The sequence below is a fragment of the Protopterus annectens genome, chromosome 2.part0 (assembly GCF_019279795.1).
Source record: "Protopterus annectens isolate FY-2018-M chromosome 2.part0, PAN1.0, whole genome shotgun sequence".
Taxonomy (NCBI): domain Eukaryota; kingdom Metazoa; phylum Chordata; order Ceratodontiformes; family Protopteridae; genus Protopterus; species Protopterus annectens.
Window position 1 is genome coordinate 1,451,738,768 of NC_056728.1, and position 72,089 is coordinate 1,451,810,856.

Sequence of the window (72,089 nt, forward strand, 5' to 3'; positions counted from 1 at the left end):
TGTGGCACATACAGAGGACAAATGCTGACAGTCACAAAATGCTGTATAATCCTTGTGAATAGCAATATAATACTGCATACAATGAATTCCCCAAGGTTGTGTGTGAATCCCAACATGTCATATGATTGACTATGTAACAGCATTGCAACATGTGGGTGTACCCAGGTGTATGTGACCATGTGATCAGTATGATGTATTATCGCTGCATGTCAGATAACATGTTCTGATGGTAGGTAAATACATGTACACCTGTGTCTTACTGCATATGTCACTGAGATGGCTGCATGATAACTGTGTAGACTGTTGATAAACTACAGTACAAGAACACATGCCTTAATAAGGCAACAATATACATACCATATGGTAACTCAAACCACAGAATGGAATACACTGTTTAGGGATAAAATACATCTGCACGTCATCATAGCACATGTTAATGACAACAACATTGACATGTGCAATATTCAGAGGGTCATAGGATATTAATAGGCTGCTGACCAAGAGCCCATAAAGTCCTAGCCATTATTATACCATTTAAACAAAAATCGTTATATGTATGTGATGGAAGATTGTAGAGTATGTGTGTATGTGCGTATGTGTTTGATTTAATATGGACTGTCTCTGTCCATATGTCACATGTGCATGACCAGATGACAGAATTAGCAATCACAAAACCAGTGGTCTGGAGATGGCTTGAAGAAGGTCATGGAGTATCTCTGCTTCATGATGTGTGTATGTATGTTTGAGATGATGACATTCACAGCGTTATGCAGAACAGATCTTGTGATGGCAGAGGGAAAAATAAGGGTGTTCATACGACTGTAATATAACACCAACCACACACATTGACTGAGGTCATATTTGAACACCACAAATTTGTAGATATAAAGGTGGATTCCTTATAATGTAAGACTAGTGCCTCCCTAGATGTCTGATTTGAACAGTGTCAGAGTGCACTTTATAGGTGTGACATCATCTGTATATGCTGAGAAGAAGATGTTTGGGTAGGTGTGTCTGACATAGCTGTAGACTCACATCCTGGTGTAAAATTGTCTTTAGACTTGTACAAATTGACTGCTGTGAAATTAGAACTCCAGCCTATCTAGTAACCCAAGCTATAGAACATAGTACTTAATGCTAGCACTATCACACAAGTCTGCCTTTAATTGTCTCAAAGTGCACTTTATAGATGGTGACATCATCAGTGTATGCAGAGGAGATGACGTTGGGGTAGTGGTGTGTGACGTAGCTGTTGCCTCACATCCTGGTTTAAAATTTTCTGCAGACTGATACTTAAATGAAAACAAACAAACACGCACACCATACCTCCCAACAGTACCGAATTACTTGGTTTTTACCAAGTTTTGGGGTCTAAGTAATGGGGTGCCACAATTCCCGAGTGGCACCCCTTCATTTACGATTTTTTCCCAGTTTTTTTTAAATGTTTTTTTTTATTTCGTGTTTGAGCTGACGTCATCACGTGCGTGATGATGTCAGCTCTGTCAGCCTGTCGAAATTGAGCTCAAGGGCTCACGTACACGCATTGCTACTGTTTGAATGAATTTGGATTTCCAGCTGTCTGCGAGCGGGAAGCACAGCATGGGTATAGTACTGCAGAGTGAATATTTCCAGAGTGGAATTAGTTCATGGCAAATGAGCTTTAAGGTATTTTTAGAGTAGTTATCGTCTTCTCTGTCTAAGTTCAGCATGCAGACTCTGAGCTTTCATTTGAATAATTAGCTAGCTCATGAAATCAGCTTAGTACAGGTATTTATTTTTGGATATCTCTGTGTATTTTCTGTAATTATCTGCTGTGTAGCTTAATTTGGAGCCGAAGCTATTGTCTGTATTTTCTCTGCTGTGCTGTCACTGTAACTTAAGCTTTAAGGTATTTTCCGCGTGTCTCTAAGACAGTGCAGCGTGCAGTGCTGTCATTTGAATAATTAGGTAGAGCAGTTGTCGTCTGTACAGACTTGAGCTTAAGCTTTAAGGCATGTCACAGCAGTTATCTGTATTTTCTCTGCTGCCATGTAGCTTAAGCTTTAAGGTACTTGTTCCTGTCTTTCTAATACAGTGCAGTGTGCAGAGCTGCCATTTGAATAATTAGCTAGGTAGAGCCATTATTATCATCTATATTGAGCTAAGGTTTAAGGAGCATATCATCTGCATTTTCTATGCTGCTGGTGTAGCTTAAGCTTTAAGGTATTTCCTGTGTGTCTCTCTAAGAGCTCTTGTTTGAATAATTAGCTAGCTTGTATTTTCGGATATCTTGTCTGTATTTTCTCTCTGCTGTGTAGCTGCTTTTAAGGTATTTCAGAGCAGGGCTTAAGCTATTTCGGAGCAGTAATTAACTTTTGTTCTTTCTATATGGGCCTTCACTTGCATTAATGTTACACAAACTGTTATTTTCTCTATTTTTTGGTCCTCTGTGATACAATTTACATCTTCAAATTGTACTAAATGTTAATAAGACATTCCAGGGTAAAGGCTAATGCTAATTAGCCATGTGCTGTCTCATACAAATGTCTGTGGGAAGGATGGTATGCATGGAATCATTCAGCTGAGTAAATTAGCATGCTCTGCCACAATAAAGAATACAACCAAAATGCAGTATTTGCCCTGTAATAGCCAATAGGGAGACTGCATTTCATGCAATATAAGTTAAAATAAAGCATGTGTATATGTGTGCAGGGATATGAGTGGTCTTGAATAACCATGTGTGTGAGATTGCATGTCTACCTGGCTAATTACACCAGGGCATTAGGCAAGGAAATTATTTTTGTAGGGTGTGTGTGTATACTTTTATGATGGAAATGTTCTGAATTGGTCAGTTTTGTCATTATTGGTTCATGCATTTTGTTTCATTGTCTACTGAAAAAATGTTCAAACAATAAATTTAAAATGTGCTCTGACTTAAATCTAACAAGTGTGCTGTATTATACAAGGAATATAATTTAATAAAGTCAGGAAGGTGCATCAAAGAACACATACTTTTTTTTGTGTGCAAGGGGCCTATGATTTGAAAACGGCCCAAAGGTAATCTTTATCCACCACTGGCCAAATGCATTTTCTTTGTGGTGATGGTTTCAATGTTTTTTCAATGAATGTGAGTTTCAAGGGCAGAGAAGTTTTAATGCCAAGTTTATTTTCATTGTGAGACAGTATTGCTTTGTTTAGCAGATATCTATTGGTGGTTGTGCATTCATTGTGCTATAAAATGTAAAAATAAAATCCAAATAATCATTGTAGAAGTAAAGCAGTATACATGCACACACTAGTGTTTATGGTAAATGGGGTGAAATAGCCAGGTAATGGGACATTGGAATGGCTGCAGGGCAGGGGGACTCTGGTGCCATATTTTGGTGGTCTGTTCTTCAGTTTGCATTTGAAAGCTGGCATCCCACAATTCCACTGGAGTGGGTGGGTTACGTAATTATGTATGCAAATTTTATGTTAATCAGCGTACAGATTTGTACCTATTTTTCATGGGCCTTGCCCAGATTTTTGATGTTTGCAGGTTGAGAGGTATGACACACACACACACACACACACACACACACACACACACACACACACACACACACACACACACACACACACATGTTGACTGCTGGGAGATTAGAACTCCTACCTATCTAGTTCCACAAGCTGTAAAACACAGTACTTAATACTAGCACCACTGCAGAAGCCTGGTTTTAATTGTGTCAAAATTTACTTTATAGAGGATGACATTGTGATGTCCCCAGTAATCAAGTAGCCTGAATTCTCATCACTGACACTGGAGAGGGACATTCATTGGAATACAAATGGATACACTCAGTATTTCCAGATGCAGACCTCTCTGCATCAAGCACAATTTCTCTTAAGAGCACAGAGGGAACATACTTAGCCCGGGGTCTGGGTTTCTCTCTCTGTCTCTCCCCAGGTGCCCAATAAGGCTCCCCACTGGTGCAGCTTCAGAGTAAAGCCCTCATCTGAGTGCCCAAGCCAAGTCCTCCACCACTCTCTCTGTGAAACCAGTGCTTTGTGTCCCTGTCCATGTAGCTCACACACACACTCTTTGAAATTGAATTCACACACACACACACACACACACACACACACACACACACACACACACACACACACACACACACACACACACCTGAGAAAGGCTGGCACAGATTACCCGCTCTATCAACTTGGCCCACACTATATGGTATATTCATTACTAAAATGTTATCCATTTATATTGAGTGAAATTAATATTAATACAAATGGTAATGTTAACCAAATAGCCAGTCTTTCAGGAGTGTCAAGATTTATCATCAAATACATATGTGCAAATACTCTCAAAACTTAAATATTTTCTAAAAAGGACCAGCCACAAATAAAACTTTAAATATATTTAATAATAAATAATAAAAGAACATGAAAATAATAAATATCTATTTACAGTAAACACAACAGTTTTAGTCACAGGAAATGTTGAAATAACACAGATGGAAAGATTCACACAGATACAGAAAAACAGTATTTTTCTAATCTCACTATCTATTCTTGATTGACTAAAATAATTACTGTTCCTTCTTACTGAATAGAGCAAGGCAAGATAATGTGGGTGAGTGGCCCTTGTCAGATCCAAGAGAGAATGCAATCTCCTACTAATATCCAAATATTATTTCTGGCTTACAGAATGACATCACACACATCTGGTCATCTGATTCTGTTTCCCACACTACATCCATCACTAGAAGCTGACAGAGCTTAGCACCTGTGTGCTGCAATACACACTAGACCTTTAGCTAAGTTTTATTAAAGCATATGGAAGACAAAAAGCAATAAAACCATTCTACCCTTCCTACAGGAGTTACAACCTATTCTCTAGCACAAGCATTACATCTTTGGCTCCATTCAAAACTGTGGGATAACATCTTTATGGCTTAACATAAAAAGTAATTTAATTTCAGATATATTTTAAAGTTTGAGATTAGCATCTTCTCTTCTAGTCCTCTGTTAAAACATATACATTTAATTCAGTTACAATAATACATGTACATTTCTTTTCCTTCCAGCAGGGCACACTGTTGATACATTTTAACACAAGTAAATATCACAAATACATTTTCAGCACAAGCATCTGTACAAATCATTTTGATATACAAATGACATATAATTATTTGCAAAATCCCAGCTAGCTGTGGTGGCATATGTTACACATCCACTGCCCCACTTCTCCTGGCATGGCTGGCAGCACCTCCTATCATCACAGATATAATCAGTGTATGTAGAGAAGATGATGTTGGATGGACTATATGAAACTGATGTTGAGTCATGTAGCAGTGCAAAAGTATATTCTGAATACTACTTAAGTGAAGCAAGACCTGGACTTATGCTCTTCTGACTACACACACAAGTTGACAGATGTGAGATTAGAACTCCTGCCTATCTAATTGGACAACCTAGAAAGTATAGTACTTAATACTCATTCCACCATAGAAGTCTGATTTAAACCACACTAAGAGAATCCAGAGGGCAACCCAAAAATAAATTCTCTTGCTGTGGTTATTAATGCTTTTTAGAATCCTTTCAGCCATTTCTTTGTGGAAGTCTGATGTAAAAACTGTTAGAGTTTACTTTATAGGGGATGACATCATCAGTGTCTGTTGAGAAGAAGATACTATGAGGTCTGTATGAAACTGATGTGGAGTCATGTAGCTGTTTAAAACTATCATCTCAATACTACTTGAATGAGGCAGGACCTGGTCTCATGCCTTTCTGACTACGCACATAAGTTGATTTCTGTGAAAGTAGAACTCCTACCTACTTATGTTGTATAACCTACAGGACTCACTACTTAATGCTTACACCATCACAGAGCTCTGACCTTATCACTGTCACAGTGCACTTCATAGAGGATGACATCATCATAGTGTCACAGGTAACGTATACTGTTACAAGACTTGTTTGCAAAATCAGGACTAGTTCTATGATTAAGTGCAATTTGGAAAATGGAATGTAAATGCATCACAGCAACCTAGATGAAAGTGGCTACTGTAAATTCATATTGCAGAAGTGAGACAGACATGCACATGTTTCTCAAAATGCTGTTTAGATGGCAGACACACACAAACACACACTTTGGAAACAGTAGTAGTTCAATGACTCAGTTATGTTATGTACAAACATGGGCATCTGCTTAATTTTAATTTGGTTTGCCTTCCTTCACACAAGCAGGCTCAACAGTGATGATTGGACAGTACTAAGTGTCAAAAACAGAGCACTGCCTGTCTTTCTCTGTGGCACAGGTTGCAAGAGCAGTGAGTTCCTGTTCAGAGTATTGTTAGCCAGGGTTCAATCCAGGTGATTATCATTTTTAGCAAACGGTGTCAGGATGCCATTTGCTATGTAAAGGTGATAACAACTGCTAATATGGCAATCACTGACTGCAGTAAAGTTTGTGTCTTCTCCAAATTGTTTCAAGAATGTCTTTCTCAATGCACTTGTATAACTAATAGCTGTTTTGCAGGCCTCACTGTAAATCACAAGTGAATTGTGTGCAGAGCTTTTCTACAAATAACAAGGTGTGATACATCGTTTGAAATTATTAGTATGAGTCAACAGATATGCTAACTATTTCTTTAGGGGTGGATAGCCTGAAAAGTGTGTTACGTATGGTTCTTCACAGTAATCATATTAGATGAATATTTCATCCATCATCACATGAAAATAATAAAGAGAATCCTGCAACAGCCACTGAAACCTCGCACACTAGAGGAGCATTGATCACCTATTGAGTCAAGATAACATCTTTGTATTATCCATCAGCAGAGACATGTCAGTATGCAGAAATCATGTGATGACCTATACATCCATCCATCCATGATAGATACACACCTGTAAAGAGGGGTGGGAGGGAAGGGGTGCATACAAGGAGAGATAGACATACACATAACAATGTTTGAAGTCATGTAATATTCATGGACATGTTTCTGGTCTGTTTTAATTATTAATCTGGCATGATCTGCAATACAAAATAACTGACATAGAGGTGAATAAGGGTTAGGAGAAGGGCAACAGGCTTATGACAAGCAGAAAATGGGTGGATAAATATGTCATGGTTGTGGAGATGGATGTCAATGCAAATAATTTGTTTTGGACAATATCCAATATATCTTCATTAGAACTCATAACTGGAGCAAATCATAAGATGTGGGTGATTAAACATATAATAGATGTATAACATCAATTTAATAAATGATGTGAGAGGCATCTGGAATTGAATCATTGATGCTATGGGGCAAAAAAACTCCATTCAAGTGATTTATGTCAATGTTTCACACTGGAGGTTGTACTTTCTTGCTTCCTTGAGTAAATAGAACTGTCAGAGTAACTGTTTCAAAGTAGTGTCTTTGCCTTAACTCTTTATTCTTGTAGTGCAACATGTTTAAGCACCTTTGTGCAGAGATAATCAGGCTAGTTTGGCCAATGGAAAAAATGTATCAGGTTTTGCCATATGACATGAACAGCCATTCACCATCTCTTGGCATTGATATACAATGCCAAACTCCATGCAAATGCAAAGGACAAAAGTGAAATCTTTTTTTATAGGCCATTTCTGGTCATGTATGTGGTGTATGATTTTATTTTTCTGAGCAGATTAAAGGTGTGAAAATGGGGTGGAAAGTGGTGAAATGAGGGGTCAAGCAGGGGGAAGAAAATAGGTAAAGCAATAAAGAAATCTGTAGGAGTAAATTAGGAAATAACTATAGATCTCCTCATCTTCAATGCAGTAATATACACATGTAGAGAACTTTTGATGAATTTGGACTACCACCTCAACACAGACAGGTAACAACACAGTGATGTTGTATAGCCAAATTAACTAAATCAAATGTGCTGAGAAGACACATGTGAAGTGAAGAGCTATGTGTGGGACAATTTTATTTTTTTGTTGGGCAGGTGTCCATTTTTATTTATTTATTTATTTATTTTCAAAAAGAGAGCGAATGTTGGGGTAGGGACATAGGAATGTGAGGTTCAGGTAAGGTAGGTGAGGAAACAAGTGCAGACAAAAAGGACAAACAAGACAGCCACAGGGATTGTGATGGACACAATTGGTTGGGGGATACGATAATTGGAGACAGGTAGGGGCAGTGGAGGCACATGCCCATCAAGTATGGAAAAGGTCAGACTCCCACACCAAGCAGTCCCCTTTACTGTGAGACTACTTGATGTAGGAGTCTCTTTTCTATTTTAATAAGCAACCCCTCCAAGTGGCTGATGCAAGCACCAAGGCCAGACTCTATTAGATTGCACACCATCCCTGGCAGCTCCTGATTGATGACATAATCACTGCCAACAACAATACTTCCAATGGTACCACTGCACAAGCAGCAGGGGCAATGCTACCTGATGTGGATGGGCCAGTTAGCGCAAGGGCTGTGGAGCCATTACTGCCAGATTGCATCCCAGAGGTGGTGTGTGTTGGTGTAGCAGCCGGTGGAGGTTTGCCAGGCTGAGCCACAATGGTTGGCCTACCTCCCTGTGCTGAAAAAACATTTATTTATTGTTAGAAAGGTATGGCATCAGAATGGTGTGATTCCAGGTAACACACACACATACAAAAAAAAGAGATAGATAAGGTGTGGGGTAAGATAAAAATCAAAAGAGATGATTACAACTATGAAATGTCACATTCCTGCTTTACTACAATAAATATGCTTTTCTTATTATAGTAGCTATAGAGCTTTCACAATCCCAAAACTGATTGTGAATTGTTACAAGTAATCCTTAGAATATGCATGTATTCCATATATGCTTTTAAAGATACTACAGATTAACTTAACAACATGGCATTAATGCCAATATTGCTGCATTTCAAATGTAAAAATGATACTCGTTGAATGTGAATCTATAGTTTAAGTGTTGGAATTGAACCCACATAATCTGAATACACTATTATACATGCCTAATACAGTTATCAAGATCTACTGAAGAAAGCATGCATGCTTGCTGTTATAGTTAAGATATGCATGTTGAACTTGATACTGATCTATAGAATCACAATATATTTATTACAATAAGGGTCAGTTGCGCTGCATACATACCCTTTGCCTCTTTGACTCTCTCCAACCCCTCAGCATGTGCCTCCCCATTTGCCAAGATTTCCTCTGAGCTGTAAAGTAGAAAATGAAAAAAGAGACATGAAAGCAATTTGCATACCAGTCTTGGCTATCTACATCATTCCATATCATTTAAAGTTGCTTGTTGTGTATAATTAAACAACTAGGGTGTGTCAGCAGTTCTAAACTCATCCAGTGACTGGTCCCGTTGTGCCTGATTGAATCTATTTGGGTCACTGTAGTGGTGCTCACACTCCTCCCCAGTGCATGATATGTCAGTCACACTAGAGGCAGCCTCGGCTATGCTGTTGCAAGCCTCAGCCTTGTACTGAGACCCAGTATAGTGCCTCTGCAGCAACCTATAGCATTAGTGCTTCACAAGGAGTGTAACAAATATTTTTGACTCCTCTACACCCTACTTCCTTGCCCTGAATTTGGCACCATCTTTCCCATCTCCTGCCATGTCTGCAAAGGTCCACCAATAACTGTTGACATTTTTTCCCTCCTATTTGTGCTATTGCTTTTCATGAGCAGTTTGCAAACTTGCACATTCATGTCATCTGTATTTGCATTATGGTAAGCAAAGACAAACTTTGGCAAACAAAGAGGAGAGGGTGTTTATGAAACAGCAATGATGACGTAACATTTGGAATTGATTTATGGAGTGTGTGCTGCTACACTTCATCACAGCTTGTCCACTGGTCAACATTGAAATGCTAAATGACATGACATTTAAGCCATGGCTTTGGAGGGATCAATGGAATGATTTGGCACATATTTTGTGGGGATGTATACATTGTTAAAAGCAATTTATACAATGTGAGATTCAAACTTATGTAAAGGGGAATGCATACATTTCCACATAAATGGTTACTCCTCATTGCTACAGAAGATATGCTTATCCACCATTATCATTACAGATTTACACCTTAAACAGTGACTGGTGCTATACTTAAACTAGGCCTGTGCATGCATGACATTAAAAAGTCCTGTGCAGTCTCAGGTATGATGCAAGAGGACTGTATGACAATATGCTGGAAATGGATAGACTTGCATGACTTTAGCAATAAAGTTTGATGTTATGACACATACCTCACAATACATTTTTGTTTTACAGTTATACTTGGGTTATGGGAAGGCTGTAGTTGATTGTCAGTAAACTACTGTGCCCATCAGATATTTACTAGTGCATTTTTATTACATAATCATCATTGTCATGCTAAACCAGTTACACAAATAATATATATAATACCTACAAAAGATGTGTATGCAAGCAGTAATGATAATTTGTATCAATCAATCTGCTCTACATAGCTACCTACATGTAGTATTACCTTTACAGTCAAAGTTTTGTGAAAAGTTACAGTGGGATACCCTTAGTGAAAAGTGGATCATGCTGGATTTGAACTCTGGCTCACTTGTGCTCTGAGAATGATCTCGTGGAACTTTCATTGGGCACCACAGGGAAAGCCAGGCCACAAGTGCATTTTCCACACTCAGTACTGTCCAGAGTGCTGATGGCTGATGGGCATGCTTCACCACTGAGGTTTTTTGAGCACAAGAAGGTGAACCAAATTAAAATTTTCACTTTTTTTCCTTAAGTTGCCAACCTTGTTTGTGCACAATTAAGCAACATGCAAATGTAAAAGACAATAGTGAACACATATTACTTGTGTAAATAGTCATTGTGACCCTTCCTCAGTAGAAATAACAAATGTGGTACTCCGACTCTGCTGTACCTATGCTCTCTCTTTTATAGCTACACTATGTTAACATATGCTACACAAAATCAAATGTTTGGTATTCAGAAATTATTTATTTATTTATTTATTTATTGGCATTTGTTTGCTAGGAAAGTCTACTGGGCCAAAAGAACCCATTTTCAGTGGAGGCCCAGGTAGAAAAGCTCCGCTAAACAATAAATATATTGGTACATAAATATTTGCAATGGGTAGTAAATAAAAGCAGTTTCCAAAGAGAGGCAATAATAAGCAACAACAGAGTAGAAAGGATATACATGTAAACTATATACAGATATCAATTTAAGAAAACATTCTAACACAAGTAACTTATTGTTATACAGTTTTGTGAAAAGCAATCACATAAAGATATTTACAATAAGATCAAGGAGTTACAGCCGCCATAGATGGAGTAGGGAAAAGTGAGATTAATTTATTCACAGAATGATTAGGCAATGAAAGAGAGAAGGTCAGTATTAGTGGAAACATAAGTTCAATATGATGTAAGATATAGGGAACAGGTTATAGATGCGTGGAATTTGGAGTATCTGCACTGCCAGAGAGTGGAGATGTGTTGGTGCAATAATTTTTTGAAGGAGGAGATATTGTTGGTGGTTCTGATTGCTACTAGGAGAGAATTCCATAGTTTGGCGATGGAGCAAGGCATGTCACCAGCTGAGAGTTTTGGTTTGTCTACTTGCAAAAGGAGTTGATTTTTGGATCTGAGTGGCCTGTTTGGGTGATAGTGGGATAAAATGGATGAAAGGGCGTGGCAGTCTGAGGGTTTATGAATTATTTTATGTGCTGTGGTTAACTGTAGATAGATTAGGTGGTTTGGAAGTTCAAACCAGATGAACTCTTTTAAGGAGATGCAATGGTGTGAAAATGCTTTTTATTGGTTGCGAACTTGGCCATCTTGTTGTAGGAAGAATCAAGCTTGTTTTTTAAGGAGGACTAGATGCTGGTAAGGAGAGGAGCTCCATACAGGAGCAATGGAAGGAGAAAGGTTGTGGTTAGGGTATGCATAGTAGAGCTGTTGAGACAGTGTTTGTGCCTGTAGAGAGTGCCTAGTTTTTGGTTTTTTTATTAATACTATTGTGGATGCGGAGGTCGAATGTCAGGTTATCATCAAGAATAACACCTAGTAGTTTAGTATAGATAACAACCTTTATGTTGGTGTTATTTTGAGAAAGGATGATGAAGTCTGTCTTATTAACAGAGAGACTTTTCTTGGGGGTAAATATTACCAGTTTGGTTTTATTAGGGTTTAGTGCTAGGTAATTATTGGCCATCTATTTTCCAGTGGCAGTAAAGGAGTTCTAAGTTGTTATCAGCAGTTCAGATGTTGAATTGGTGGAGCAAATAATGGTCAAGTTGTCTGTATATTGTACTAAAGATGCATTATTAAGGGTAGAATAGAAGTAGTTTATAAAGATACTGAAGAGAAAGGGTCCTAGGATAGAGTCTTGGGGAACACCTGTTGGAGAGTCGAGGAATGGGGAGAAAGAGTTGAGCAATTTGGTGGATTGTTGCCTGCCTGTTTAATAGTTAGTAAACCAGTTTAGAGTTCAGGGAAAGATACCTAGGATAAAGAGTTTACTGAGGAGTAATGGCTGGGAGACTATATCAAAAGCCTTTGAGAGGTTGAGAAAGAGTGAGGATACAAATTTGCCAGTGTTTCTGGCTTGATTGACTGTATCCATAAAGGAAATAAGTGCAGTAATGGTGCTGTGACCTGGCCTAAACCCATGTTGAGTTAGGGAGAGGAGCTGGTGTGTTAATAGATATTCTAAAAGTTGATGGTGGATACATTTTTCAAGGAGTTTGGGGTGGGAGGAGAGAATGGCTATGAGTCGAAAGTTAGAGATGTCAGTACTATTACTACCTTTGTGGAGGGGAAGAATATAGGCTTTTTTCCAGATAGTGGGAAGGTAGGACTCTTGGAGGAATCTGTTGATAAGTATGCTGATTGGATAGGCTATGGATCTAGCTGACATTTGGAGGTATTCTGGGGGTAAGTTGTCAGGAACAGTACAGCCAGGTTTCAGTTTTAGGAGAAGTTTGGTTATGGTGATGATAGATATGGGGTAGAAAGAGAAAGAAGGTGGGGAGTGGGTGGCCTTGTCCTGATAGGAATGTGTTTTAGGAAAGAAGTTGGTGTTAGAAGTAATTTGGGGGAAGGTGGTGGTGAGTTTGGCTATGGTTTAGATAAAATATGAGTTAAAAAGGTAGCTATTTCACTGGTGGTTTTCTCAGGGAATGGGCGAGGGTTGTTTTTGGTGCCTGGGTTGATTAAAGATGAGATGGAGTTCCAAAATTTCTTTGGATTTTGCTTATGATCTTTTTGGAGGATTAGGTAATATTTTTTTCTGTCAGATATGCCTAGGCACTTAGCTTGATTATGAAGTTGACTAAATCCTATGGGATTGGTGGGATTCTTGTACTTTTGCCATTTTTTCCATAATTTGTCCCTTGCAGTCATAATTTGCTTGGTTGTTTTAGAGAGCTATATGACATGCTTAGTGTTTACCCTTTTTAGTCTTACAGGGGCTAGTTTGTTTAAGATATTGAGAAATGTGGAGTTGAAGAATTCCACAGCTTCATCAAGGGGCAGAAGCTTTAGTATGCTCCAACTGATATTGCTTAGGATATCATTAAAGGTTGAGGGATTAAAGTTGCTTAGGTTTCTACTTTGTAATGGTGCTGGGAAGAAACGGTGCTATTTTTTTGAAGCATATAGACTGGCAGGTGATCACTAATGCTGGAAGGAAGTGTCCCTGCTGCTGAAATTTTATTTTGGTCTGACACTAGAATCCAGTCAATAATTGAACCTGAAACTTTATTTCTTTTGGGTCAGGTTATATCTGTTATTAGTTGTATAAAGTCAAATAGATTGATGTTGGATGATGGGAAATGACCAGAGAAATCTTTCCAGTTTATATTCATGTCACCTAGGATGATTGTCTCATTATTTATATTATTTGATAGTCAAGCTAGAATATCTTCAAAGATAAGAATATTGTTGCCTGGAGGGATGTATATGACTGTAATGCAAAGATATTTGGCATTGTTCAATTTAAGAAGATATATAAGTACTTTGGCTGTGGAGAACTGGGGAATAGGATTGCTGTATGGGACTATGATAAGGATTTTAGGTTAGAGTAAAGCTATGTCTCCTCCTTTTTTCTGAGGTCTGTCTACTCACAAACAGGCATACCCTGGAGGGAGTAATTCAGAACCCTTTATTTAGGGTTTCAGCCAAGTTTCAGTGGTGGTTAAATGTCTGATTTATTTAGGGATGTCCAGGCATGGAAATCTGTTTTTTTTTCTGATACTTTGGAGATTAATTGTGATGAAATTAAGTGATTTTTGTGAACTGGGGAGGGGGGTGGTAGCTAGTGGGCTGGGTCCTGGGTTTGGCTTAATAGCTACACATAAGGATATAATAGATTGCTTGTATAGATAAGTAAAATGTGGGGGTTGTCTTTTTAAGTCACTGGGCATACCTGTATTATTGGTGGTGCTTTTGTCGGAGGGAAGACATTTTAGTTTTGTGAGTAGGAGTATGTCCAGTGGATACAGGATAGTGGATATATCGGAATAGCTAGGAAGAGAAGAGAGTTGCATGGCAGATGCTGATGTACATGTGTAAGGTATATACTGGCTGTATATAGGGTTGCTAGAATAAATAGGAAGCAAGGTAGAAGGGCTGAAAGGCATAATGAAAGAATAGGTGCGCAAATGGACAGCATATTGGATAAAGTAGAATACAATTTGGACAGGATGCACTTAGGGGTAGTTTTATTAGTGGTAGTATACGAATAGATTTGTGGTTGTGAGTGGAAGGTTTAGTGGCTATTCTAGCCTAAGAGTTTCAGGTATTGTGGAGGTAATGTCAAAAAAGGTAAGAGCATATTATTGGAAGAAAATATTGAAAGAGTATAAGATACTATTGGGTAATTAGATGGGAGGGAGTTGACTGGCATTGGATTCTGCAGGGCAGGTGAAGCTATATAGAGAATAAATGAAACTGAAGCAGGGGTGGGTGAGCATGGGGGTAGGGGAGGGGAGTAGAGCATGAGCGATACCAAGGGTGGAACGGAGTGAGAAGGATCTTTGTTTGTATATATGCCAGAGACTAGCAATAAGTGAGAATGTGTGTCTATTCTAAGCCTAATGAGTTCACGTCTCATTTGCATCTTCAGTGTACTCAGAGGGCTGAATCTACACTAAAAGGTAGCTGTGTAGCTAGGGAACTGGAAGGGGAGGAGACCATTTTCAATCACGATTATTGCTCCACATCTGGGGGTGTTGAGATAAGTACACTTTTTGGCATGTTTTTTTCTATAGTGGTTGTTTCAGTTGCATAGGCCATATTATTTGGTTAACTACATAAGTATATGTTACAGATGTCAGTCATGTCAGATATCGACGTCGTTGCTAGATGACTTATATACTTTCTGCTTAGCTATGTATGCAAATATCAGTTAGGCAGGTGTCTACCATTCATTCATTCATGTTCTTACAAATTTATTTTTCTTACAAGTTCAACACTTACCTTGGCATTCCTGCAGTCACAACTGCTGTCATTCAGAATGAGTCTGCCAGATGCTAACAGTACACAACCATTACATTGGACGTTAAGGTTGGAAGCATTGCCTGACATCAATTTTACTGTATGTGTGCAGGTATGAAAGTGTGTGCATAGGACAAATGTTGTACTTCTTAGATGGTCAGCATGCATGGTATCCATTGCCTCGTGGACAGAGTAAGGGCATATTGTGCACAACTACATCTACCTACACCTACAGCAGCTGGGGGTTCTCCTGTGACTTCTTACATCTGTGTTGATGTGGTTACTTTGTCAATGGTGATGGAATATTTTCTCCTAGCCCATGATATTCCTGCTGCAGCTGTTTCTAAAGATGATATTATGTAGGAGAGGACAGACTGTGGTAATTTCAGCACAAGTACTAGAATCATAATGCAGAGCTCCTCCTGATGTATCAAGACACCAAAAATGTGACTGCAACAGCCCAAACAATCCCTCTGTGATATTTCTTGTTTGATCATGTGCTTCATTGTAGTGTTCTGCTGTGGATGTACGTACATTTCTGATGAGAGTTATCACTCATGGTTTGACTGGATCCCCTGCATCCCCTAATAAATGGCCTTGTGGCAAATCACTCCTGGAAAACCTCTGATAGAGTTGTGAAGCATGCCTGAAATGTGAGTTGTGGTAGCTACTAGGATTGCCAGACACATATTCAGGATGATTCCTCTAGCATTACATACAACCAGGCAGTTAATGGAGTGGAACCCCTTTCTTTTGATATAGTCCTTTCCCTGTTCTCTGGAGGTTCTTTGATCTCAAAGTGCATACAGTCTATGGCACCCAAGACTTTAGAAAAGTAGGCTACAGGGTAGAACTCCTGCATAGTTCTTGCTCTGTCCTCAGGGGTAGGGAAAATTATATATAGTCACTGGCATGCTGTAGCATAACATTCAGGAATTGGTATAGGAACTTGGATGCTGATGCCTGTGACACTCCCAGTATGTTGCCTGTAGGTCATTGAAAAGTATCTGTAGCTAATATTCCAAGTGTACACATACCCTGGTCTCTACAGTTATCAAGTTCCCCTCGGTTTGTCCTTGCAAAGGTGAGGATGACAGAAGTTGCAGAGTTCCTGGAGTGTGTCTCTATTCCACCCTGTAACACTTTATTTCCACCTCATGCAGGCCATGCAAATTTAAATGGGTCTAAATAGCCTTCTCCTTCTTGCCCAAGTTCTATCAGCAGCAGCAGCATATATTCAGGCTTTTTGTACATGCATATGCAGAAGAGCAGCAGCTCCTAACATTTTTCCCATCCAGTGTAGTTTCCGTGACTGTATTCCAATAAGTTTTGGAATACAAGGCAGAAGTTTACATTAAGTGTACACAATTGCTTTATAGCTCGTTGAATAGCTCTGTCATCTTGAATTTGTTAATTAGCATGTAATTCAGCTGCTTATGTAGTAATTGGCATGCCACAATGTTTAACTTGTTTGTGCGGCTGTGCGTGCCATGTCACAATGTGAACATGGTTTCAGCAAGCCATGTAGAGTATTTTGAATCCTGCCCCATCTTCTTTCAAGAACAAATAAATGGAGCCTCTATATAAAGACGTCTCCAGCACTTGCTTTCAGGACAAAGTTAAGTTAATGTAATGTAACCTTGCTTCTCTTCATTCTATGTATGGGAATCTACAGTGCTTGTTACCCTTGTACTTAATGGGAATATTGTTCTGCTATATTGTATTAATGCATGCATTCATCTTGTTTCTATATATTTTATCTCAGCCTTTAAGGGCCTGGGTAATGGCTGAAAAGAGTCTGCTGACCAGTCTAGTCTACCAGTTATCAAACTGAAATAAATAAATTAAAATTAATGTTATTTTACAAAAGCATTTTCACTCCGCTGAAAATGGGCATATATCCAGTTGGACTATCCTGGTTAAAAAACACTTTTATTGTGTATAAAATAGCAGCACAATAAGAAACATGTTAACTATTCTGTCACCACAGACTTACTAATCCAAGGCAGTATATACTATTAATTATAGGATATATTCATTCTTTAAATGGCAGCACTGTACTGTACTGTACTGCAGTTTTGAAGTGGAAATGGCTACACCACCAATTCAAGATATATATAGAAACTCAAGCAACTCTACTTACTTATCATCAAAAGAGGATGTTCAGAAAATGCATAAAGTGACCTCACAACAGTTAATAGCACATCAATGATTTCTCAAGGCCCAACAGAGAATACTATTTATTTTTTGCTTTTTTGCTTATTTGCTTGCATGTTTGTCTGTCAGTTTGCTTGTTTGTGCATTTTTTGTTGACCAGATAGTCTGAGTGGGCAGTGCCTATATTCAAATCCCTTGAAAATGTACAATTAAAGTACTGAAAATGTATGCAATTAAATTGTTGTATGTACTAAAAAAATAGTTTATAATGGAGTTTCTTAGTATTTGAAGGTGTGGATGTTAGTAACTTGTGTATTAAATGTTTAAGCCTAGCTAGTACTGATTGTTAATTGCAAAGGTTGCTGTGAACTACATGCACTCATTTCTATTTCAAAGTAGTATAGTGCTCTCCCACATGTCATGTGCATAGGAGCACTCAGAGCCGACAGTCATGGTGAGATCCATCTAAAATGACATCTGTCTGTAATGCTGTATTGGAGGATGTGAAGATTTTCCCATTTGTGTTTAACAGGAATTTAACATTTCTAATATACTACAGTCATGAAAAGGGTCAGTCATAAATTCAGTAGTTACAGACAGGCATGCACAAAGCTGTATGATACTTGATATTTTCTGAATAAATGAAATCACAAAAAGAAAAAAATAAGTAACCAGGTAAATCTTAAACACTAAACAGTGCCTTAAATCATAAGAATTAAAATGGGTCTGTCAGTAGTATATTTATGTCTTATATAGCATGATTCAGGCAATGTAAGGCTACCATTCACATATCCTCTTGCATTAATTTTCCCTGTCTTTAGTTATAAAGTATCAGTTTACTATCTAGGCATTAAAAAAAGCTGCTGGTACTGCTAATAGTTGCTTTTACTGTACTATACATAACCACCGACATGTATGGGCTTTTAATGTGTGTATTTTGCTTTATAAATTCCTTATGTCACTGCCAAGGTGCCCTTCTAAATAGATGATCTTTCTCAACAAGCTTATTCTGTATGAATAACACTGAATAAATTTGCCATAAATATCACTGCGGTTCATATACAATCTAAATGATAAGTCAAGCATTATTCACTTCTCAATGAATTTCAGTTACCCATGCTTGTTAATTTAAGTCTACAGACCATGTAGGAACTCTACGGAAAGATATCATCTATGAACCATTTTTCATTATAATGGATATACAACCACATTTCACTCTCTCTCTCTCTGAGTTTCTCTCGCTCTATATGTATATTTATATATAGCTAGATCTGCATGCTGTATGTTTAAATATATTGCATGTTCCTGTTTCTGGACCTTTTGCAGATTAGACTCTTATCTTTTGCTGTGGCTGTCATCATGTCAGGAAAAATATTAACACTGGATAAACTGACACATCATTCTACCTTTATTTCTATTACTATACTTTCCTAGCAGTGGGTAATAAGTCTTGTAGTTTCATCACTGGAAATATAAGTCTATATAATTTATTTATTGACAATTGTTTACCTGGAAAGTCCAAATGGCAAAACCCCATTTTCAGCAGAGGCCCAGGGAGAAAAGCTCCATAGACAAAAGACAAAGTTATATAGATATAAAGCCAATCAAAGCATAGGTTACACAGATACAAAATAAATCAAAGCTTAATTACAAGGATAGGTAGAAAAACAAGCAAAAATACATGAAGACATAACATTATTACTTATCTACAAAAATTTTAAAAGGGAAGTTACAATAATATAATACAATAATAAAATAATAACATACATAAAAACAGAGAAGGCTAAATGCTCATATCCAAGGATAATGCACATGCTATGGTTGTGCTTCTCTGCTTAACTTTTAAAATTCAGGAACAAGCACTATGCCATGCAAAGTTTGTTTTTCCACTTGCCTTGCTTTCTTCAAATTCAGAAAAACTATCTTAGAAGGATGATGGATTTGTTTTATTTTTAAGAAGGATTAAGGAATTCTGTTTACTTACACCCAGAATAAGATACAGAATTCATGTAGCTATGTTTAGTTTAATACAGGGCTTGAGTTAGTTTTGCAAAGTTAAACAATATAAACTGAGATTAGAAGCAAATATATTGTTCACAAATGAGGTTTGGTAACAAACCAATTTGTTCAGGGGCATCTTCAGGTGGGGGTTAGGTAGAAATATTAATGGGAATTAAGAGGTTCAGGAAAGAAAGCTAGTTAGGGAGGGTATGAAAGAGTTAAATGGGAATGTAGGATGACTGGAAGGAAATGAGGTAAGGGTAGGGAAGGGCTTAGTGGGATTTATGCAAGTGTAACTGGGTAAGGAATCACATTTTGGCATGAACTTACTATACTGCAAGTTTATGTTTGAGACAACCTATAGGTAGTCCACTGGACAAGTAGGCCTTGGACAGTAGTAATGCATGGGAGGGAGTTGTAATGGTTGTCTATATTAATTGCTTTCTTTCTTTTTCTGGGTGCTGGCTAAGTTTAATGATTGAGATATGGTAAAACCTGGTTGCATGGTGAGGTAATGTAGCCTATTATGATTTACTTAATTTTCTTAGGTTAGTTTTGTGAGGAACAGCTTTTATGGGTTTGTCAGTCCCAGTGGTGGACTAGGTAGTGGTTTGTTGCTAGATGTAATGTGTTTTGAGGCAGATGGTCTCTGAGTTTCTTAGTAAGATAGGCATTGGTGGGGCAATCACTTTGTCAGTAGCTCTTAATTGCAACCATTTTTATTTTTTCTAGTTAGGGTCTGTTGTCCCTTAGCATGGTCCGGGCATTGCCCCCTTTGGTTTGAGGGGTGAGTTCTCTGGGCAGCATCAGCATTGATGGCGATGGTGTTGTATGGAGGTTTCTGCAGTCAGGGAGGTGGGGAGAACCACAAATTTCTTTTTGCGGACTTTAAGCTGATAGTGTGAGGATTGCCTGAGGTAACTGTGTAGTCCAGGCATGTGTGAGGCTTGGAGTTGTTGCTGAGGGAGGTGAGTTTGAACAACTTTAAGCTGTAACCATAATATTCTTGGAAAAGGTGTCAGCAGTTCCTTTCTGTTGCTTTCATACTTTGTTATTGTATCCTACTGAACTCTGCAATTCCAAAGTACAGCTGCTGTTCGCATACTACACAGGCATAGCTAGCACAGGATTACCTCTGTCACCAAATGGTACTTAACTCATATTTATCCCATACTTCCATTTCAGTTTGTAGAGCTGAGCTAATACGGAATCTGTATTCTTGAGTGATGCTACAGGATTAGAAATTATTGGTTTCAACCTAGTTGGCATGACTGTGTAAAGACATTGGAAAGAGATCTACCCAATTATCCATCTAAGATGTTAGAAAATGTATCATGGTTGTGCAGACATTCAGTCTGTGCCACGGTTGTCAGTTTAAACATTTAGTAATTCTCTTTTTTTATAGAAGGTCTGGAAAGGGGGTTTTGTAAAATAACTGTGAGGATCTGATACTTATGCCTAGTCTTCCGATTGAATATTTTTACAGTGAATCTATATTTTACTAGGTTATGTGGTCAGAATAGTACAAAGCATAGGAACGAGTGAATCTGAACATTTCAGCAACTGTATGAATTATAAAGCTCAAATTATAAGAATGCAAGCATGTACATTGTTGACTCAAAGCACTGTGAAAGCATTTTATAGTTCAAGTATTTAAGGGTAGGACTGACAATTTTATTTTGTTCAGTAAGTCATTTTTTTATTAAGTTTTCTGATAGATGTCAATGTGCAATGTTCACAGCCTTCCAACCCCAAATGAGGAACCCTAGCCCTCATAAGGTGGAGCAAATGGGCAAATGAGGAACACATACTAATGCCTTCTTAACATCTTCAACTTGGAAGGTCCTAGGATAGATAAGATATGCTGGTATATTTGTGTTATTATTTTTTTTTTTTATCATTTCTGTTTGAGTATTTGAATGTGTGTCAGACCCCTGAGAAACATGAACTTTTTAAGGCCCCAAATGAGGTACATTCCTCATATTGAGGTACACTTGAAAAGTCTGGTTTCAGACTTCATTCCTTTCAGAACACTCATGACTCTGCATAACCTGCTACTGTATCAATTTTCTAAGTTTGTAAGAGCAATATTTAAAAGTGTCCCTAGAGGTAGGGGTGTATTCCGCATAGGCGTGTGGGGGCTTTGAGTCGGTTGTGAAGGAAATGTGCCTGTGCTTGATATGGTTAATGGGTGGAGGGTGTCCGGTGTAAAGGCTATTACCATATCTCACAACTATTCAGATTATTGCAGAATGTCCAGATTTAATATAGTAAGATCTGGAGACAATCTTAAAGGCTAATACATTAGGCAGACATACTGATGATGTAAACCTTTGCAACCCCTGCACACACGTGTGCACATACACACACACACACACACACACACACACACACACACACACAGATTTTCATGGAATATGCACATTTTTGTGTCACATTTTTGGCTTTACTTGACAAAATGTTGTTTTTCTGGTGACTCATTGCCATGTTGCAGAGTACTGAAGTCAGAAGATAGTTATGGGCTTTTGATGTTCAGGATTTCATTCTCTTCAAACATGTCATGCTATGTTGTTCTATCAACTCTATAAGTTTGTAAGAGCAGTATTTAGGGGTTGTCCCTGCTTTGGGCATTTGTCCCTCAGTTGTTTATGGCTTTGTCCAGAATTTTGGCTGTAAGAGGTTCAGAGCATATCTTTCACTTGTACAGATTTTCATGGAATGCCCAGATTTAGCCTCATATTTTGGTTAAAATGGGTATCTGGCAAATTACTGGCAAAATCATTAAAGCCTGAAGTTACAACTGATGACAGACAATTGGCTTCAGACTTCCTACCCTTCAGAAAATTCATGCTAATGCAACACTGGTTATTTATCAATTTCCTAGGATTGTAAGAGCAATATTTTATATATATATATATATATATATATATATATATATATATATATATATGTATATATATAAAAGTTTGTCCCTATTTTTCGTCTTTTGTCACATGTTTACTTATGGCTTTGTCCAGATGTTTTTTTTCTAGGAGGTTTAGTGGTATGGCTTGCTTGCACGCAATTTTACCACTGTTTGCAGTAAGTGGACACTAATTCTGCCCAGATGTGGCAGAATGGACAGATATTATCTCATAATTTAGGTTTGTTCTTTAAACTTTGGAGGGTTCTCGGTTTTTCAACCCCCACATTTGAAAGCTAGCTTAATGTAGACATTAAAGGAGGCATAGTGATGGTGTGTTGCCTTATTGACATAAGGTAAAGAGATTGATTCCCATCTTTGACTGGGTGTCATTGGGGGGTGTCGCAGGGCAAGTATGTAAGCAGGGGCTGAAATGGTAAGCACAATAATTTTGATATCGGCCCTCGAGGTAGTTAACCTAAAATGCAAAACACCACAGCAACAAGACAATACAATAAAGTACCACACTATAAAAGTCACGGACCACAGAACAGTTTTCACCAGGATTCAATTTGAACTTAGTGCTTCGGCACCAAGCCATCAACAAGTACAAAATTCATTCCATACATCATTATTTATATATACAATAAAATCAAACAATCATCTCATCAAACAATTAATTAATTAGTTAAATCACATACTTCCAATTACACTCTATATTTAACCCATAGGGTCCCAAAGTGTTATACTTTAAAATAAAAGTAATTTCTTTCTTCATTAACTTGTCTTTAATATGTAAGCCTTCTCCCAATGACACTTTTATTTTTTCCAGAATGCATCCTTCTAAACAATCTGGTTCAGCATTGTGTGCAGTCATAAAGTGTTGTCCTAAGGGACTTTCTATTTTTTGGTTTTTGATGTCCCTTATATGTTCTTGTCAACATGTCTTAAATGCTCTACCTATTTCACCTATATAATAAAGGTTACAACTACATCTTAGGGCCTAAACTATTCCCTCTGTATTACATGTGTACAAGCCCCTAGATGTAAACCTTATATCATTAATTTTTGAAAAAGTAGTTACTATATATTTACACACTGAGCACTTTTTACAAGCTATAGTTCCCATTTTATTTTTCATAAAGTTAGAATCTATAGCAACCTCTGGTGGTACAAAGCGATTATGTACCACCATATCTGCCAAATTTCTTTTCCCCTTATAAAAGACTTTAATCAATCTCGTTTCCAAGTATCTCATATCTTTATCATTTGTTACCATTTTCCAATATTGTTTAACTTCCTTGACTATACTTTCTGTCAGTATATTAAATGTAGTGACAAAATATACATCTCTATTTCCTTCTTCCTTCCTCCTTTCATTATTTACATGTTTCCTTCTTGTTTCAAGCTTCCTTGTCCCATTTCCCAAAATGCTGTCATCTCTTACTGTTATTCATAGGTTTGTACTAAGCTAACTGCCCTTGTGAGCCATTTTAAGCCTAGCCAATTATCCCTTGTGAGACTCAAGCCATGCACCTTGTGTTTGTAAGGCAAACACCTTAACCATTAAGCCACCCTCCCAACCCTCTGCATTCATATCTGTATTCTATTACTTTCTTCTTGCATTCTTCACTACTTTCCTATTATACCCCCTTTCTATAAACAGATTTTCTGTCGTTAACAATTCATTTTCAAATACATCATCAGAACTGCATAATTTATTTAGCCTCAAAAATTAATTGTATGGCAATACAGCAATTAAATGGCCTGGATGGCAACTAGTACCATGCAAAAAAGCATTATTCTGGCCAAATTACCTATGGTTTGTTGTTTCTAGACATTTAATATCTAAATCCAAGAACGTCACTTTTCGTCCCATTTCTATGCCATCAAATTTAAAGCCAAAATTATTATCCTGCAAGTCATCTACATTTAGTTAACCTAAAATGACCTGTGAAAAGGGTGGAGTATTTCATTTTCCATCACTTTCTCTGAGAGGTTGAGGGCAAGGCAAGCAGTAGCAGGAGAGCACACATGAGTTTCACTTTTAACATTGCTAATGTTGGAGGAGCACTTGTGTGTCAAAAGAGGGGTGGGCAGGCAGTTGTTGGGTTGGGGTGTCAAAATTTTAGCAAATATCTCCTTTTTTGACTTCATTAGCATGCTTGCATCCTTTCTCTAGCGTGCTTGGATAAATTCACCCTCATGGTCACAATCAAGGTCACTTGTGCCATTTTGCATTAATTTGTTTCCCAAGAAGTTTGTAGGCAAAGTATGTTTGATGCACATAAAGCTAAGTATGTCACCTTTCCAGTGAGTTGAAGTGGTAAGTAAATGGATGTTGTGAAAGAGGGGTCTGCAGGTGTCTGTCAGTTATAAAATGGGTAGCTGAGTGAAGATGGTGCTTTTTTTGTGGTGGCGAGTGCCACTAATACGTGCACACTTTTCATCTTAAACTTGTAAGTTTGGTAATATTATGAGGAGTTATGTTAGTTAAAGTCTTCCCCCATTAATGCTGATGTCATCCCAGGCTCCATAATATGTTATGTGGGCAGAAATCTGGAATGGTTAACCTTCTTTACCTTGTTTGTATTGTCTCTCCTTCCATCTCCAAGATGAGTAATATTGTCACTTATAATGTGGTACAAATGTGTAAACAGAGGAATGCTTTTAATGGATCACTAACATCTTTAATTAGGAAGCTCACAGGATGGTTAAAATGTAATAATTTTATTTATACAATAGGCCTTTTTAATAAAATAAAGATTCAATTCTATTTATCATTACCATCAGTTAAATTGTTAACACGCAATGTGTTATGGACTTTTTTTATCTGTAGCTTTGAGCAACACAAACTTTTATCAGATAGACAAAGCTGGCATTAAGAAACTGGTTTATGTGTGTGCAGAAAATTTACAGTTTCTTTTCTTTTGCAGATGGAGAAGTGCAGAATGGGCATTAGTCGGTGGCTTGAAGGAAGTGGGCTTGGAAGGTGGTGGATTCTGCTGTGGTGGATGTTTCAGTTGCTGGAGTGGTGCACAATGAGGTTGCAGGTAATCAAACTTTATTAGGTGCTCATTACGGGACGTCAGAGTCACTGCGGATACAGATGGGTTGCTTGGTGGCCTGTGCTACTTTGAGAACTTAGTACTGTTCTCCATTGGATTTGGCAGTTGTAGGCAGGCAGAAAGGTTTGGCAGAGCATGCCAAAGTATGCATGTGTTTTGGGGATGTGTGAGGAAATGGGTTCCATTGTGTAAGTAGAAGTTTGAAGGTGCAAGCAAGGCATTGTGTTTCTGGGTTTGCTCGTGGATGGCAAGCCATGATCTGTTTAATTTATCAGATGTGGAAGATAATTAAAAAAATTGGTGGGTAGAATTTCAGGACAAGGGCAGATTAGGCATCTCATGGAGCTTTTCGGGCTCCTGAATTTTGCATATTTTGGGGGGAAGAGTTTTTGACTCATTGGCTGGCAGGATGGAAGGACTCTGGAGGAGGAATGTTACTGTTTGGAATTAGTTTCAGTTTGCCTGGTGTTGAAGGCTTAGTAGAAGTTGTGGTGAAGATGGTTAATTTTCATTTGGTCAGTAGGGTAGTGGTATGAGCCCTGATGCTGTCAGGCAAGGTGTGTCAGGTTGGATTGGAATGATCAGATGTGGTACAGGATTTTGGAGCAGCCTTTTTAGGAAGGTGCATGGTATGGCAGTACAAGATTTTGTTGAGTTGTATTTAGGCTTGGGAGCAAGGTAAAGCAGTTCAGTTGGTCAAAGTGGATTTAGCTCCAATTAGTATAGCTGCACAGGTGACAGGGTATGTAACTTTACTAAATCTTGGATGGTTGTTCATATGTTTGAAGGGTTGAGGCAGGTTTGATAGAATAAAGACTGGTAGACTATGGCGATTGCCAAGATAAGTTTTTGTTGAGAGGGCTGTCATTGGTAAATGTTCATGGTTCAATGGGCTACAATCTGGGGTGGAATTTGCTTTATGGATGTATTGAAGTCATTAAGAGACTTGTTCATTGGTCAGCAAATGCTATATTGGTCATCATTTTTTTTCTTTGTTTTATAATAGATAGTGGGTATGGTGGCTGGATTACTATTAAATTGATCTTTTATAGAAGGAAATCTCAGCTGGTCATTATTATATGCTTTGGGCTGCAAATGGATGCTGCAGTTAGGCAAGCTGGCAAGCAATTGAGCTTGCTTGTTTGGATGGCATTAGGCTTTCTAATGGTCTGGTGATATATTTGGTAGGCAATGGCATGGGAATAATTACAAAGTTACTGTTGGTAGTTAGGATAAGTGAGTTGATTTACAGAAGTTATACAAGGGTAAGGGTATTACTTTGGCATTCGAGAGGGATCATTGATTTAATTTCAGCTGCTTAGTCAACTAGCTGCTTTGGGTATTTATATGATAGGGCTTTGGGAGGTTGACGACAAGGATCCAGTCTGGTTCAGAGATACTGAATGATGTTTGGCTTCACCTCTTTTGAATGTATATTTAGGTTGTTTTGGAAGTTTTTGTTGGAAGCTTTGGTACAAAGTGCAGGAACAGCCTGGTCAGGCTGGTGGGCAGAGAAGAGGGGCAGGCTTGTCCTTTTTCTGTTCTTCCTCTGGTGTTGGATGTTCATTTCAATGATTTGGGAAAGGAAAGTTAGTGGTTGGATGCTGCTAGATATTAAACGTAAGCGAGAGGAGGTAAGGATGCTGCTTATTTGGTCAGGGTGAGTGAGGTCTCGCTGCCTAATTAACAGTTATATGGATGTGCATGCTGTGATTAATATATAATATTGGTCAGTGAAGTTATGTTTATGAAAGTTTAATAAAGGTCATCAAATGTCATTTGGTGTGGTGTGTTTATTGAAGGGAACCAGGAAAAATAAGATTTGGTAACAAGCCAATTCATCCAGGGACATCTTCAGGTGGGGGTTAGGTAGAAATAGTAATTGGAATTAAGAGAGTAAGGGAAGAAAGCTATTTGGGGGAGGGGATGTAAGGGTTAAATGGCAATGTGGAATGATTGGGAGGAAATGAGATAAGTGGAGGGAGGAGCTCAGTGGGTTTTATGCAAGTGTAACTGGATAAGGAATCACATTTTCTTGTGAACTTGCTACATGCCCTCCTTGCCTGTTTTTTGGAGCATTGTGGATTTTGTGGTTATTTTATAATTTGCGTAGGTGGAGAAGAGGGCCAGGCTTGTTTCTCTTCTGTTCCTCCTCTGGTGTTGGATGTTCATTTCAATGAGTTGTGAAAGGAAAGTGAGCAGTTGGACGCTGCTAGATATGTAAAAGTAAGCGAGAGGAGATAAGGACGCTGCTTATTTGGTCAGGGTGAGTGAGGTCTCACTGCCTAATCAACAGATGTGTATGCCGTGATTGGTCAGGGTGAGAGAGGTCACACTGCCTAATTAACAGATGTGTATGCTGTGATTGGTCAGGTTGAGAGAGGTCACACTGCCCTAGTTAACAGTTATATGGATGTGCATGCTGTGATTAATATATAATATCGGTCAATGAAGTTATGTTTATGGAAGTTTAATAAAGGTTATCAAATGTCATTTAGTGTGGTGTGTTTATTGAAGGGGACCGGAACAAAATGCTATCAATCAGACTTAACTGCAGGAAGGCAGAATGATTAATCACATGTTTGCCAGGTACAGGATTATAATCCAAATCAGCACCAAGCCACTATAGTACTTTATGCAGGAGCAATTTAATGGATGTTAAAAATCCCAGCAATATTCTTTGTAATTATTTTTTCAGTGAGCTCTTTCTAAGTCTCAAATGACACTATATATGCTCGCTCAAAACAATATCTCTCCTTATCTTTTTAAATTGTTCAATAAAGTGGTGCATAAAGATGAAAAATATTTTTATTAATGGAATTGATTAATGGTGATTTATGCAAAGATGCTGAATGAATAAGTCAGTAAAAAGGTAAAGCTAATTAAAAAGCAAGTGTGTCCAGATATGTCCTGGAGTTAGAAAATACAATAAATATAAGATTAACAAATTAAAGTTTAATAAAGGAAGCACTTTTTTTTCAGAAAAGCTGTTTAATATGACATCTAGTAAGTTATGTTACAGAGGATTAAAGATTCTGACATGTTGAAGTGAGCTCCATTTATTTATATTTTAGTCATATGAAAGCAAAACATAGGATATGGATAGTCATTGTGGAAGTCAGAATGTTTGCATGTTACTCAAAGTCTGCTATGTTAGTTTGTAATCCAAAGACAATTGTTTATAAAATTTGCAAGATAATGCAAACTGTTCTCTTGCATTTGCCATGCAAGATTTTATGTATGAAGGAAGTAGGCAAGTGTGCTTTAGATAATGTACGTATTATTCAAAAAGGCATCAGCCATCTTAGTACCTTGATCAGGTTGCAACATTTGAAAATCTTTGACTAGGTTGTACCACTGGCCAATGCAGTGTTAAAAACAGCAAAATCTGGTAAGGGATTGTACAATACACCCGCATAGCATAAGAATGGATGATGGAAGAAAATGTACTTTTATGACATGTTATATCAACAGCAACATACACCTTCCTTGCCTTCTACTTAAACTTTCACATTCATGGAGTCACTTGGTATATTTCTGCCTACCCTTTCTAATTTACTCAAGCTACTTTTCTTATAAGGTTTTAATGTTATTCTATACTTTAATTTCGGCCTAATGTAAATTGAAATGACACTGTCATCAATTTAAAGGTTCATAGGTGTGTATTAGGCTAATGGCCCTGGAGCCTTTACAAGCCTAGTCCATAGGATTACCCTGGTATTCTGTCACCCGACCTTAGTTCCCAGTGCTTCTGTCGAGTAAAGCCACTGGAGTGATCCCTAGGGTGAATTTTCTATTTCCCATCCACTTATCAAGATTTCTCTTGAAGCTGGCAAGTGAGGTGCTCTGCTTAACATGTATGGGAAGTCTATTCCATAGCATGAGCAGTCTCTGGGTTATGAACCTGTCCCTCCAGCACATTCTGTTGATTGTGGTAATGAGGTTGAGGTCTCTGGAGTGTGTTGTGTGGAGGGATTGTGATTTCTTCAGATGTAGCATTTCTAACAGAGCTGGGTCAGACATGGCTTTAATTGTAAGTCAAGCAGAGATCACTTCTAATTAGGCGATATGAGACAGAGAATAGTTGGAGTTTTTTTAGTCTGTCCATATAGGACAAATGTTTAAGGCCTAGGATCCTCTTTGTGAGGTACTTTTGCGGCCTCTCCAGTTGTTACAGGTGTTTAGTGGGGTACATGCCAAATGGGGCATTGTACTCAACGATCAGCCTAATGAGGGAAACGTAGAGGGAGACAATGGTTCATATAGATTACTACTAAGCTAACTGCCCTGTTGAGCCATTTTTAAGCTTAGCAAATTATCCCTTGTAAGACTCAAACCCTGCACCTTGTGTTTGGAAGGCAAACACCTTAACCATTAGGCCACCCTCCCAACCCTGTGACATCTTTCTTCCTGGATGCAAAACCCTTAGTAATGAGATGTGCCACAAAGAAGGACTTTCTGACCACAGTGGCAATGTGGTGGTCAAAAGAGAGGTTGCTGTCAACCTGTGTACTCAGATCTCTTATAACACCTTCTGTGTTCAGTGGACTATCATCAATGTGGTAATTCATGAGAACCTGTTTTATTTCCCAAAGGAGATGATGGCACATTTTTGGCATTGAGCTTAAGGCCATAGTTCTGACACCAGTCATTGGTCTCAATGAGGCCTTCTGTAGTATGTCAACATCACTTGTGGAGTTAATAATATCTCCCAACTTGCAATCGTCTGTGAACTTTGTCTGCCAGAGTCACTTTGTGTTGGCCTGGACTTCAGAGAAGTAGGTACCAAACAGGAGAGGACCCAGGACCGAACCCTGTGGGACTCCACTCGTGACTGTTTGGCAGTCTGACTTGGAGTCAGCGACTTTCATATTGTGGGTTCTACCTGTGAGCCAGTTTGCAACCCACCTAGTGATATAGGGGTTGATGCTTAGCTTAGTGAGTATTTCTATGATTCCTGAGTGGGGAATGGTATTAAAGGCTTTGGCCAAATCAAGGTAGGCTGCATGAACCACCTTGCCTTCATCCACAGCTCTGGTGACTGACTCAAAGAGGTTGACCAAGTTGAGCAGGTATGATCTACCCTTCACAAAACCAAACTGTGTGGGATCCAGAGTTTGGAGATTCCCTATATCCTTGTTTATTAGGTCCATGATGATGCATTCCATAGCTTTGCATGTCAGACTTGTCAGGCTAATGGGGCGATAGTTCCCAGGGTCTGTAGTTGCTCCTCCTTTGTGGAGAGGGATGACTGTAGCAGTGTGCCAGTTGGTAGACACAAAGCCTGATGTGAGGCTGTGATTAAACAGGGCACACAGGTGAGGTGACAGTTCACTCTGTAATTCATGTAGAACACAGCCAGGGATATTGTTATGTCCCATAGAAGGTGTATTCTTGGCCTTGGACAGTGCTGTTTTAACCTGTGCAGCAGTAATACTGGGTGCCTGGCTATCTACTGGCATTGTGACTGGTCCCTTGGGGGGAGAGGGGGTAATGTTTGTACTGAATCTGTCTGCTGGTATATTGGTGATATCTGTTGGATTGGTATAGGGGGTAACATTGTGCAGTAGCTCAGAGCAAATCTAGGTATTGCTGTGGAGATTCTTTACATAACTGTAGAAGGTCTTGTGGTTGTCTTTACTATCTACTGCAATTCTGTGTTCATAGCTAGTTTTAGAGGATTTGATGAGGGATCTCAACTTTTTGTTGAGGCTGATAAGGGAGTTTTTCCAGTCTTGGGACTTCACCTTATTCTGCATCAGTTTCCTCCTTCTGTTGTAGAGTTTTTCTATGGCAGGGACCACTGATTGACTTTCTTTTTTTTTAGAGGAGAGCGTCTTGGTTCGGTTGGTATGGCGAGATCCATGCATTTGTGTACGTGTTCGTACAGTGCATTAGTGTATGATTCAGCAGTCATGCAACTGATCTCCATTTGCATGGGTGCAGTGAAGTTAGCCACCCCTGTTTTAAGGACCCCAAAGTTAGCTTTGGATAAGTTTTTCATGGTGGTTACCTTTGTGGGGGGTGGGGGGGTGGGAGGGATGTGGATTTCCAAGGTGATTAGTTTGTGGTCGGATCTAACCAGGGAGGAGTTGACTATTGGTGTAGAGCCCATGTTAGTAATGACCAGGTCAAGGATGTTGCTACCTCTAGTGGGAGTAAGAACGAGCTGGTCCAGGGCATTGGAATTAATGAATTCCAGGAAACATTGGGCAAGTGTATTGCTACATGAGTAGTTTTCCCAGTTAATGGAGGGGTAGTTGAATTCTCCCAGTATGAGAGTGTTAGGTTGGACCTTAATATTCTCCAGGGAGCTTAGGAACATGGAGTGTGAGTCTTGGGACGAGGTTGGGGACCTATAGCAGGCTATGACCTGAATCGCTGTCTTACCCAATGTTAGCTGCACCTGAAGTATCTCACATGCATTATGTTGGGCTACCAGTCTGAAGGTGTGCGCATCCTTTATGAATATGGAAACACCACTGCCTTTGGAGCTTTGGTTGAAGTTCTGGGGCCGAAAGGTGTGGAATGAGTTATAGCCTGGTAGTTCAGGGGTGCTTTCTGCCACCTTGAACCAGGTCTCTGTTACGGCACAAATGTTGATGTTCTCCATTTTAAGGAGTGTTTCGAGTGAGTGCATTTTGAGATTTAGAATTCTAGTGCTGAGGAGCCTGACCCTCAGTTTGCATTTGTTTGTAGCTGTTATGGTGGTAATTTGGTCTTTGGAACACTGCCTAAAAAAGGCACTATTCTGATTTTTTGCACTTTATACATCGTTTTATACAGCTTATAGTTTTAGAAGTGTCACTGACCAGCTGGTTTATACGATCAAAAAAACGTAACGCTGGATCTACCCATTTATTCAGGTCCTTAAATGAATCCACAGTTTAAATCACTATATACTGCTATAAATATTCACCCTTTAGTCTGTCTCCCAAATCTCATATGCTTAGTTTTTGATGCATTTATCAGCATATTATTCTTAATTGCAGATATGCCAGATGCAATTAGTTTGCCCATTTTAAAATCATCTACATTCAGACTACAGAGCACCTTATATGATAAGATAGATTAGATTGATAAAACCTAATAGTTATGGACCCAGGACAGAACTCCATGAAACATCCTGACAGTAACCTAGAAGTTCACCTGTCAAATAGGAGTGGACTGCAGGTGCTCAAATCTGAAGTGTTTGAAAATACAGTCTGAAAGGGACAGAATCACGCACTTTGTAGCTTAGCAGCTGCTTGTACTTGAACTTGAATATGAGTTTGAGCAAACAGCTGTTGAAAGGGAATGGCAGGAGGGTTACAATTATGGAGCGGGAGGACAGTTTTAGGATTAGGGAGCAGAAAACGGACATTTGGTTTTAGAAGCAGGAGTGGAGTTTTAGGTTTAGTAGGGAGTAGTAAGGGAGTTTTGGGGTTAGGGAGGGATCAGGGAATTTAGATTTAGGGAGGGGATGGAGGTTTAGGGAGCAATCGAGGACTTTGAGGTTGGGGGTGTGGAGGTTTAAAGTAAGGAATTGAACAGTTGGATTGGGAGCTGGGTTTAGGGTTTAGATATGGGTAGAACTATGTAGTTTATAGCATCAGATGTTGGCAAATCTATGTAGAAATGAGAGATCAGGCTAGTGGGAGTTAGATCATTTGCTTTTTCGAGCAAGTGTCAGCAAATAGGTATACAGTGAATTACTAGCACAAACGCACCTGTAGAAGACATGCCAAATTTCTATATGATACTTACCATGTCCTATTTTTAAGCCATGCAGCTATCTAATTTAGCAAGATTACATTAATACCAAGTTGTCCTTATTTATTGATCAGTACTTTGCATATTGTCCCATGGCCGTTGTGGTTAGCGGTTAGCATTGTCGCCTCACAGCAAGAAGCTCTGGTTTAATTCTTGGCTGGAGCTCCTTCTGTGTGTATTCTGCATGTCCTCTCTGTGGTGAAATGAGTTTCAAAGACATGCAGGTAGGTGCATGTGTGTATGTGCGTATGTGTGTGCCTTCTGTGAAGGTTGGGTGCTGGGCTGGCAACTCGATACCATAAAATCACCACTGCTAATCAATCTGCGGACTGGTGATCTGCTGTGGTGACCCCTAACTGGAAAAGCCAAAAGATGTTTACTTTTTTCCATATGGCCCCATGAAATGTTGAAGATAGGTCTGTATGAATTAACAACACAACATTTTAATTAATTGCTGTAATTATATTATTATACGATATCATGTTAAATGTAGTTATAGATCAGTTTTCACCATAAGCATGATATGTATACTTTTAATTTCCAGTATTTCTAGTTCTGATAATAATTTATCCAAAATAACCTTCTCCATTATTTTTCTATGACATAACAGAAGATTTATGGGTCTGTATGACTCTGTTTTTGTCCTGTTACATCATTTGCCTTTAAGATGGGCTCCACAAGTGCATGTCTCTACTGTCCCCACAATTAAATGACCTTATGGATATCATTGTAATGACACTGTATGTTTACACTGACATATATCAGTGTAATAGCACTGTATGTTTACACTGACATGCTCCTTAGGTACAGTTTGTGCAGTACTTTTCAACATGATCGTATTCAATTTCAGTAACTGAAGTTATTTAGATATTATACAATTTGTGGATCCAAACTGTTTTTGCATAAGATTTTGTAAACATATCTACAGTCTGTAGTTTTAGAGAATAAAGTTTATAATCTATATACAGTTTATTAATGTGTATATCTTTATTCCTGTACAATCTTATATATCTATAAAATGGTTTTCTACTATGCTCAATATCTTTATATAAACGTAAATTTATTAATCCGACCCAGTATGTAAACACCACTTAGCAATATCACAGTCTGATAGTGAACTTTATACAGTGTAATCATTCAAATAACATGTTTTCATGCTCACTAAACTCAGAAAATGTCCAACTGTTCCATATCTAAAGTATAGTATTCATTATGTAGCTATATTTCAGAGTTATAATCATGGGCCAACCAGAAATTCAGCCACCTAAAACTGAGCCCAGTGTCTTCCATTGCAACCTTAACAAAATAATCATGCCTTAACCAAAATCATTTTTCATATACCCTTATAAAATGTCTTCCTGAATGGGGGGTGTGGTAGTAACTCTAGCACCAAAAACATCTCTTTGCAAATTTGTGGTAATGCTGCCACCAGTTATGTAAAGCTAACAAAACAATAATGCACTCGATTGGTTTCCCTTTAAATCAGTTAAACTTTAAAGATGCAAATGGTAGAGATTAACTCTGAGCAGTTATCCTATATAGGGAGGACACTACACATTAGCAAATCATAGTAATCGGCCACATTCAGTGTTGAATAATAAAATTCTTTTGTACGAAAGAAATGTCAAGGCATGTTTAAAAAAAAATAATAGGCAAATGGTATATAATTTTCAACAAAAAATTAAATTAAACCAGAGAGAAAATGTTTTGCTCTGGTAGTCTGAAAAGTGTCAGAATATTGTGGTGGGACCATGCCTCTGGGTCTGTTAGATTGAACACAATTGTAGCTCAGGTATGCTGAATGGGGCAGCTCACCTGGGCACATGCTGCTGGACGCAGCATGACCAGCAATGCACAAAGGAATTACTGGCACTGCCAATTGCTAGTATTTTTCAGTAGAGTTATTGACATGCTTTGAGTTTTGAACCTGGATCTCTCCTTTTACTTCAACATTTATTGTTTAGTCTGTGATATTTCATGATGACTCACAATATATAAATAATGTAGCTAAAATGTCAAGTATCATTCATCTTGGGAGAAGAACAGTCTTAATAGTCTACATTGCTTTTATATCATTTATTTGTATAATATTTATATCATTTAATCTTCCATTCATACTGCTTATTATATCACTGTTCTAGGAAGGCTCTTATAATTTAGGTACTCATCATGATAAATCATCTTATCATTTAAGATGATATTTATCACATACCCATTAGTCTCTTTGTAGCTTGTTAGCATATCTAAATCTCTAATTTCTCCTGTGATAATTTGCAATGCAATAAAACAGGAGAGAAGTACGGTTAATCATTTGCTATTATTTTTTTTTCCTTTTTTGTTTTGTTCCTCAGACTGACAGAGTAAACAGAGTACATGAGGTATCTCTGGAGGTTCTCACATTCTGGCAAGCATCAGTGATTTCAATTATTTGAACTAATGCTCTGCTCCCATGATAACAAGCCATTTCAGGATTATTGATGTCTGCTAACTGCCTTGGGTTGTAAGAACATTATACTTCATCTAGCTTTCCTGATTTTGTCTGCGATTCCATACACTGTGTGTTGTTTGTTAAACATCAAAGTCCTACAACACGTAACAGCAGCATCTTGGCATAATCTTGTTTTTGTACATTGTGCTCTACATTTTGAACCTGTTTTTGTATAAGCACATCAATCTAATATCTAGATAAGATGAAGAAATGAGTATACTATTAGTCTGTATCTGAGACCTGTTTAGTAATCTGACACTAGATATGATGTGGCTGTCCTGAGTGGAAAATAACATTTGCTTAAGAGACACTTTTCTCAAATACTTTAAATTGTGCTTTTTCATTAATAGCTACAGATGTAGCTGAGAAATAGTTAAAAACTGTGAGTCTTATATGTTGTCCATACTTTACAAAGTTTCAGCTTTTTTTTTTTCTTATGTACTCCGTGGCATGAAAAATCAGTGACATTGTCACAGTTTGACATTGAATCAACATCTATAATATGCACCTGCATCTGTTAAGACACTTGCACAGCATCACCTTTTGAACTAAGCCACAGCATGGAGCTCCACATTTTCCACTCTAATTATATCCTGCCCTTTATATATTACCAATAACTTGCCAACCCTAAATCTTACATTCTATATATGCATTTTCCATAACTCTTTATAACTCATGTAATTTCTCCCATTACTAAAATGGCTGGTCTTCTCTGCTGAAATCCAGTAATTCTTCTACTCCAATTATCTTGTAATTTCTTAAATTGGCCATAAAATATCCATATTATTGAATATTGTAAATCCAATATTTCTGACTTTCATGTTACAGTATAATTTTATGTGTATACCATTCTTCTTTCTTTTCTGTCTATATTACTACTTTCCATATAAGATAAAGCTTCTATCTTTCTCTCTCTCCCTACCTACTATTACATCTATTAATCTCAACACCACTCACTATGCTGATGCAGTCTGTGTATATATCTATATGTCACTTCTACTCGTAGCTCTGTAACACGCCATATAAGTTGTTATGTAGCATCATCTTTATCTGCTGCTTTCACTATGTTGTCGTATTACACTCTGTGGAGTCCTTTTTCCTTATAGTATGTATCGTCCATAAAGTAATTTATATTTTGTACTCCAGTGGGGGTTTTATCTCTGAAAAGGGGCTTCTTTGCTCAATTATTCATTCCCAATAATGAAATGAAAACAGAACTTGCATGGCTATGTAAACAAGTAAACAATGGGCCTGGTTTTGTTATTAAATGCCGAGCATTTCATTATTCAGGTCAAGTCTGTGTCGTGCATAAATGTTATCTTGTAGGATACTTGTAAAGCAACTTGATAGTACTTCCTTAAAAAATTATCTCCATTGCAGGACTAATATTACCCTTACAAATCAACAAAGCACTATGGCAGGCTGTTGAGCATTGAGTCTTTTAAACATTTGCAGAACATAAAGCAGTCTGCTCTGTTTCTGTAGTGCTACCTTATTAAATGATACTAGCAGCCATGGTTCTACCAGAAAGATTAACAAAGAAAACAAAAACAATACAAACAACAGTATTCGTGCATCAGATTTGAGTGATATTATCTGTGAACACATTTAGTTTATAGAGAGATGAGAACAACCTCACTACCATATGGAAGAAGTTTCAAAATACCACATTTCTCATTAAAGGTGAAAATGTTAATTCGGCATATAAAATAATAAATTCAGCTGTAATTTTCTCAGTACTGTATTATGGAATTTTCAAATTGTATGATGTATTCCTGTATGACTGCAACCTTTGTCATCAATATTATTTTATTACATTGTATTGAGATAAGTTTCTATTATCGGAGCTTTTTTTCCTAATGTTTCCACTGAAAATGGGTTTTGCATCTAGTCATACTTTTCCCAGTTAACAAAAGTAACAAATAAATGAATTAATAAATAATCCACACTGTGAATGTGTTATATTGTTAAAATACTCAACTCTACTATTCAGTCCTCATTTTGTTCTAGGAATAGAACTGCAGATTCCTTCATTGCTTTTTTTCTTTTCTGAATTCAGATATTTGAAAGTGTTTGAGTTGTAAAAACAGCTCAGAGAAATATGTAGTTAATAGCTGCACAAACTCTGCTGGGCTTTTCCTAAAATCCTTTTGAGCATTTGATGCTCATATATTACACATAAAGTTTTCATATTTTCGGAAATGAGTGTATGTTATTTGTCTGCCGTCAAAGTCACAGTAATAATGCACCATTTTATTAACATGTAACATTGCTTTCTGTCTTACTCAAAGCATTGGAAAGGGTGGCTCCAATGCATGTAAAATCTCACTTGGTGGTCTTCAACAGACTGTCAATTGCACCTCCAAAGAATTTTGTGTTTTGGAACACAAGATTTGGAACTCAATACCAGAAACACTTAGTGAGCAAGCTACTTTGGTGTCATTCAAAGTAAAGTATAATTCCTTATTTCAGGAGAAAGCAATATGTAACTGTAATGATATAACGGCTTAGATCATTTTTACCTTATATTCCTTTGGTTTTGTACAAGGTCTAAAAATGTTTCAAAATTTATGCACATGAATATCAGATTAATGTCAATATATCTATGTCTGCATTTTATGCTCTGCCCTTATTCTACATCAGTTTTATCTCTGTGAACTTTGCTTTTATTTTATTATTAATTTTTTCTATTTGTTCACTCTTTGATACATGTTTTGTCTGGAGTAAGGTGACCGGTGCAGATAGAGCAAAGGTGGAAGATGAAAGATTGCAGCTCCTTGTGTGGCAGTGGCCTCTCTGGTTCCTGATGTGCATGTTGTATTTTGTGGTCCCTTTTAGTTCTTTTGGCCTGGTTGAAGGTGTGTCGTCATGTTCATGGTGTCTGAAGTGTCCATGTTGCTTTGTTTTTGTTTACTCGGGTTGTTGAACTGAAAATTGAACTAAAAATGGAAGTGTGGGGCTTCAGTTGTGAGTTAAGTGAGGTGCAGAATGGCAGAATGCTGAAATCAGACTCTTGGCTACCAAAGTTTGGTTTCAAAGACCAGTGTTGGAATTTTCCAAGTCAGAGGGAGCTGGATTGGATTTGGAAGCTGTTGATGACTGATAGAGGTGTCAGAGATGGAGCTGATGATGGTGAGATGTGGATGGTGAGGTCTGAGAGAGGATCATTTGACTGGTTGTGGCTGTTCAGCGCGATCGTGCTGAATGGAAGTGACAGACGTCCATTTTTCTGTCTGCTGGTTTTGTTTTAAATTCAATTTGGTTTGTGATGTTGCAGGATACCTGACTAGGACTTAGGATGTCGCTGGTATGGGAGAGGGTTCTGGCAGAGGTGTGAATGAAATGGATTGCTGTAGTCAGTGGATCATGCATGGCTGATGGATGCTTCTGTGCCTACTGTTGGTTCAGTCATTGTTGCTGTAAATGTTGTTGTATTTTGTTTCTGTGTTGCTGTGCTATTTTGTTTGTCCATGAGCTTGGAGAAGCAATATTTCATTCAGCTGTGTACTTGTGTATGGTCTGAATAACAATAAAGTTACTTTTGACTTTGACTTGACTGAGTATGGGTACAAGTCAGAGAAACTAATTTTGGCTAAAATAGATGCACATGCACACACACACACACACACACACACACACACACACACACACACACACACACACACACACACACACACTGCATACATGCCTATGGGTACTATGGAGGATTGCCCACTCATCTACAGCTTCTCTTTCTGCTGTGGCTAGAAACCCACATGCACAAAGGAAAGACATGCAGATTCTGCAAACCAAGAAAATCAGCCAGTAGATGAACTGGAGAACAGAGCACTGTAGTGCTGACCACCAAACCATACTGCTATTGTTTCATTTTGCATTGCTAGAAGGAGTTACAGATCTGTAGCTCATGTATATGTGAATGAGTGAATGAATGAATATTTAACAAAAAATAAATAAAAGACAGAGTAGGACAGAGAGAGAGAAAGTGACAAACCACTTTGGAGATTCTCTCTTCTCTGACATCTTTCTTATACTGCACTGATATACTATGCAAGACTACAGACATAGTTGCCATATGAATGCAGACTGCATTGGTAGTATGAGCACAAGAGAGTGAAGAACACTAAGTGCCATCATAAAATGGAATTATTTAAGAATCAGTATCAGAGTCACATTTATTGGCCGTGTGTGCACATACAAGGAATTTGACTCCTGTTTCGACGACTCTCCAAGTATAAATTGCATAACTGACTTACATACAACTATTAAAAACAAGACAAAAAATGTAAATATACATATATGTATATGTACAAAGTGCAACTCAAGTATAAGAAATACTGAAATAAACTGTGAAAGAAACATTTATTAACAATAGTAAATAATATTGCAGTACCCTTGAAGGGTTGGGAGAAAGAATAGCCAGCCTAATAAGCTGAATTAACCATTTATGAACCTGATGGCCTGTGGAAAACAAATGTTCTTATATCTGCTTGTTTTGGTGCGTATTAATCTATAATACCTGGCTGATGGTAAAAAGATATTAGCCTAGATGTGAAGGGTCAGTGATAATTTTGCCTCCCCATTTCATGACCTTAGAATAGTACAGGTCCTGTAAGGAGGGCAAATGAGCACCAATAATATTTTCAGTAGACCTGACTATTTGATGTAACCTATTTTTGTCATGTTTGAACACAGATCCAAACCACACTGGGAGGTTGAACTTCCTCAGCTGTCACAGAAAGTGCATTAACTGTTGTGCCTTTTTTGTGATGGACCATACATTGATCTCCCACTTCAAGTCCCAGGAGATTATAGATTCCAAAAGCTTGAAAGTTTCCACAACTGATACAGCAGCATTAAATGTATAGGGGGAGGGGGGTGATATTGTAGGACCACTACTAAACTGCCATCTCCACAGTTTTAAGAGTGCTCAACTACAGATTATTCTGAGTACACCAAAGGGCCAGCTGCTCAACCTCCCATCTGTTTGCAGACTCATCACCATTCCTGATGAGCCCAATAATGGTTGTATTGTCCACGTATTTAATGAGTTTGACAGAGGGGTCCTTAAAGATGCAGTCATTGGTGTAAAGGGAGAATAGCAGTGGGGAGAGCACACATACTTGAGGGGCACCAGTACTGATTGTGCGATAGCTAGATGCAAATTTCTCTAGTTTTACCTGCTGTTTTTTATTGGCAAGAAAATCGGTGATCCATTGGCAGGTGGAGGTAGGAACGGAAAGCTGAGAGAGTTTCAAGTGAAGAAGTTCCAGAATTATTGTATTAAATACAGAGCTGAAGTCCACAAACAGAATTCTTGCATATGTCCCTGGGTTGTCAAGATGTTGCAAGATATAGTGCAAGCTCATATTAACTGCATCATCCACTGACCAGTTCTCTCGATAAGCAAACTGAAGGGGGTCCAACAAGAGTGCTGTAATATCCTTCAAGTGAATTAACACTATCCTCTCAAAAGTCTTTATGACCACTGATGTCAAAGCAACAGACTGTAGTCATTCAACCCTGTTATACTGGATTTTTTGGGATTGGAATTATTGTGGCTTGTTTGAAGTATGCGGGAACTTAACATAGCTCTAATGATTTATTAAAAATATGAGTTAAAATAGGAGCCAATTGATGTTTTTAAAGGGTCTATATTATAAAACCGAAAAGACTTTACCGCGAAAGCTCACGAGCGAAAATCCCGGTAATTGAACTTGTTATTGTGGGGGGGCTGTGACCCCCACACCCCCCGCTAACCATATATTCCAACTCCGAGGTCGTACTACAGTGAAGAAAGGGCAAATATCCAATCCTCACTGTAACATGACCCTACAAATACAGTTTCGATTCCTGGCATTTTCGCTCATGTGAGTATTCGCGCTAAAGTCTTTTCGTGCATCTGATATAGACCCATTTTTAAACAGGACGGAGAAATCCCATCTGGACCTGCTGCTTTCTTACTATGCTTTCTTTTAAACACACATTCTCTTCAGAGATAATTAATGCAGGTTGAATGTGAGAATGTGTGGAAGAGAGAGAGTCATATCAGTCGGAACACTGAGACAGTTGGCAACAGTGTCATTTGCAGCCTCAGGCTTATCAAACCTGCAGTAAAAAGCATTCAAGTCATCAGCCAGCTGGTAATTAGCTGCTGTGGTGGATGTTTTCCTGTTCTTTGCAATGTTTTATAAGGTAAGGTAAGCAATGTAATTCTTAACTAATGACATTATATAATAGCATTTATCCATTCCTGTATGTGAGTGTCAAAGAACTTACCCATGGTAAGCTCTGTTTAACGACTCAGAATTCCCCCTTTTGTTCAAACCATGCCATCGGTGGGTAAGTTCTGTGATATCCACTCTCAGTTATGAATTATTGCTACAATAAATAATGTAAATGTCATGGAGCATGTTAGATATTGAAATGCAGCATATTTAATAGTCTTCATAACTTTATTTGTTCAGTTCCCTAACATGTATTCAGCGCATTTTGTTTTCATGACTAGTGATTTTATTTAGACTCATCTGCAAATCACTGTTGAATAATTTTGCACAACCAATGCATCATTAACCTGGAGCCCAGGATATATCTTCACATACAGTTTATTTCCCCCGTGCAACACAATATTCCCCATTTTACATATATAATTTAATGTATTCTCTGACTCTTTTCCCCTCATGCCTGCAGGTAATCAAGACTTTTGTCAGTTCTGAGTTCTCTTGCTGAGACCAATAGCTGGAGGAGCTATCATCAGGTAAAGGTATGTTTTACCCTACCTCCCCCTACACCAGCTAACCCAGCCTTTAGGGCTCTTCTTGTGCTGGACTACTTATGGCCCAGTGGCTGGAGGCAATGGGTTTCCCCTTCCCCAAGGATGAGGGTCATCAGGGATAGCAAATGACTCAAACGGTCCTTAACCTGGGGAACTATATGGTGGTCGTATAAAAATAAAAGTGCTTGCTTCAAATGAGGAAGGATTTGGATGCATGCATAGGACCACCTGAAGCTGGTTTCTTCCTTGTGTCACTCCTGTTCATTAACAACTAAAAACCATTAAATACTACAAGAAAAAGTATACATTTGATTTGACATTTGGACTATGTTAATGTGAAGTTGCCATCTAATGACGTTGTTAAAAAGTGGGACGTGTTGGAATCTCAGCGTTATCATGAAAAAGTCAGGAGTTTTGTGTTGGCCATGATATTTCAATACCTTTAGTTGAAAAAGAGAAAAAAAGTGTTTGAAAATTGAATTTGAGTGAGGATGCAAATAATCTGGAGAATATTCAACTAGAGATATGGAGTCTGATAGGTACAGTTTGAAATATATATAAAATGAATGACCATGGTCACTGTAGCTTAAGTGGAGATTTTTTCATGCCAGCAGGTAGCAGTGGTGTCTCTCAGGTAACAAATCTGTGAGATTCAAAACAAAGCTTTTGTGACAGTAAAGTAAACTGACCAGATAGACCTGATAGAAGGAAAAGAATTTGTAACTAAAAAGGCAGAGTGGAAAGGATTCCCACAGGATACATTAGTTATAGCAATAGTAAGACATTTGTCTGTCAGATTCAAAAGTCAAGTGTGGGAATCCCAATCCAATTATGACAGAAAGTTTGATCTGCTATGACAGTTAAGAGATATGATGGAAACTATTGCAACCTGGTAAAAAAGTAACAGCAATGGGGAAGTCAGAACTTATAGAGCATTATTATACTGAAGTAATGCTGCAAAACAGAGTATAACATGTAGCTACAGCAAAAAGTGCACAAATGCAAGCTGAAAATGTATACTGCCATTAACTGCCATACTGAAGATGCTCAAGGATGAAAAGAGTAAACTTTTGAGGCATCCGATGAAGCACTTGGTAAAGTAAAAGAACTGTCTTTGTGATTAGTGCACGTGCAACTGGAACAAAGAGTCATAAAGAAAGAGACAGATGAACTTAAGGGAGTTAGTGGAGAAACAGAGGATGAATGGGAGGGAAGAGGCCCTCTGGTCATCCCAGTAATGAGAACACATTGAAAAGATTAGACATGTGAGAGAGAAGAAGTGATTGTGAATATGATATCTGTAAGAAGATGTCCAGTCAGACTGTAATTTCCTACCTGAAGAGTGTACTAGGAGCAAACTATCTGTTTGCATGTGCTTATTGTAATGTTACCTAGCCGATAGATATCAAAAGCTAAACTGAATTGCAGCACTAGGTAAGCAAGGTCACTCCTGTGTGCCTATGTATTATTATAGCAATAACCCATGCCTGGGTGTGGGTAATGCTGGATTTACCCACGGTTGGTGTGGTTTGGTCACGAGGGTGAAGCCCAAGTGGCCAAACAAAGCCAACCGTGGGTAAATCCAGCATTACCCACACCCAGGCATGGGTTATTGCTATTATATGACATTATTTAAGAAAAAAGAATTACTTTTCTTAAATAATGGCATTGTATAATGCCTCCTTGCTGCCCTTCCGCAGCTGTCTGGTATTCTGTGGCAGTTCTGATGTACTGCGCATGCGTATGCCTATGCAGTACATCAGAGCTGTGGGCAAAAGCAACAGAGAAAGCAAGATCTCTGTTGCTTATTTTAAAGCTGTCTCGCTATGTTAAACCCATTTAACATAGCGAGACAGTTTTGGAAAAAGCAACGGAGAAAGCAAGATCTCCGTTGCTTTATACAAACTGTTTTGTTATGTTAAATGGGTTTAGCATAGCGAGACACCTTTAAAAAAGCAACGGAGAATCTCTGTTGCTTTTTTTAAAGCTGTCTCGCTATGTTAAACTCGTTTAACATAGCGAGACAGTGTTGCTGTAAGAGTTATAGTAATGGAAAAAGTCTGGGTGACCGGACCTTTTTCCATTACTATAACTCAGATTTACAACGTGCACGCTGACCAATCAGCGTGCACGTTTTTGAATATTAATGGGGGGGTTGTTGTATAATAATGTTTTCCTTTGGGTTCTATTCTTTATAGATATTAAGAAGATAAGATGTTGTTTATGCTGACTTGGCATACACATTGCATGTTTATCATGGCTCAAAAAAAGAGAGATGATACACATAGTGAAATTAATGAACGAGTCATGCTGATCCCCCTTTACTGATTCATAAGGAAAGATTTATCAAATGCAGTCAAGTATTTGTGCTAATAGGTTCCTCTGTTTTGAATACCCTGTGACTATGGTTGTCAGGAAATCCTTTTAGTTAGCCCTGCTAATTGGCAAAGGAATAGAATTAAGGTTGAAAGAGGCAATGTTTCCATTATACTCAGCAATGATCAGGCAAGTTATTGAGTACAGCACTCATTTGTGATGTATCGCATTAAACATGTCAAACAATTAATAAGATCTCAAAGGTCTCTAACCATAAAGATCACAGATCTAAAAATCCACCAAGATTGTTGTTCTCTGAACAAGCTCAGTGGCTTAAAGGAATAAAAGCCTAACAATGCTGCAGATGAGTCTGAAGTCCTGGAAAGGAGGGTGGCTGGTATTGTTTTCACAAGGGTGACTCTTTCTGGGGCAGACAAGGTGTTAACTAGTGGAGTTTGAGCCTGCTGATTCCTTGCTATTATGGTTCATTCATGTAGGTCACTAGGTAGCAGAGGGGAATTTGTCATGTGGTGGCATATGGCTCTCCTTGTGAGACAGTGATTGTGGAGCTCAGAGGAGGTTCAGGTGTGGGGGGGGGGGCTGCTCCCATGTGAGAGAAGCTGGACATCCCCCGAGGAGCAGCAATCTAATTTGTTCCCTACCACCCAGCTCTCACTGAAGATGGAATGGATGATCGCATTCCTATTCAGGAGTGAGAGAGCTGCAGATCTCTTGACTAGCCTGGGAATGCCTGGCTACCATCCTCCATAACTAAAAGGAGAATTGCAGATCAATAATGGACCCATCAGGAACGTCCTGTGAAAAGTACAAAAAAAGAGGATTTTTGTATCTCGTTTGAACAAAGTTTTGAATAAAATACCAAAAGCTTTAAATTCTAATGATGTTAACATGTTCTCTAAATGTCCCTAGAGGGCATAATATTTTTTCATCATTATTTCTAAGTGTTATTCTTTTGACAGATATTGTCTATGAAATGGAGACAATGTTTCTGTGTTTTTCATTGTTAAATATCACACCAGATAGCATTATTTACCTGTGGCTGCAACCACAATGTCAGTCTCAGTTTCATTCATATTTCCAAGTATGTGCATACTTTCTTGCTTCAGCACAAAAAACATGGTGGGTATGAGGTTCTGATCTACTCTCTGCTTTCTCTCTTTCCCAGCTGGCCTAGCAATGAAATTGTATCTGAATTTTTGGTCAGAGTAATTATACATCCCACATCACAATATGTATTGCTGCCCTTTTTGTGAACACTGGCATCTGGTTAATTCTTATGACTGTGTACTATAAGTGGCTGATGACAGTACTGATACTAGTTGAAGATATTAGGACACAGGATGGGAATCAGAAATGGTCATGGTAAACCGCAAGCTCTGTATATGCATGAAGGATGCATGGTTAGCAGAACATCTGGCATAGGATTGCTAGAGGAATCACATTCATTCCGGAGAATGCGGTATGTTCTTTGGTAGACAAGACAGCTATATACTGAATGAGCATGCTCAAGTGCCATGCATTCAGTAGATGAAAGCACTGATATGTCTCCCTTCCCATATAGAGGTGTGATACATTAAAGGGGCTGAGAGAATTTATTATTTACAAGGGTGATGTTTGTCATGGAAGTACGTGCAGGACAAGTGGAGCCCTGAAACACAAATCGTGGTGAGGGAAAATGAACACTTCTGTACGGTCATCAAGTCTGCCATTGCAAGTCAACTGTAGCTGCATATCGTTCATTCTGTTATACTTACTTTATCCTATATGTGCAGCTAATCATAGGAAACAAAAAGCCAAAGATGTATTTATTTATTTATTTTTTATTTATTTAACATTTGTTAACCCAGCAAAGGATGGTGCAGTGGTTCAGCGGTAGTGTTGTCACCTCACTGCAAGAAGTTCTCTGGTTCAATTCTCAGCTGAGGTCCCTTCTGTGTGGAGTATGCATGTCCTCCCTGCATTTGTGTGGGTTTGCTCTGGTTTCCTCCCAAGTTACAAAGACATGTGTCTGGAGCCTTTCTCCCCAGGCCTCTGCTAAAAATTAGCTTTGTTCCATGTCGGACTTTCTTGGTTAACAAATGTTAAATGAAAAAAACTTTTCACTCTGAAGAGGGAAGGTGTACAAGTCAATGCGACCTTCTCATATCTGCAGAATATTTGGAGACTTCCTTGGGCTTCTTTTTTAAGTACCACTGGATTAGCTGTGCTTCCATGAACTCAAGCTTTAAGGACCTATATGCACTACACTTTTCCCCTGGTCCAACTTGGGGGAGTTGTATTCCTATGACTGAAGGTCAATGTACTTGGTTGACATTCTCTAATATTTAACAGTGTCAGTTACACAACAGGTAGTACACTCACTGTTGGTACAGAAGGCCATAGGTTCTATTCCGCCACTGGATAGATCAATTGTTGACACTGTAGTATAGTATAAGTTGGGTACTATACTCCTTAGTTATCATCCTTCAAATGAGATGTTAAACCAAGGCCCCCATATGCATGAACTGGTAGTAGTTCAAGTGGATGCAAAAGATCCAATGGCAGAGTTTGAAAAATGAAGAGGAACATCCCTGGGCCAAATTTGTCTTATTATGAATACCACCTCAGGTCTTCCCTGAAAAGACGTGATGTACCTGGTCAAAAAAGGATAAAAACTAAGCATGTATAAAGCACTGATATCTCCAGAAGAACAAGAGACCAAATAAAATATCTCAGGATTAGTGGTGGGATATGTGCAGATATGCAGCCCAAAGATCAGCTGCTCTTAGTAACTAGCTTTATTTATTTATTTATTTTTTGTGATTTGTTAAACCAAACTATCCTATATGTGCAGCTAATCATAGGAAACAAAAAGCCAAAGATTTATTTATTTATTTATTTTTTATTTATTTAACATTTGTTAACCCAGCAAAGGATGGTGCAGTGGTTCAGCGGTAGTGTTGTCACCTCACTGCAAGAAGTTCTCTGGTTCAATTCTCAGCTGAGGTCCCTTCTGTGTGGAGTATGCATGTCCTCCCTGCATTTGTGTGGGTTTGCTCTGGTTTCCTCCCAAGTTACAAAGACATGTGTCTGGAGCCTTTCTCCCCAGGCCTCTGCTAAAAATTAGCTTTGTTCCATGTCGGACTTTCTTGGTTAACAAATGTTAAATGAAAAAAACTTTTCACTCTGAAGAGGGAAGGTGTACAAGTCAATGCGACCTTCTCATATCTGCAGAATATTTGGAGACTTCCTTGGGCTTCTTTTTTAAGTACCACTGGATTAGCTGTGCTTCCATGAACTCAAGCTTTAAGGACCTATATGCACTACACTTTTCCCCTGGTCCAACTTGGGGGAGTTGTATTCCTATGACTGAAGGTCAATGTACTTGGTTGACATTCTCTAATATTTAACAGTGTCAGTTACACAACAGGTAGTACACTCACTGTTGGTACAGAAGGCCATAGGTTCTATTCCGCCACTGGATAGATCAATTGTTGACACTGTAGTATAGTATAAGTTGGGTACTATACTCCTTAGTTATCATCCTTCAAATGAGATGTTAAACCAAGGCCCCCATATGCATGAACTGGTAGTAGTTCAAGTGGATGCAAAAGATCCAATGGCAGAGTTTGAAAAATGAAGAGGAACATCCCTGGGCCAAATTTGTCTTATTATGAATACCACCTCAGGTCTTCCCTGAAAAGACGTGATGTACCTGGTCAAAAAAGGATAAAAACTAAGCATGTATAAAGCACTGATATCTCCAGAAGAACAAGAGACCAAATAAAATATCTCAGGATTAGTGGTGGGATATGTGCAGATATGCAGCCCAAAGATCAGCTGCTCTTAGTAACTAGCTTTATTTATTTATTTATTTTTTGTGATTTGTTAAACCAAACTCTTATCTTTAAGTAAAAAAGTTTGTTGTTTTGGCATGATGTGTACTGGGCCCCCTTTCACAGTGTCAAAAGTGGTTTTAGGCTTTGCCAACAGAGTGCAAGAGTGCTCTTGCAGAAAGATAGGTGCCCATCATAAATATTGGGAGTTCTAAAAATTATCTATGTCTGGAGCTTTGTGAGGAATAAAATAAATAGTTGTTTTGAGCTCTCACTCCCCCCACTATACATTACTCTTCCTTACATTTAGCAATCACTCACCCAAGTTGTGGATTCAGCGACTCTCCACAGTTCTGCAGGCCTATATACATGAACTGGACAACTCCTGGTAGTTTATGTTGCACTGAAGTGAGCAAATGGTTGATAAAGTAGGGATAACCTATCTATGCTGTAGTTTACCCATTAGAGACATTGCCTCATTTTCCTGCCATCCTATGGTTTAGGTTCTCATGTTTTATTTTCATGGAACAAGTCCAGTGATAAAAAAAGTGTGAGCACAATCACAGCTATCCATTGTCTGGTTACTTTGTGTGCATTATAAGCCCAGATAATCATTAAGAAAGAGTGTTTTTAAGCCAGCACCATGGGATATAGGGATAAAGCCCTAACTATACTCCAAGTGACCCAGGTTTGATTAGCAGCTTGGGCATCAGAGACAATGACAGGGAGGGATAGGCATGCCCATCTTGGTTGGGAGGACACATCAATAATGCTCCCAGAGGGGAGTTATGGTCATAGGAGGGGAGTAGCCCTTGGACATTTGTGTCAATATAAAACAGGAGGGGTGACAGGGAACAGATTAGGTCATAACATTAACAAAAATCCCACAGTTGATATTTGACAGCCGGGACCTCCCAGAATGCCCTTAACATCTGTGCTGACCTCAGTCTATAATGGAGAAAGTCCGGGGGTGATGGAGCATGCAAATAGCCCTGGTGGCATACGTGGAGAACTGGGGTTGGAGTGCCTTAGTTTGAAGCAAGAGGAAACAAAAAAAGAATGAATGTGAGTAGACAAGAGTGAGAAATCAGCAACTCATTAACATCCTTCTCCTGGCTGCAGCGGGACTGTGAAAAGAGTTGGCAGTAGTATGATAAAACCAAAGGGAAACAAAAGCACCAGTGGTACTCATTGATTACACTCACTGAAGAGCTGTGTGAATCCCATCAACACAGTAGCAACAAGGAGAAGATATGTGGCAGCCTTAAAGGTCAGTGAAGCTTGTGTGCTGATCTACTTTTTGATTAAATTAAAGGTTAGAAATGGGAATGTAGGAAAGTGGTGAAAAGTTAGAAGCAAGCAGAGGTTACAATATAAGGCAAATTATAGAATGAGTATGATTGAGGTGGGGGAAAGAGGGAAGTTTTTTTTTGGGTGGGGGGTCAGACACCCATTATAGGTATGTAATATATATATATATATATATATATATATATATATATATATATATATATATATATATATATATATATATATATATGAATCTATTTTGAAAGCTCGAAAGGTCAGACTACTGAGCATGATTTTCACGAGATGATAACATCAAAACCTTGATTTCCCAAACACAAAAGTTTTACCATGATAAGTAAACATTTGCCCAAAATTGCACGGAAACGCATCACAGTATGTAAAACCCACCAAGGTGGGGGTCTACGCCCCCATACCCCCCAGTGTGAGGAGCTGTGCCCCCTGACACCCCTAACTATATATTTACCTACTCCAGGATTGAACTACAGTGGGGAAAAGGGCATGTTTCCCCATGTTGGGCAAGTTTTTACTTACCCTGGTAAAACCTTTGTGGTTTGGGAAATCAGGGTTCCAATGTTGTCGTCTTGCGAAAATCATGTTCGGTAATCTGGACTTTTGAGCTTTCAAAGTAGATTCATATACATATATATATATATATATATATATATATATATATATATATATATGTGTGTGTGTGTGTGTGTGTGTGTGTGTGTGTAGACAAGGTAAGTTGGATGGGGTAGCAAGGGAATTAAGAGGAAGCTAAGATGGTTAGGGTATTTAGTAGGACAAACAAAAGGCAGGAATGACAAAGGCAGTGCGGATACACTCAGGGATGAGGAAGGAAATGGGGAAGGAAGCTGCACAAAGGCAATGGTGATGTTGAGTACTGCAGAGTAAACAGGGACAGGTCTAGACATGAAAGGCAGGGGGACACTGGGATGGAGTGCAGGATGGGGTGCACAGCTGCACTGCCCGCCAACCAAAGCTGAGTGGAAGCTTATGACCCACGTTTGGTTCCCACACCACTGGATTATGGCTCTGATTTTAAAGCCAGTGAGGAGCAGAGATGTGACTCCACATTCCTGGAAGAGGATCTCAAGCAGGCCAATTCAGACATCCAGCTTCTTATCATTAGTATCCCCCACCATTTCCTCCAGCTGCAGGTGTATGTGATACATGTCACCTGCACTGTCAGTGCTTACCACAGGTGTTATTGAAGCACCTTTTTTCAGAAAGGCTGCTGGTAGATGCAACTGCTGCAGCTGCAGGAAGATTTGGAGATGACTGCATCAGCTGACACTAATGCCTGTGTTGTTGGTGGTGGTTGTTGTAGTACCCACTGGTGGTAGCGTGGCAGGTCTAGATGATTGATGTAGTGCTGATCTAGATGCTGCTGCATATAAATGTAAAATGAAAGGAGAGAATCAAAATTAAAACAGTTATATATTAGAAAGAATAGCAAGAAAGAGGGTGGGGGAGTGAAAAAGTGCAAACAGAGTAAAATACTGAAGGTAAAACATAACCAGAGTCTGACTACTTTACATGTATTATAATACAAAGGTCAAGAAACACCCACCCCACTATAACAATGATGTACTGATATACAACTCCTATGGGCTTCAACTCACTGCCATCAGGACCTGTAACACACTGCATTTACATAGTGAGCGACATCAGCAGTGTTAAACACTTGCAGAATGAAGGAATAAAAAGCCAGCGATATACAGCCCATATGTGACTTGGGCACAGCCTTCATCACCTGCCACCTAGAAAGCAATGCATTTATATGCTGAGCTGCATCAGCAATGCATGGAGACCCTGCATTGCAACACACATTAATGTCAAGGCATCACACACTTCAAAAAATGAAAGAGACAACAATGCACAACCCCTAGAAATCACAGCCTTTATCACCTGTTATCCAAAAAGCATTGCATTGATATGCTTAACTACATCCTTATTATAAGAAAAGCCCTCCATTGCAATGCACCTTAATGGTTTATATCACACACTTGTGGAATGAAAATTCTACCAAGTGGGAAGTTGAGCCTACTGCCTGCGTCATAGTAGGATTGTAGCACCTTAACATGTTGAGCTACATGTGTAAGTCCACGGAAGCTCACAACCACTGCCATCTTTGCAGTCAGCCCTATAGTGCTCTTATTTAATACTAAATGTGGAACTTAAGTGTCAATACTATAAACAAAAATGTGTAATACCTGTCTATCTTCATGAGGAATATGCCTTATATGGGTATTTGTGTTTATCGAAGTAAGAGGTAAAATCATAAATGTGCCAATGGGATAGGGCAACGGACATTTCCTAAAATACTTATTGTACTTGCATCAGATTATTAGCCTAGCATGATAAACACTATAATGTTATAAAACATGCCTTGCTTCTATTGTGACTATGTATCTACAGTCTAGGACACACCTGGCAAATCAAACATACCAGCAAATAAACTACTACTCTGGATATTTGATAATGTGACAGCCCTGGGGAAAACATACATATCCTAACTGTGAGTATAACAACTGGCTGCATTGCTAACATGTACAGCTCATTACCTGTAACAGGTACACTCAGTAAGGTGCTCACTGAGGCACTCAAGCCTCCTGCTGTGCAGCTGCACATTCTCTACAATCTGTTCAGGGCTTTGCAGAAAGAAATGGAAGTCCATTAGATAGTGCATGGCAAATAGTAGCAGTTTGCATTTGAAGGTTTAAGCCATGGCATACCTACAGTATATAGTTGGTGGCTGCTCTCCCATCTCAGCCTCCCACTGGCCAGCAAGGTTAAGGTTTGCCTGTTTAAGATCACTGTAATGGTGGTGGCATTGCTCACCATTATGTGGTATCCTTGTGACATAAGTAATGTTTTATGCCAGACTGCACCAGGTCTCTGCCCTGTATTGAGGCTTTTGGAACTCCTCCTCAAGGACCTTGTCCTGTAATACTGGTGGATGAAAATAGAAGATGTTTGATTTCTCTGGACACCACTTTTTGTTTTACTCTGAACTCCTTTTCTGAAGCCATATTGACAGTGAAATAGTTTGCAAACACACATATGCTTGAAAATTTGAAGTCACACCTGTTTTCACATATGCCAAGTACAATGGGGATAAGCTCATGCACACATCAGTGGCAAGGAAGCCCACTATAAGTAGTATATGATAAAGACTAAACATAGCATTTGAGATGTGAAGTACAGCAGCCCAGCTTCTTGCTATATGATGATTAGGAGTAGTGCTTGTCACTTGTAAACTTGCATCAGTGGTGCTCTTTGAGATCCCACTCATCTAGCAGCAGTAGAAAAAAGTACATTGAAATCCTTAAATGGCCATGATCAATGTGTGTTCATATTTTTTGACCAAATTAAAGGGAAGAAATGGAACTAAGAAAGGGATAAAAAGATGAAGCAAGCTGACATTGAAATATAAGGTGCAACCTAAGGAATGATTAGGAAGTAGCTGGGGTAATTTTTTTGTGCCTATTTTTTTTATAAGTGATGATAAGTGAAAGTAAGTAGTGGAAGTAAAATAAAGGTAAGAGGGTTAGGTTAGGTAGCAAGGCCAGAAAGACAAGACAGACAGGAGATGTATTAACACTATGAGGGAGTAAAGGAGACAGACAAACAGAGGACCATAGACACAGAAGGCAGAAGAACACAAGGATGCAGGTATAGGATGGGATGGTATTCCACAGCTGTTGCTGTCACTACTAGCTGAGGCCATGCAATTGCAGCAGGACTGGTACTCACCCTTGTTCTCACATAGTAAGGTTTCCCTCCACAGTCAATCTGCAAGGAAGCTCTCCAGTCTACGACACAATAGGTGGGTTAATTGAGCCTCATTACACAAAATGTGGTTGGGGAAATGGCAAATTTGTTCAAGGTCAGTCTAGCAATTTAGAGGTAGTAACTTTTAAAAAAGGAAGTACTGAAAGAAAAGACCATATTGGATGTGGGAGACACACTTTCACCTCTAAAGCAAACAATTGAAAAAAAAATGCCTGTTGAGACATTTGGATTATCAGGTCTGATTGTCCACACTTATCATTAAGGCAGTATACAATTGTGCCATTATATCTACTATATGAAAAAAAATATATAGAGATATTGTTCTTTTCTACAGTTGTGTGTGTCTATCACAAAGTTTTCTAATTTAGACAATACTACTCTAGCAGGACAGGCACTCAGACTCACTCTTACATGACCAATATCCTCTTTGCAGTCAATCTTTAAGGCCACTCTCTACTATGATACATATTAGTTCCCTTATTAGCCTATCACTGTGACCACTAAGAATGCAACATATGAACAGTGCAGAACTTGGATCATTTTCAGCCGTAGCATAACCAGAGACAGTTCATAATAAAGGACTGTGACTTGGTCTTAGTTCGTATTCATGTTATGTATTTCAGACACGTGTGCAAAACAAATTACATCGAGAATGAAAAGAATAAGGAGAGGCGAACATTTGCACCCACATCAAGAACCCAAGGCATGATCCTTTGTAGCATTAGCTGACCAAATGTAATCCTAGTTACGGAAATAGTTAGACTCTCTGCACAGCCAGCAATCTGAAAACGGTCAAGCCCTTCACTCTGTCCACCTTTTCATCTTTGTAGCAGAACATAGTGTACTGTAGCTTTCTAAGCCATGAAAAGCACTTTCAGTGTTGGTTCTTGGTGAGTGTTGTGTATACTACAGCATGAAACTCAAGCACAACAGCTGTAAAAGGTGCATAACATTGAGGATTACGAGGGGGTTGATGGTCATAACTGCTATATTATATGCTTGGGACATGTATGCCAAGAAATTTACCTTGAGAGCAAGGCTCAAAAGGTGAATCGACATCCATGTTGAAAACATGTAATGCAGTGTTATGATCAGAGACCTGATTAAAATTTTTGTAGTGCACTGATATGTATTTCTTCATGTACTACTAGTCAGAGCAAAAATCAGGAAAAAAAAAACATGAAGTATTTTGCTGGCATTCATAGCTGGTAAAGCACTTTGTGTGTGCTGTCAAAAAGACAGCAATGTACATAATGGATATATTTTTTAAGAATGTTAGGAACAGATTGTAGGCACAGCAGGCTGAAAAGAAACTGTTTTTTAGTTCTCCCACTGTAGTTTGTTGGCTGGCACTTTCATTTGTGCAAGACCCAATCTTAACAGCTCTTAGACAAGTGTTTAACATTTGTTAGGATTGGGTCTTACGCCACTCTCAGACTTAACTGAGTTTTCTTTTTCCAGCTATCAGCAGAATGTAATCTCCACACTGTGCAATACTGTTTGTTATTCACCACTGAAATCTACCATGATAGGACCTTCTACTACTGGGCTGTATAACTAGCTTGTCTTAATGCCAGTTTTGGAATATAACCTCTATGACCCATGTACTATACTGATATTATAAACTGGAAAAATTATATGATAAACATTGTTCTAAAGACTATACCAGATGTTACTTTGTGAACTAGGAAATTATGATTCATAATATTTTCCCACACAGTTTTGAAGAATGATTTTAGAGCTGATGCATTATCGTACAATTAACAATAGGAAAGTGTTTGATACTTTCTACATAATGCACATTAGTACAGATCACAGTAGGGCATTGCTTGAAGATTGATTAACAATGGACACAATTATTAGATATGTACTTAAGGTAATTGTTTTTTAGCAGCTGCAACTTAATACGAGTACAAAACTTAATAGTTTCCCCAGTCTATAAATTTAAAAGTAGTTTAGGAGATCTCTTTCAGAGGAGTAGGCTGTAGCCCAAATGCTTGTGCAACAAAAGGGCACTGATAACCAATAAATATAGGACAGTGGTTATGATGAGCTTACAATTAGCTTTAAGGAATTTCTGTAGTGCTGAGATGTGGCTATCAGGCGCAGATTCACTAATTGTAGAAGGAAACAAATTTGCATTGCTGTACAATCCTGGAAAAGATACATACTGTCATAGATAAAGAGAAAGGGAGACTTGAATTGGAAAGCTGAAATCTTAGCAGAAAGGATGGGTCTGCAATATGTGTGAAGGTAAATAGAGCACTGGTAATTCACAAATCTAAAAAGCCTGTTATTTAAATGTCATTCACTATACTTTTCCTGTACCTACTCTATGTAATACCTTCCTAAATACTTTGAAACTATGAAACCAAAGAATTTATGTTGTTCTCTGATGCAAAATGATATTTCAGTTGTGTTTCTCTTTACTTTGATTATAACTGTGAACACACTGTGTAGCACAGACATATTTAATTGTATTTCTTTGCCTCATTTTGATTTTGAATTTGATTTTAACTGTGAATAACACTATGTAATGCAGAGCTTTTCTCCTCGGGCCTCCACTGAAAATGGGCTCCCTGAGCCCAGGGGACCTCCCCGGTCATGAAACTGAAATTAAATAAATAAGTAAATAAATAAATAAATTCCCTTACTCTGTGCATCCACAAGAAATTATGAAGTCATAATCATAGATTATGAAACTATGGGGAAGCAGACATTTTGAAACTAATGTTTATAGTATTACTAAGTATAAGCACTTTAAAAAAATGCCACTTATAGAAACCAACTGATTCTTTTTTCATGCGAATCCAGACTAGCTTCTCTGAAGGTCCACTGCCTACAGACAAAAGTCATACAAAAGGGAATGCTTTAAAATGTTCCTTATATGCCAGTGTGAATGTTTGTACTGTAATATGCTTCCAGAAAAAATCATTTCATTTTCCTCTAGACTGAAAGAAAAATCGAAACAAATAAAATGAGAACATTTTCATTATGCTTTAGTTTACAATACTAAGTCAAATATAATTCTGTCTATGTGAATGAAACTAGCATAAAATCAAGTTAGTCTGTGCAATTTTGCTGGTATTACAGTTATTCTGCATGATTACGGGAATTTATGTAAATGTAGGGACAAACGTTCCTACCACCCATAGTGCCTCTATTGCTCTTCAGAATTATAGCCTTGCATAAATGATTTGCAATCAGATATCCATGTGACAAATATCATAGTGAAGTGGCCCTCAATCAAAGCATCTTTGCTTGAATGTTTTATTCTCATTTGCATTTCTTGAGTTAATTCCTGACTGCTGGCTGTAAATATATTCATAAGTCAGATGCATCCCTGTCTGTGTTTTTTAAGGTAAATATTAATTAATGTAATGTGTTCTCACAGTATGAACCCTTCCAGTTAAGTTATAGCCTGCTGGCAGCTTGAAGCTGCAAATTAATATGTGTGTTATACAACGAGCATGCCTAGATGGAATTTGGATGGCAATCTATGACACTGAAGAAAGATAAAAGGGATTTGTTTGAACTGGAATGATCATGACTGACAAATATAATTTATAAACTAGAAATTACTCATAAATGTATGCAAATAAACTCAAGAACTTTTTTTGTGGTAGTCACTTGCAAGCTGAAAGTAAGGAGTCAGAAATTTCTCCTCTTCTAACTGGTAGAAACTAATTTGGTGTTAATGACCAAGACATTGTGACTACTGAGAGAGACCTGAGGGGACAGAAGGCACACAGACAGGGGGGAGAAGGATGGAGAATAGGGGGGTGGGAAGTGCAGTGAACAGTAACAATTTTTTATGAGAATTGTCTTATTCTGTAGCTGTAAAGGCAATTTTCTTCTGTTTCTTCTGTCATTTGCTTGTGGCTGCTTATTATCACTATCTCTTCTATCTTTTTCATATGGAGGGGCATCTGGCTCTACCATTGCATGACTATCTGTACATGGTAAACACACCTTCTGTGCTCTTATTAATATCCAAAAGGAAGATTTATGTGCAAATGAAAGGTTATTTGATTTCATTGCATTAGCATATTTTAAGTTGCAAGCAGCAGGCACCTTGAATTAAAGCCTGTTGCAAATACAGTTTAATGATGGCAGCAGCTGCTAGCATCCTTTTTATTTTCTAAGTGTAATCATAGCTATAATGCAAAGAGTTTTGGATTTAATGGTAAATAGCAACAGAGTGTACATGATTGCTTTATAGCTATCTGAGTAGCTCTGCCATGTTGGATTGGTTAATTATCATATAATTCAGCTGCTTATGCTATCATTGTGTAATATGGAGATGCTTCTGCTGCCAATAGCATATTCTGCTGTTTACCTTCATTTTATAGGTAAACAATAAGTGTAGAGCCATTTCATGAATACGAAAAAGCTTGTTATTGTGTACACAGTGCCCAGTGTACATGATAGCTGCACTTAGAATTGTTGTTAATGAATCTGGCCCTACATCTAACACCTACATAAATCTTAACAGCTAACCTAAGCACCTAATCTTCCTACCTCTTTAAAAATAGCATTGCTACTGATAACACACAAAACTAAATATAACTGCTGCATAAAATATACTGCATAAAATACCTAGCCAATTACCTTTACTAACATTCAGAAAAGTCCACCTTAAATAACTCTTACATAACTGCCCTCTAATTCTCTTGAAAATCTTGAAAACATTCCTTTTTACATTCCTTCAACTTCTCATCTCCTGACACTGGGGCTACACCATCACACTCACAGAAATTAAATATACTAACTCCACGGTCACACAACTATGAAAAAACAAGGAGAACAATGACTTTTACTATAGTCTATGTTCCTCAATTTGACTATAATATAAAGCGATCAAGTTGCCAACAAAAACATTCACACTGAAAACTGCTGACAATTAAATAGACCAGTTATGAAAAGAATGCTTCCCCATATTAACATACACACGCACACACATACACACATATATGTATATATATATATATATATATATATATATATATATATATATATATATATATATATATATATATATAGGAACATTTCACAATGCCGAAATCCTGAAAGATCAAATTTCATATAGCCGAGACCATATAATAGAACTTTCGGAATCCCGACATTGTGATCAGATCCTGCCTCTTAAACTTGGTTGACTTTTTCGAGACAGTCACCAAGGCCATTGATGAGGGAAAGGCAGTCCATACAGCCTACCTCGACCTGGCAAAGGCCTTCGACACAATACCCCACTCAGGTATCATCGAAAAACTCATCAGCTTGAATGTAAACCCATACATCACAAGATGGGTTGCAAACTGGCTAAGTGACAGAACCCACAGGGTCAGAGTTGCTGGAGCCATGTCAGACTCAAAGCCTGTCACAAGTGGTGTCCCACAGGGCTCAGTCCTGGGTCCACTCTTGTTCGGCATCTACTTTTCTGAAGTACAAGCAAACACAGGAGGGTTATGGCTGACAAAGTTTGCAGATGACTGCAAACTGGGCCATAGTCGAAAACACATCTGACACAGATATCCTCCAGAAGGGCCTCACAGAAACGGATAACTGGTGCCAGAGCCATGGCCTGAAGTTAAACGCCAAAAAATGCATAGTCATACCCTTCGGGAAAAACAAGGTTATCCCTAGCTACCATATAGGTGGCAATCCACTGAGCACAGAAAAAGTCATCAGAGATCTGGGGACCCAGGTTGACAGTAGCCTTTCGTTTGACACTCATGTTGCTAAAGTAGTTAGGAAAACCTTCTATATCACCCACCTGATCATGAAGGGATTCACATCTAGATCAAGGGAGGTCATCGTCCCCCTGTACTCATCACTCATTAGAACTATGATTGAGTACAATGCCCGTTCGAATGTATCTGACCAGACACCTGCTGCAGCTTGAAAGGCCCCAAAAGTTCCTCACCAAAAGGATAAAGGGTCTCAAAATATGTCTTATGCTGCCCGACTGAAAGAACTCCAGCTCTATTCAGTCTCATACCGCTTGCTCAGAGGTGACCTGTGCCTGACATATAAGGCCATGTCAAACCCAGATTTGATGAATATGCTTCACCTCAAAAATCTAGATCCCTCAGAACCACAAGGGCGGGAGACTTAAACCTTGACACGGTTATAAATAGAACATGCTGGAGGGACAGATTCATCACCCAGAGACTCCCTATGCTGTGGAACAAAATCCCGGTACATGTGAGGCAGAGCACCTCTCTGGCCTTGTTCAAGAGGAATCTTGACCAATGGATGGGAGATTGCAGATATACCCCAGGGATTACTTCAGTGTCACTGCTTGACAGAGGCACAGCAAAATGATAGGCATAGTTTTTATTCAAACTAAAGGGGTGGCGAAAGCCACATAACTATGGGCTAGGCTTGTAAATGCCCTTGGGCAGATAGCCTAGTATGAACCTATGAACCTATGAACCTATGAACAGAGATCTGCATAAAGTGCGGAATGGAGATTTCCCTTTTCCTTGCTGTAGTGTAATCACAGAGTTGGAATATTTAAGTAGGGGGGGATGTGGGGGGTGCAGGGGGGCTTGCCCTCCTGCACAGACATTTAAATTGTTGTTTTTTTTTTTTGTAATTGTTTCAGAATTTCGGTATTGCGAAACATCGTTCATATGGTCTCGATCATATGAAATTCGATGTTTTGGAATTTCGAGATTCTGAAGTGAATATATATATATATATATATATATATATATATATATATATATATATATATATTTGTGTGTGTGTGTGTGTGTGTATATGTGTTTCTGTGAGATATATATGTATATATATACGTGTGTGTGTGTGTGTGTGTGTGTGTGTGTGTGTGTGTGTGTGTGTGTGTGTGTGTGTGTGTGTGAATCAGTACACAAAATCAAAATCACACATCACTAAGTCATATCCCGTAGTGCCAGCCATAAAATATAGAATTCCAAAACACAGAAACTCAAAACCAAGTACATATACATAAAAATAAAACATCTTTTAAACAGGAGGACACTTCACTCACCATAGCCCCTGCTAATTATATACACCAACTACAAGATCATAACACAGAGGAGATAGGCTGAAGTTTCACTTCTGCCCTGTACCAAGATCTTGCAGAACCAATTATAAGCAGTTTTTAAAATACTGACACGTTGAATGATAATGCCAGTAACAAATGGGTTTGACATTCTGAGCATCTGATGCCATGAATGAAACCCATTTCTCGTTCGCTCACTCTCTTTCACTCACTCTCTCTCTCTCTCTATATATATATATATATATATATATATATATATATATATATATATATATATATATATATATATATGTATATATATATATATGTATATATATATATATATACATACATATATATGGGTCTACTTTACATACCTGAAAGTTCACATAACTGAAGACCATATAACCGGGCTGAGAACACCAAAACTGCACATGAATGAAAGATCACAAAGTCGAACTTTTTCCCACAGTAAGTAACCACTGGGCCACAAATTCACAGACAGCACACTGCACCATCTACAAACTACCCAGGTGGGGGGTGCTCCCAATGTGGGGGCTGCATCCACTCCCCCTAACTAAATATAACAACTCCAGGATCGCACTACAGTGGGGAAAGGGTAAATCTCCCCTTGCTGGCTCCGTGGTTACTTACCATTGGAAATAGTTTGGTTTTGTAATCTTTTGTTCATGAGAGGTTTCAGAGCTCTTGGCTCAGTTATATGGTCTTCAGTTATGTCAATTGTGGGTATGTAAAGCAGACCCATATATATCTATGAGTCCACTTTGTAATTTCAAAATTTCACAACTTCATCGCTCTAAATACCGAAGCTCAAAACATCAAAGTTGTGGAATCTGGGAACCTGTCAATGGAGATTGCTGTACAGTGTGGAATGAGAACTTTACTATTCTCCTCATCTTTAGTGCTATCTCGGAGTTGGTATATTTAAGTTCCAGGGGGTGTGGAGGGTGCAAGGGGGCTTGCTGCTTTTAGATTTTTGTGTATTTTTTTTTCATTTTAAGATTCCACAGCTTCTGTGTTCTGAGGATCAGTATTTAGAGCTTCGAGGTTGTGAAATTTTAAAATTACAAACTGGACTTAGATATATATATATATATATATATATATATATATATATATATATATATATATATATATGTGTGTGTGTGTGTGTGTGTGTGTGTGTGTGTGTGTGTGTGTGTATGGAATGGTTGCAGCAAGCATTTATCATTTTACTTTTTTTGATAATTTCTATTTGGTGGTTAAAGTGGTTGAATTATATTACAATAGAAACCCAGCAGTTTGACTGTAATATACTTCAGTACTTTTTCTCTTACTCTGCAGTTGTGTGACCATGGAGTTAGTATGGTTAATTTATGGTGTGTGTGCGTTGGGTAGTGAACTCATGTAAAAACTAAATTTTAAGTTTTTTTAGATGAACACTAATGTACCACATTGTTTACATTTGTGATCACTTGAGTTAGACGGTTAATTATTGGCATTTGATTACTGGAAAAGTCCGATATAAGCCCAATTTCAGTGGAAGGCCTGGGAAAAAAGCTCCAAAGCATTACAAAACATGTTAAGAACAATAATTTTACAATCTTCAAAAATAACTGTTCACTTTCTCATTATGTATTAACTACTAGTCTGGTAATGTGTTTCATAAGTTACATTTTGGTATTTTCAAGGAGATATGAGAAGGATGAATATGTCTCTTGAATGCACTTCTTGGCCTGATCATTGCTAGTTATACCCATTGATTGAATTATTTGTACTGTCAGCTTTTTACATTGTCGTATTTTTTTCTAATGCCTTTTTCATCTGTGGTTCACTTGGTAGCACTCTAACATGGTTCACTGCCTAAGGAAAAATGGAAAATTTTAATTAATGCTACATTCTCTAGTGCAAATAAGGCTAGCACTGGTGTACAGTCATCAGCATTCTAGATAGTCCTTACTGAATAAACTCAAAGTGTCAAGTAACTTTCCTTGTAGTACAAGATGTAAGTACATTGATCCTAGAGAAATAAAACAGCTGGTATGAGTTTCAAATATAGTGAAGTGGTCATTTTAAAAGGGGAGTTTGAATACATATTTACACAAATTATGTGATAGCATTTTGTTTCTGTTTAAAAAACAAGTATTCCCAGTTTTGCTAACAACATGTGATTAGTTGTATGTCCATGTTAACATTATTTGCAGTACATACATTCCTGATAATGTGTGCCAGAAATGAAAGCTCCTATGTGTTAAGGAGATATGAGAAGATGAATGTGTCATTGTCATGCACTTCTTCCTCTTGTCAGTGCTAGTTATACCCTCTGCTTGAATCAAGTTTTCCTTTCAGCTTATTTTCTCTGTCATTTTTTATTACATTTTTTCTTTAATGCCTTTTGCATTTTCCCTTCACTCAGCAACATGCGAACAGGGTTCAATGCCTAAGGAGAAAAGGAAAAAAAAATAAAATGGTTAAATGTGGCTGCCTTAAGTAGTAAAAATAAACCTGGCACTGGTGCGTGACTGTCACACTTTGAATATTACTCAGTCAATCAATTCAATGCATCAGATAACTTTTCCTGTGGCACAAGGTATAGATCCATTGATAATAAAGACTAAAGACAGCTGATGCAGGGGGTTCAAATCAACATACCTTTATGGAAGGGGTCAGAATACCATTTGTTAGCACATTTTATTTATAGACATCACAGTCAATGTACATCATTATCATATCTCTGTTTATTGCAAGAAATTGGTCATTATTACTTGCTTTAGAAGCCCAATATAATATGTGTAAATTGTGTAGTACATGACATTGATAATATATAATTTAGATTATACATGCATAGGGATGAGGTGTACAATACTTTTGCCATAATTACTGAGTTATCACATATCATAACTATGTGTTTATGACAGCATGTGTTATGAAGTATATATTTAACCTTACCCATCATGTCTTACTCAGGTCATGCAACTGCATGCATCTGAGATGCATTTAGAAACACAGTTAATGCCTTTCACATAGAAATGTAGTCTCATGACTTAGCAAAGTTACAGACATACAGGCATCTCTTTATGTGTACAGTCAGTTTTAAAATTACTATATATATAATTAGTATGTTAATAATTACATTTTCCTGTGGCATTGATAGTTATTCAGCAAAGTTTAACATTCTATCCTTTATTTTCTCTTGGGTTCGATTTTTATGTGGTACTACTCACTCTAAGCAGTGTTTAACTACCGGCACACACCAATAAGTCTCAAGTCATAACATTTTTACTCAAACAAACCATGATGATAATCAACACCATAAAGCATATCAGTGTTTAACATTGGAAGATGTCTCAAAGTTTTGAGCCTTACACATGGACAAATTTCAATGCCACTTTAACACCTTCTGTGATTCATGATGTACTCACTGATAGTGTGTGTGTGTGGCAAGCCATTCTGTGCTTCCAATTGCACAAATACATTTGGCAATACTGTGCATCTTTGTACACAAGCTGTTACACATAAGATCTTAATTGGGCACCAGTTCAGATCTATATTTATGGCTTTACTGTTGCAGAAATGGCTAACAATAGTATAGATATGATGTCATTCAAAGCACAAAAGTGGGGAGTTGAGGAGTCCAGGAATTTTTTATGACCCTCTTCATAAAGCATTGCAGCCAGAGGCTACTCAAGGGGAATATTTTGGGTCTCAGTATAAGGCTGAGGCTTGGAATAGCTTGGCCAAGGTTGTCTCAAGGGCAACTGGCATCCCACACAATGAGGAGCAATGTTGTCACCACTACAGTGATATGAAGAAGTGCGCTGATGGGAGGATGAATTTAGGACTGCAAACAACCTTCAATAGTGTAAGTATACTCACACATAACCTGTCTGTGGTATGACATTAATTATCTAACTAGACAAGGCAGGATTTCATTGTGTGCATGTAGTGTGTGTGTGTGTGTGTGTGTGTGTGTGTGTGTGTGTGTGTGTGTGTGTGTGTGTGTGTGTGTGTGTGTGTGTGTGTGTGTCTTTTTCTACTGTACAGCTCCACCAGAAATTGCAATAAACTGTGAGGCACTTCAGGAGAGACTAACTCACTTCTGAGAGGTGTTAGGTAAGTATGCGACTGTTCTGATTATAAGGCACAGACATTTTCTCAGTCCAGTACTGTATTTCATTTTGAGCAGACATACGTTAACTTTAATGTCAAGCCTAAATGCCTGCTCCAATCGCTCTTGCTGATTGCATTAGGCAATGAGTACATTAGACAAATTGTGAGTGGATTCAATAATGTCAAACAGATATTTGACTTTTTTTTACATGATAACACTTTAAGATATTTTAACTTCAATAATGCATGGCATTAACAATTCAATATTTACAATTACAGTTATTACATTACAGATAATCTGACAAGGCACAGTGAAATATCTGATACTATTACTCATATATACCATTGTGATAGACTGATTTTAAGACACATTCATGCCTTTCCAGCATATCTGGATGTGGCTACGGTGTAGTTATGTATTTCTCACATCATTTTATGTATTGAACTAATTAAGTAATGTGATAAGCCATTGATCTAATTCTCTATTTTCTCTTCCTTGTCCTTTACCTCTCCTGTTTTTAAACTTTACTGATGAAAACAAAATGGCAATCTCCACAGGGAAGTAGACTGACCACTGGGATTCAACCTGCCATACCTCCACACGTGGCTGCCTCAGCACCACCACAGGTAGCACAGACATCTAGCACAACTGGGTTCACAACCTGTTAGTGTTGCCTCCACAACTTCTTCCCTATCTGCTTCACTTGTGTCTGGTAGCGCTGCTCTGGCAGCTGGTATAGTGGTACCATTCAGAAGTGGTAATAGTGGAGGTGGTGGTTTTGTCACCAAACAAGAGCTGACAGGGCTAGTGGAGAACATAATGGAGAGAGGCCTCAGTGTCCAAATCAGCAGTTCTAAAAAGGTCCTCCATCGGATTGTAAAAATGATGCCACATCCATCAATGATGCAGTTAGCTGAAAAAGTAGACGGTGATGGCAGATCTAAGGGTGAGAACTAGAATCTCACTTTTCTCCAGCTAGATGTGGCCGCACCTCTGAGCTTCCCTGCCTTTCACCAATAATGGTGTCCCCCAACCTTTTGTCTCAATCACTACCCCTGTCTGTCTTGTATGTCCTATTTGTCTGCACCTGCTACCTATCCTAACCTATGTACCTGAACATCTCCTTCCTAAACACTTTCCCCAACATTCCTCTCTGCAAAAACAAAAAAATTAAATAATAATAATAAAAAATGTCTTTCAGATTCTCCTGGTATGGGTTTCCACAGCGGATCACCAGTCCATTGATTGGCAGTGGAATTCTTACAGAAGGCACACATGGACACACACACACACACACACACACACACACACACACACACACACACACACACACACACACACACACCTACCTACTGCATGTCTTTAAAACTCATTCAACCACAGGGAGGACATGCAGACTCCACACAGAAGGTGCTCCACCTCAGAACTGAACCAGAGAACCTCCTGCTGTAAGATGACAATGCTAACCACTGCACCACCACAGCTGATTAATACTACTACTACTACTACTAATAATAATAATAATAATAATAATAAAAGGGGCACCTGCCCCCACCAAAAAATTACACCCCATACATAGCTCTCCACTTTACCTGTGCATCATCTTGACACAGTTTGTTCAAATTGGCCACACAACATTATTCTGTTGTTGTCACCCATCACTGGTGTGGTGACTCTCAAAGTCATGAAATTGTGTGTACAGTTGTACATTTATGTTCTTAGGAAAGGAATAGATATGTTGCTTTTCCACTACCCTCCTGAAAATTCCAATATTCTTTCCCCTCTGTCCTATCCTCTGCTTGCCACCTTCTCTATCCAGCACCTCAGAAGAAATACATTTAACTTTACACCCCACTCCCTTTGCACATTATCCCAGTTTTAATACAAACATTCTCTCTGCAACACACTGATGAGGTCATTGTGCTAAAAGTGCAGACTTTCTCCCCTTAACAGTTAGACTTCTCTTGAGTGTGTGCTAATACCATGCTCTTTTGCTGGTTTAACTTAATAGATAACAGGTGCAATTCTCATCATGTGGAAGCATATGCATGTGTGCCTGGGAGTTGTAATGACAGGTAAATAACACTTCAGTGTCAAATGTGCTTTGCACACAGCTCCCTCTGAATATTATTGCACTTTTAACACAAACATCCTCTCTACAACACATGGATGAGATCATACTGCCACAAATGCGCCCTCCCCTTAAGCATCAGACTTCTGTTGTGGTGTTTGCAGCCAATATTACCCTCTCTAAATTGTGTAACTAGATAGGCATGAGGTTCAATTGCACCCATGAGAACATTGAGTGTGTGGCTACAATGTCAAGTACATATAGTTTCCTGAACAGACATGCTGTATCAACTTCTAGTGATGGAAAAATCTTAACCCAGGCAAGTATTCCACAAGCCCCTTATCCCAGTTTTAAAACAAGCATCTTCTCTGCAATACAGTGACGGGGTCATCCTGTCAAAAGTGTACTCTCTCTCTCCATAAGAACTAGACTTTGCCTGTGGTGCTTACTACTAACAGTGTGTGTTCCCTAGATGGTATAATTGGATAGGTAGAAGTTCAAATATGACAGTGGTAGACTTAGGTGTCTGTATAGATCTATAAACATGGAAGTACGCTTTCATCAACAGATATGCTTCATCCATTTCCACTCTGGAGAAAACTTTAACTTTAGACAGAGCTCCCTCTGCAGTTTATCCCACTTTTAACATAAACCTCTTATGTGCAACAGACTGATGAGGTCATCCAGTCAAAAGTGGACTCTCTCCCCTTATGAGTTAGTGCTTATGGCTCACACTGTCCTATCTAGATTCTATAAATAGAAAGGTAGGAGGTTTAAATCGCACAGTGGGCAGATTCTGTGCCTGGCTTCAATACCAGTTACATATAACATCATCAACTTGTACTCAGTGGAAGACTTTAACATGTGAGAGGATGCACGCATTCCTTAATCCCACTTTTATCATAAACATCTTCTATGAATCCCACTGATGAGATCAGCATGTCAAAATCACACACTGTGTCCTTACAACTGAAAGTTCTGCTGTGGCACTTGCACCTATATCTGTGTTGTATAAACAGATAAGTAGGTGGTTCAAATCCAGCACTAGATAGATAATGTCAGTGTATGTTTTGTCATGTACAATTCTATCTGTGGCAACATCACTTATGTAAAATTCCACTTATGTGAGATGTTTTGCTTGGCAGAGCATTACCCAACAGATTTGCATTACTCCCAGGCAAAAATATTTTATGCTATCAAAACACAGCCACGTAAAAGTGGTTATATGAGTTACTCTGTAGTGCTGTCTGTTGATACTGCACTCTCTAGACTGTGTAACTACAGAGGGAGGAGGTTTGAGTCTAGTAGTGATGGACTACTGTCCATGTTCTTTTTCCTGAGGTGCTGTGCAGAGAATTGCATGCACTATCTGTAGCTGTGTAGTGTTACTGTGCACTTCAACCTCCTTCATACAATTTTAGAAGAATATCAACACAGGGAAGAATGATGATGTCATCCATTCAAATGTACTCTGTCAAAACTGTAAAATGACATATTGTGTAGAATGTGTGCTTCAGACAGTGGTCTGTACCTTGTGATCTTAGGTGGCATGTTCAAATCCAGCCATTACTCCAGAGAATCACTTATGTCTGTATGTCTGTGAAGGTGCCAGTAGGTAACACTGTTGTCAGACAGCTAGTTGTTGTGTACATATAGAGATGGAGATTACAGTTTCAATGATTTCTTGCTCTGTTTTACACAGACTTGCTTTGTTTGAAAATGATGATATGATGGGATGGCATTTGTCTTTCCCAGGAGAACTACTAATGCTTATTCTGTGTCATGAGGATGTGGCACTATGTTCTGCAAGCTGGTGCCTTAGTAACACATGTTTTCAAATCCATGATTATCCACACATTGTGCCTGATTGTCATTCTTCCATCACAGTGATGACTGTATTGTGCACCTTGTGTGCCTGGGTATACCTAGCAGCAGGCAATATTGTCTGAAAAATACACATACAGCAACATTATTTTAAAGAAATGAGAGGCACAAAACTCCCTTGCTGAAATAAAATAATGTCACTGCTTCAAAAACAAAAATATCTCACATTTGTGGCAAGAATGGTACTGTGTCACATTCATTCTCTCCAATATCATGTAGCTTCTGTTGTCACATAATCAGTTGTCCAAAACCCACATTGGCTGACTTTAAACACTGCATACCCTACTGCTGTTATGAATGAATGAAATCCACAAGTGTTATAATGTGCACAATTATACTGGGAGAAACCTCCACAAGCACTTTTATCTCATGCAAATTGCAACACAATGATATGATGCAACAACTTTGCATAGATGTAGTCTCACAGCTTTGGTAAGACTTCCGTTGTGGGATATGGGATTCATATACATGTTTATAGTTGGTGGGCTTGCATAGTTTGCCGTTCAGTTCTAGCCAATGACAACATTCTGCTAATGCATTGATGTTACATAAACACTGCATGCAATTGTTATTCTCAATTTTTATTTATTTGTTATTAATGCAAATATTATATTTTTTGTGTTCTTTAGATGCTGCTATGGTAGTGTTCACTGCAATGTCTTGTGAGCATGCCCAGTATAATCCTGTATTATATGAGCTCCATTTACAAATGCAGACTTTGAAGTACTGCAGTGTCATCAGATCCATGTTGTCATTTGTTACTTGTGTATTTTGATTGCTGTTATATTACTGTTTATGATGCAAATGTATATGAAAAACATACTTGTCTAGGACGTGTCAGTGTACTATACCCCCTATCTATAGCTGTCCAATGACAAATGTTAAACATGTTCCTATACAAGTCATGTTCAATAACTGCACCGTATATGATATAATGTATCTACAGTCCTTGCTAACTATTATCTCAACTGGGCATGTTATTATTAATATCGAGTTTACATTTTGTTTCAAGATGGCAACATCCAGTGTGGCTGCAACTGCTGTAGCTCATCAGGAAAATATGCAGTACATGTTTAATTTTATGTCTAAATTAAAGGAAGTAGCAGGATCAGATGAAAATACATATGTAAAATTAAATTATATCAGAGATTCTCTGCTAAAACATCAGCTATTAAGCTCTTCATGTGAAAGGCTTGCTGAGTTATTCTCTGTGGGGCTTGTGAGACCTACAGCATACTATGAACTTTGCAAGTTAGGAATTATGCTCAAACATGGTCCAAAGTGCTATGTGCAAGCAGAGTCAACTTTTACCAGTTACTGAAGGAGGAGAAGATGAAAGAGATGTGAAAGATCACGAAAATGCAGATCCCAGGCTGGAATCACTGCCAGATTAAAAGCTAATCCCTACAAGCCTGCACTTCCATCTATTTTACTAGCAACCGTTCACTTCTTAGAAAACAAAATGGACTACCTGACTACTCAGAGCAAGGCAAGAAGCTGTTGTGCACTTATCTTCACAGAGACATAGCTAAATTCCAGCATTAATGATAGTGCAGTTTATGTGGAGGGGCTATCATTATTTCAAGCAAACATCACAGAGTCGCAGTGGAAAATCTGGGGGAGGGAGAGTCTTTATTTACTTCAACAATAACTGGTGTTCGAACTGCGAGATGGTTTCTGCTCTCAGCTCTGATAATATGGAGTACCTGTTGCTAAACTGTAGACCATTCTACTAGCCTAGGAAATTTAATGGAGTCAGTATCACAGATGTATACATTCCTCCCGGTGCTAATATAAATGAAGCACTGACAACATTATACCAGCTGATCAGTGAATTACAAAACCAGAATTCAAACCGCATTCACATAATAGCAGGAGACTTCAATCGGGCCATTCTGAGGTCAGTTGTACCACATAACTATCAGCACGTGGATTTTGCAACTAGCAGTGAGAACATATTGGATAAGGTCTATACCAGTGTCAGACTAGCATTTAAGGCAGTGCCTCGCCCACACCTGGGAAACTCAGAACATCACTCTATAATACTAGTTCCAAAGTATAGACCATTATTAACCAGAGGGAAGCCATCCAAGAAGCAATTAAGGATATAGCCAGAGGGAGCAGTCTCAGCACTTCAAGATTGTTTTGAAAGTACAGATTGGAATGTGTTCAAAGTGGCAGCCACCGTAAACCGGCACATCAACCTAGGTGAGTACAGAGAGTCTCTGATGGAATATATATCAAACTGTATGGATAGTTTGACAATCAATAAGAGCATCACCATATGGGCCAACCATAAACCCAAGCTTACAAGTGGGTGTATGAGCTTCTGAGACCACGCAATGCTGCTTTTAATTCAGGAGAGTGAATCTAAATAAGGGTGTGAAAGTTGCCAAACATGCCTATGATCAGAAACGTCAGAGTCACTTCACAGACCTAAAAGACTCCAGCCATCTGTAGCAAGGAATTCAGTCCATAACAGACTACAGGCCCTCATCTTCTCAGTGTGATGACAGCAATAAATTTCTCAACAAGCTCAACTTATATTTTTAGCCAATTAGAGGAAAAGAACAACACTACAGCAACAAAAGTCTTTACCAGCCAGGACAATGAAGTGCTTTGTCTCAATCCAGCTGATGTTCACATGACCTTACACAGGTTAATCCCAAGGAAAGTGACTGGAACTGACAACATTCTTGGGTGGGTACTCAGGGACTGTGCTGATCATCTGACAAATGCACTCACTGATATCTTTAACACTTCTTTGAGTCAGGCCACTGTACCCAAATGTTTTAAAAAACACAACCATCATACCATTGTCTAAGAGGTCGCCACCATCAATCTTAAATGACTACCGCCAATAGCTCTCACCTCCACTGTGATGAAGTGCTTTGAAAGGCTGGTCAAGGACTATATAACATCACTTCCTGCAACTTTTGATCACTCCAGTTTTCATAACAATGTAATTGTGCCACTGTAGATGGTATTTTATTGGCACTTCCCTTATCTCTGGCCCACCTGGAAAATAAAAACTGCAATGTGTGTATGCTATTCATAGACTTCAGCTCTGCCTTCAGCACAGTCACCCTCTAGCATCTGATAAAGAAACAGGTTCAACTGAGTATCAGCATCCCAGTGTGCAGTTGGATGCTAGACTTCCTCATATATAGATCCCAGACAGTATGCAT